The sequence below is a fragment of the Trachypithecus francoisi genome, unplaced genomic scaffold (assembly GCF_009764315.1).
Source record: "Trachypithecus francoisi isolate TF-2019V2 unplaced genomic scaffold, Tfra_2.0 Lachesis_group4, whole genome shotgun sequence".
NCBI lineage: Eukaryota > Metazoa > Chordata > Mammalia > Primates > Cercopithecidae > Trachypithecus > Trachypithecus francoisi.
The window spans coordinates 15,828,434-15,900,522 of NW_022681469.1; the positions used below are offsets into that span (position 1 = coordinate 15,828,434).

Consider the following 72,089-nt stretch of genomic DNA (forward strand, 5'->3'; position numbering starts at 1 on the left):
GTATTTGGTTTCAGGATTAATAGGGAACACAAATCAGTTTTGAGCTATTGAAGATGTAATATTCTTGAGGTTACCTAGAGGACTGTGGAGTAACAGCACTTGATGTCTCAGCCTTGCGGCCAAACCAGCCATTGTGGGGAAAAGATCCAGGTCTCTAGGGAGAAGACGGAATCGTGCGTGTGTGTGTGTGTCCATGCACGTGTACAGATGGAGGGATTGTCATTGAGAGAGAATTATTATTTCAGTAGGAGGGAATATGCAAAAATATACTGCATCTCAGAGGAAATCATTGCCTTCCACTTACTTGTTTAGGCTCCAGATCCATAAGGGGGGAGAATAATTAGCTTTATGAAGGCCAGAGCAGAGAAACTGTACCTATTCATGGGCCCATCACCACAGTTCCCCAACTGTCCAAAATCCCTGAGATAACCCTTAATGATGACATTCATCTACCTGCCAAGTTTTCTCCTCCAAGCAAGCCAGTGATTGACAAAACCATTCTCAAGCAGACCCCAATCCGAGATCTTCTTCCGGTCGAATTTTCACCCTATTGACTTTGGGATACCTTTTATTGCGTATACATTAGAAAGGGGGAAGATGCGAGCAAAGGGGATTTTCTGCGAGCAAAGGAGATTTTCTTTTCTTATAACAATGTCTTGCAATTCTCACCTTCCTGCATTTCTCTACCAACCTCCAGGACATGGTACAAGCTCAGAATCAGCCCACAGGTAGAATGGCATAAGGAAATGTGGGCAGATTCTCTATATAGTTGAAATAAATTCCAAGAGCCTCACTTCTGCTAAGTATGTGCTTGAAGAGGTAGGCAGTCATTGTCAGACTCCTTAATTTCATCTACCGTTTAACATGGTGTGAGGCCATTGCTTTCTCCAGTTAGGACATCTCTCACCGTTACACCCAGGAAGAGCTCATTTACTTGCTTGAGTTATTCTCTCTCTATTGCTACCACTCTCTTTTCCTAGCCTTTTTGTCGCCTAGATCTACAGTAAAAATATGTTTTCCCTGCCACAGCCACAGATCCATTCAGGAGCTCTGCCTGCTTCTGAGCAGCCTCTCTTCAGATTCTGGGCACTCGAAACAGTTACTTAGGTTAATTTTGCCAAGTGCCCTGCCTTAGGTGGCACACACCAGAATCTCTCTTGTGGTTTTTCTCCATTTCTTCTTCTCTTCTGTCTCTGGTGTCTTTCTTTCAGATTGATTATCACAGAACTTGTATTCCATTCAGCTCATGTAGTGTTCTTTTTGATTGCTTTCTAAACCTACTTTTTTTTCTTTTCCTTTTTAAGACGGAGTCTCACTCTGTCACCCAGGCTGGAGTGCAGTGGTGTGATCTTGGTTCACTGCAACCTCCACCCCCCGGGTTCAAACAATTCTCTTGCCTCAGTCTCCTGAGTAGCTGGAACTACAGGTTCCCGCCACCACGCTGGCCTAATTTTTTTTTTTTTTTTTTTTTGCTGTTTTTAGTAGGGACAGAGTTTCACCATATTTGCCAGGCTGGTCTCGAACTCCTGACCTTGTGCTCCACCCACCTCAGCCTCCCAAAGTGTTGCGATTACACGTGTGAGCCACTGTGCCCTGCCTAAATCCACTTTCTTTTTTTTTTTTTTTTTTTTTGAGACAGAGTCTCGCTCTGTCGCCCAGGCTGGCGTGCAGTGGCCGGATCTTGGCTCACTGCAAGCTCCGTCTCCCGGGTTAACGCCATTCTCCTGCCTCAGCCCCCCGAGTAGCTGGGACTACAGGTGCCTGCCACCTTGCCCGGCTAGTTTTTTGTATTTTTTTTTAGTAGAGACGGGGTTTCACTGGGTTAGCCAGGATGGTCTCGATCTCCTGACCTCGTGATCCGCCCGTCTCGGCCTCCCAAAGTGCTGGGATTACAGGCTTGAGCCACTGCACCCGGCTAAATCCACTTTCTTTAAACAATCCCCACGACCCCGATTTCTTCCTCTCACCTCAGTCTCTACCTCCTTTTTTTTTTTTTTTTCGGTCTCAGATGGGTCACTCACAGCTTCTAGATACATATAAAATATACTACAAAACTACTTAAAATGATTTGGGGGTTCAAAGCCCCTCTCCGTTTTGGCTATATTTGGCCATTTAAACATTAAGGTGGTGATGGTTGTACCCACCACCAAATTTCATATGAACCCGGGCAGAGATTTGAAGCTCCAGCGGGGCAAACATATTTCCCATATATTTATAGAAAGGATGAGAAGTCTAGAAAAAAGACATATCTCACAGAAGCATGACTGTTGTATTTCCTTTCAATTCTGCCTCAGATCCCTTCTTCTGAAGCTTAGACGCAGGATCATGAAACTCTAGCCTGGGCTCCATCTTTGAGAGAGATGTACTATGTTTGTTTGCTTGTTTGTTTGTTATTGTTTTGACAACAGCCTCATGAAAATGCATCATGCAAATAGATGTTCATCCAGACAAGTTTCCATTTTCACTTGCTAGTGTTTTCAGTTAAAATTGTTAGATAATTATACAGACAACTTGAATCATTAGGGCAGGAGATGCTACATGTGACACTTGAAATACTCCTTGATCAGCAAATGTATGAAAATGTGAAAGCAAATGAGAAAATGTCAGTGTAGAGGGTATGCAAGGTCATGTGTAAAAGTCTAAAGTACCCAAGCTGAAGATCACCTGTACTCTGCTCCTTGGAGTTCAAACCCAGACACCACTCACTAGGTGCATGCCCTGGAGCAAGGCTTCCTCTGTACCGTCAGTGGTGGAATGAAGACACCCATAGCGGCTGCTTCACAGGGTTGATGAGAAGATCAAATGAGACAATGTCTGCAGGAACACGTGATAAAGCTGTTATTGTCATGAAGTACAGCAAGGAACAAAGGAAAAGGACTATATCATTTCTTGAGTCCTTGGCACTGGACATGATGCACATCCTTGGGTGGGTGGAGAAGTCAGGGAAGCTGGTCTTGCTGATAAAGAGATACAAAATTCTGGGCTGGGTGCGGTGGCTCATGCCTTTAATCCTAGCACTTTGGGAAGCCGAGGCAGGCAGATCACAAGTTCAGGAGATGGAGACCATCCTGGCTAACATGGTGAGATCCCGTCTCTACTAAAAAATACAAAAAATTAGCCAGGCATGGTGGCAGATGCCTGTAGTCCCAGCTACTCAGGAGGCTGAGGCAGGAGAATGGCATGAACTGGGGAGGCGGAGCTTGCAGTGAGCCTTGATCGTGCCGTTGCACTCCAGCCTGGGTGACAGAGCAAGACTCCGTCTCAAAAAAAAAAAAAAGAAAAAAAAAAGGAGAGATACAAAATTCCTTTGGTTTTGGCAGTCACAATAAAATTTTGTGTTTACTGAAGTGTCTCAATGTCATATTTAAAATTTTTCATAGCTGGTATAATATACAAAATTACAAATTGACAACAATACGTTTGTCATTCATACACACACATATTCCCTTTATGTATGTGCATATATATATATGTGTGTGTGTATATATATGTATATTTTCCATTTTATAGTTGTAAACAGATCCCTGATTTCTCATTTTGGTTCACTCAGTATCTTAATGCTCAGGCCCTGGCCATTTCATTTTTCTAAAAATAGATGTGTTTTTCTACTTTGGCATTTCTCTTATTTTTCATTTATGAGAAAACAACAAGACAGTGGACCTATTTTTTTCCCTCCTGGATGGCCAGAGGTAATGATTCTTTGCTCATTTTCTTTGTTCCTGAATTGTCTGTGTCTAAAACAACTGGCGCCCAACTTCCTGCTCCTTCTCCCTCTTCTCCTCACTCCACTTGCAGATCCCAGGGCTGCCAGGGCTGCACTGAGCTCCGTGCCCACAGGAGACAGGAGAGTGTGAGAGAGAGCAGTCACAGTTCCTAGGAGGCCCCTGTGGACTCCCAGTTGCTGCCTGCTCCCAGGAGCTCACATTCCCCAAACTGAGGATAGTCCTGGGATGTGGCCAAGTCCCTAGTAGAGGCAACTGCTCCCTGGGAACTACCATCATGCTCCTACTCCAGACCCTGCTGGGTCACACTGTCAGCACTGAAGAGGGTGGGAAACTTCCATCTTTCTGAATCCCTTTCAGTTCCAGGTCTCCTGCCTGAATAGCAGGAGGAAGGAGATAAAGAGAGCACACCAGGCAGAGTGGAGCATCTCCATCCTGGGGTCGCGTTGTTGCTCTTTCCTGTGGGCTGCCCCAGAGGACCCAGATTGGGACGGTGCCTGCAGGGAGTTTGAGAGGAACCTCTTTGCCCCATTCATCCCATTACACTGGCCCTGTTATCCACAGGGTCTGAGCTCCAGGTCCTCCTGGACCTGAATGGTAGGGTGTGGCCTGACACGGTTGAGTCCCCCTCCCCTTCCCTGCCTTTCTGTCATGCCCCTTTCATTGCACCTATCACAGTTTGTTGTTTTAAACTTACTTACTGTCTGTTTTTGCAATTGAATGGTAAAACCCAGGACTGTTTTTAGCACTACATTCCTAGAGCACCAGCAGTATTTGGTATTGTCCATGACTTTCTGAATGAATGAGTGAGTGAGTGAATGAATGATTGAGTTGCTTATTTCCTCCTGCTCACTGTGCTACTGCTGACATTAGGTGCAGCATTGCATTCCGTCATGACAGGACTCCACCCCCTGCATTGGTCCCATTTTGCCCTCCCCCTGGGGAAGAAGCTAAGGAGCTCTGTCCCACCCACTTCTTTGGTCCCTTCCTGAGGCTGGGGCTGGGAAAGCTCAGCCTAGGTCTAGTCCTGCAGTGTCTCTTTTCTATTTGAGCCTCCCTAGATCTTTGTCTGCTTAGTGCATGGTGCTCTTGCACCATTTATTGCTTTTAATTATTGCTGCTAGCTGGCCTGCTAGCCTCAGGGAGCTGTTTACCTCTATGTCCTCCCCTGGCCACCTGCCCCTTGCAAAGACCTGCCAACAGTGAGGGTTGTTCAGGTACTTTCCTTGCTCTCCTCTTTCTCATTCCTCACCCTGCTCTTTCCATCACTGAGGAGCTCGGCATGCCCCCAGGACACTGATGATGGACATCACTGCCACAAAGAACCAGGGTGACCGTACTGCTACCCCCTTTGCATTCCCAATGGGTCAAAAACGGTCATTTTCTGGAGCAGAAACATTGTTTCAGGAGTCAAAAGGCACAAGGATAGTTCAGCTAGGAGGACTGAGAGAGTTAATGTGGAGAGGGAGAAAGATACACCATCAGGAGAGAACGTTCAAATCTTCCAAGTCTCTGGAGGATTATTATATTATATGGGGATGTGGAAGCTCTCTGCTAGCTGGCATTTTAACAGAGCTGTGAACTGCAAAACCTGCATGAAGGACTTAGAAAGATAAACAGGATCTCTTATCAGCAAGGATCCTTAACAGGAATGAATGAGGGGAGCTGAGGGCCCTCTGGGGAGTCCAGGCTGCAAGTACAGTTAATGTGGGATGCTGTCCAAAGCATATGCTAAAGAACTAAACACAGCCTTGACTAGGCCACTCTGTAACAGCCAAGGCTGTGCTTGGCCTGTTTTGATTGAGCACTGTATGGTCTACTGGTTGGACAAGTTGAGTTTGCCTGAATCTTGGGAATGCAGGACTCCTGGGCCTGAGCGAGGGGAGGATCTGTTCTGTAGCAAGGAGAGCCTGCACTGAGGGAAACCTATTCTGTCAAAGACTCTGATGCAGAAAAAAGTCTATTTGACATTCAAGTTACACTTTACCTATGTTAACTTCACTTGTAACTAGCAACGAGTTTTCTAAAATAAAAACTTGGAATGTGAAACTTTTGAACAAGCACAAAAGGTCCTAAGACATACTCCAGGGACTTGTCCTGAGGCTTGCTGAATTGGAAGGGGTTGGGGGGCGTGTTGTGACTCAGAGTCTTGAGGCTTCATGAGGAAGTGACTGGCATGAATTTTGTATGAAGAGAGGGAGCATCAGTCATCAAACCTGAGAGGAGAGGTGAGATCTTGAACAGGGAAAAAACAAACTAAGGGTTAAAAGTGTAAGTGGCTGGACAGAGGTTGGGAAGAGCAATGCAAGAGGGTTTGGGATGAGGGGTGAAGGGCGAGGACACAAAAGTGGGGGCTATGGTGGAGGCCAGTTTGAAAAGGAGGCCAGCTGGCGTGGTATGCAGCTAAGCCTGCCACATGAACTGGGGTACTCCTGACTCAAAGGTTATCTTAGAATCCCCCTTTGACCTCTGATTGCAAGACTTGAGATGTTTTAGAGTGGAGAGCCTCAAGACGTGATGTCTCTGAAACCTGGTAGAAAGATGTTGCTTTCTGAGTGGCAGGTGGCAAATAAAACACAAAATAGGCCCATGCGTTGTTGAATTTCTCATTCTGGCTTGGGAATTTAACAGCTGAAGAATATGAAGGACATCAATATGGGAGCTGAAAAGGGTGAGGTCACAGTCTGGGAAGTGGTAACTGGAGGAACAGCAGCTTCCTGGATTTCTGGATTGTCATGGATTCCCAATAAGAGATGGAGGGCTGAGGGCTGACCCTGTTTGGAGCACCTCTAACCAGTCTTACAATAGCATTTGAGACTCAAGTTAGATCTTTCTGCTGGGAAAGGGACACCTCCCCATCTCCTACCTATCACTGATAGTCCACAGCTGATTGTGAGACTTTAATACATTCATTCATTTGCCATGTATTAAACAGCTTTTTTTTTGTAGCTATAAGCATTTTTATTCATGTATATAGGCAATAAGCTTTGAGTCCTGTGTTCAGAGATTGCTATGGCACTGTGTTTGATTCAACACTTTGCAGATTCCACATACTTGAAGTTTTGATTACTACAAACAAATTGATATTGGAGTTAGAAAACTCTAGATTCAAATCACAACTCAACATTTATTGACCATATGACTTGGGATTAAGATCCTTAAACATTCCAAGCCTCAGTTTTTATCATCTATGATATGAAGTTGGTAACGATTTCACAACATCGTTGTGGCATGGGAGCCAGTGCATGGTGGGCCCTCAGTGGATGGGGTCTACCCATTCCCAACCCTTTATCCACAATTCTGTAATCAAAATGCTTTGAATGCTGAAAGTTCTTTCTTAAATGTTGAGTCAAAGCACTTAGATGGCTTAACTTGTTCTGAACTAAACATGAGGCCATTTCTGCCTTTATGTCATTGAGTGTGAATATGTGTGTACTTTGCTGCAGAAATAATAGCATGCTTGATTCCAGGATGCTGCCTTGCTGGTACTGGTCTCATTTTAGCTTTCTGATAAGAAACTGTGGGGTCGTGATTGCCCCATTACATTTTGTTAAAGTCTGCATTACACATACGCATCATCATTAAAGAAAATACGAGTTTCCATTTGGCAAAACTTTCTTTCGCAGGACTAGAAATGAAAACCCAACATATGTGCTCATTCATTTGTTCAACCAAAAGTATTATCATTTTTGAGAGAGAATCTTCCTCTGTGGCCCAGGCTGTAGTGCAGTGTTGTAATCACAGTTTACTGCAGCCTCCACCTCCTGGACCCAAGTGATGCTCCCACTTCAGCCTCCCAAGTAGCTCAGACTACAGGCATTCAGCACCAAACCAGGCTAACTTTTTTATTTTTGTAGAGATAGGGTCTCTCTATGTTGCCCAGGCTGGGTCTTGAACTCCTGGCCTCAGGCAATCCTCCCACATCTGCCTCCCAAAGTGCTGGGATCACAGGTGTGAGCCATTGCACCGGGCCTGTTTAACCAAAATGTAATGAGTAGTTACACTGTGTAAGAAATGTTGCTTGGCATTCTGAGGGTTATAAAGATGAAAAAAGAGCCCTGACACTGAGAAGCTAGGAATCCAGGATTTGGAATCTGACTGATACACAATGATAATGCAAGGCAGATCATGTTAACTTTCCTGATTGGGAACTCCAGGCAGGGTGACTTCACATCTGGATAGGGGATGAAGCTTCATAAACAAGGGGACATTTGAGATAGTGCCTGGTGGGGGATTAAGAATTTTCCAGGCAAAGATGGCAGTACGAAGTATTCTAAGCACAGGAATAAAAAGGGAAGTGTGTGAAAGCAAAGTGGAATTAACTTATGGAGAATAGCAAGGGTTCAGTTTGGTGGTAGCAAAAAGTGTGTAACAAGGAGGTGGGGATGAAACTATGAAGGGTGGTGAATGGGCAGAGTCATGTAGGGCAGGAGTTGCCAGGGAGAATCTGTGCTTGATTTGACTGAAAAAGGAAGAGATTGTTGTTGTTAATTTTTTTTGATCACTAAAATAATATATGAAGAGAATTCAAATTTAAATGAAGAGAATTTGGAAATGAATGTGTACTATAGAAAAACAGAGGGTACAAGGTTTCAGTTGGGTAGGAAGAATAAGTTCTAGCGATCTAATGTTCAGCATGGGGATTACAGGTAATGATACTCTATTGTATACTTGACATTTGCTAAGAGGGTAGCTCTTAGGTCATCTCACTACACATGAAAAATGGTAACTATATAAAGAGATGGATAGATTAATTGGCTTGACTGTAGTAATAAGTTTACTATGTGTATTTATATCCAAACCGCATGATATACATTTCGTATGGTTTGGCTGTGTCCCCACGCAAATCGCATCTTGAATTATAGTTCCCATAATCCCCACATGTTGTGGGAGGGACCCAATGGGAGGTAATTGAATCATGGGGGCGGTTACCTCCATGCTGTTCTCGTGATAGAGAGTGAGTTCTCATGAGATCTGATAGTTTTATAGGGGGCTTTTTCACTCCTGTGCTCTGCACTTCTCCTTGCTGCTGCCATGTGAAGGAGGATGTGTTTGCTCCCCCTTCCCCCTTCTGCCATGATCATAGGTTTCCTGAAGCCTCCCCAGCCATGCCAAACTGTGAGTCAATTAAACCTGTTTTCTTTATAAATTACCCAGTCTTGGGTGTGTCCTTATAGCAGCATCAGAACAGACTAATACAACAGTTTAAATATATATAATTTCAATACAAGATTTTTAAAAAGTAAATTCCTATAACGCATATCCAGATATAGCCATTGTTAATATTTAAAATGCATCTTTTTACTCTATTTCTGGATGAAGATAGATGGCTAGCTAGTTTGATTGATTTTGAAAGTAATTATAAATGAAATCTCATTGTTAAGGATTATTTTTATTTATTTATTTTTGAGAGAGAGTGTCACTCTTGTTGCCCAGGCTGGAGTGCAATGGCATGATCTCAGCTCACTGCAACCTCCACCTCCTAGATTCAAGCGATTCTCCTGCCTCAGCCTACTGGGTAGCTGGGATTACAGGTGCATGCCACCACACTCGGCTGATTTTGTATTTTTAGTAGAGATGGGGTTTCTTCAAGTTGGCTACGATGGTCTCAAAGTCCCGACCTCATATGATCTGTCCGCCTCAGCCTCCCGATATGCTGGGATTACAGGTGTGAGCCATCACGCCCAGCCTTGTTACGGATTATTAAAAACAGTTGATTGACACAATAACTTAAGAAAATAAAATATAATAGCAGTACAGTGCATGGATAGGTTGGTGACTGAGCAATCTACCAATAAAAAAAAATTAAGAATGTTATTGCAATGGTTAAGAGGAAACAGATCCTTGAACTTGGGTGGTGGCTATGGATAAGTGAAGGAAGGCTACATTCTTCCAGTTTCCAGCCTAGATGACTGCGGAATTGGGAGCGATAAACATGGCCTTTGTGGGAGGGGAGGACTATCTGTGTATCTTTAGATGTGTTGAATGTGTGGTGGTGGTCAATCTAGTGGTTAGAGATGTGGGCTGGGACTCAGAGGAGGACAAAATCCAGATTTGAAATTCATTTACATTTTAAAGATTGCTTTGGTTAAAGTAGGTGAGATTTCTGAAGGAGAAAATAGAGATTTTTTTAAAACAAAGATAAGAAAAGAAATATGGGGACATCCATGTTTAGAAAATGGCAGAAAGACAGGGAGCTAGAGAAGGAGGCAGACGAGGGAACCCAGGATGGTAGGAGAAATTCAAGAGTGCAGAGTCCTTGCAGTCAAGGGTGGAGGTGACTTCAGAAATGGGTTATTCGTAGCCAATGAAAAACAGGCGATAGTGATCTCTAACATATATATATATATATTTTCAGCCACTACAGTACATTTTTGCATTTGTGGGCCTTGCCAAAGTGGACAGATACTTCTGATTCTGCTGTAAAGACCAGTAGGGAGAAGTTTTTCATCCTGAGAACTTGTCTCTTTCACCTCTCAAGAGACTAATTACTTGCCCTCCTTGCAAACTTCCTGAAAAACTGAAGAGCTAAGTGGAAAGTAATTACCTCCTTCTGAGATGCAGATACTTTTCCTCAGCTTCTCCTCCTAAAATAATCAGCACAGGAGTCACTCAGTGTCCTCCCCAGGGACTCCTTCCTGCTACTCTCTTTTCTCTGCACATTCCCCTCTTAAAAAACTAAAAATAATCAATAGCCTGTAGCAGGCTATGCCTGTTTTTCATAGGATTTCCTCGGAAGTGGTGTCTCTGGTCAGTTTTGGGGAAGGTATGACTAGCCTTGGGCCTTCACAGCAATCACCACAGGGAATCTAGCATCACGCAACCTGACTTGCCCCACAGCCTTGCCTGTGGTTCTTTGCTCTTCAAAGTGTGATGCTTGAAACAGCACTGGCATCTCCGGGGAGCTTATTGGAGATGCAGAATCTCAGGTCCCACCTGATACCTCCTAAATCAGAATCTGCATTTTTGCAGGATCCCCAGGTGATTCCTATGTACATTAATATCTGAGTAACGCTGATCTAAACAATTTGCTGGTAGAATTTTCAAACAGAAAATTGTATAAGAAAGCCCTTGTTCCAATCTCAACAATGTGAAAGGCATTGGAAGAGGGAATTTGGGGACACATTTGCTATTATTGGAGCCATCTTTCCTTGGTGAGCTTTATCCCAGGTCCCATTTCCAGAGACAGTAGTAACCAGGATAAAGACCCTGAAGACTCTCATCCTAGTCTGACTTTAAACTTCTTGAGTGACTTCAATCAATGGCCCAGCCTCTGACTCACTGTTAGAATTCTATGTGGACATGACCTAGAGATGTCTAGATATATTGGTTCCAGACATTTGTCTTAATGTGGCAGGGTCGTCAATGTGCATAATGTCAAATGAGACTCCTGGATAGATAGAAAAGAAAAAATAATTTAAAAAAAATCTTGCAACTTGCTGGGAGGAATCTTGGGATTCTGGTTCCAAATCAAAGCAGCTGTTATAAAAGGCTCCCCAGGTTTAAGACATGATGTAAGTAAAACACAGCCTCATGGAATTGCAAGGGAGTAGGTCATGTAGGCCTACCTCCCTCTGTCTCGGTGCAGGCATCCTCACTGCAACACACTGAACAGACTGGCTTAGGGACTCTGCTTGAACCAAGTCCAGGGATGGAGCATGCCCAGCTGTGGGAGGCAGCCCCTTTCTTCACTGCATGGTTCTAGATTTTAAGAAGAAATCCTTATGTCAAACCTCAATATGACTTCCCCTAACCTTCACCCATTGTCCCAGTTCTGCCTTTTTCAGTTATGCAGGCATACTAGCAGGTAAGCAAAGATATCTATGCATTCCCCTCCAAAATATTCAGGTTTACAAATAGGAGGTTGCATCAAACCGTTTCTAGAACTCTTGCCTTCCATATTGTTTTGTTTGGTTCCTGTTAGGCACATCTTGGAACTGATTGTGGTGCTAGTTTAGACAACTAACTGAGATGTAGAGCAGTGAGAAACCTTTTCTCTTGCTCTGTTGACTATATTTCTTACCATCAACTAAGATGGCATTCCGTGTTTAGGTTATCATGCTAACTCATATTCCAAATTCATATAAACCTCATGATTAATGACAGCTAGCATTTATTGAACACCTACTATATTCTACGTACAGGAAAAACAAAGATTTGTAAGGCACGACACCTAACATAAGGAGCTCAGAACCCACATATAGACAAAACTACATTGAACCAAGTCCAGAGATGGACCATTCCAAACTGTGGGAGGAAGCCCCTTTCTTCACTGCATGGTTCGAAATCTTAAGAAGCAATGCTTATGTCAAACCTCAGTGTTTGAAATCTCAGGAAATTTGACATAAGGATGAGTCCTGAGTTCCTGAAGGCAAAGCTCTCAGGGAATGCCCCATTTCTTTTGATTAAGTTAAAAGTTACGTTGAAATGACTTTTTGAGGTCCAAAGAACAGTTTTATAGGCTGAGAAGAGGAAAAGTGAATTCCTGAGAGCGGCAACTGAGTGTGTAAAATAACATAGACATAAAATGGTATATTGTGTAGACAACCAAAGCCTAAAAAGACGGGATTAATGAGTGGGTTTCTGGAGACTGGCCATGGGCATCATCAGTAATCAGACCCAAGTCCCCCAGTGGACCTGTAAGTGTCCTCTGCAAGATGCTCCACTCACTGAAATATCAGGGCATATTTGATTACAACAAACTTCAGTGTGTACATCAGTGTAGAAATCTCTGCTTGCCTAGGGCAATCATATTGTAGTCACCAAAGGTGCTATTTACCTTCAGTGCTGAAACTGTATTGCCTTTAATTTTGCAAATAACCTAAGTAAGTTCAGAGAGCTCAGCTTTTCTGAAATACTTGATTTCCCTCTCTGCCAGCAGCTGAATTAGTCACGTGTTATACCCCTTTAAGGTTGGTTTGCTCAGGTCCTCCAACAAAAGGGAGGCATGGAGATGAGACTGAGAATGGGGGGATCTGCCTTCTGTGTCTGTGAAGGAGAAGGAAGGAAATCTGTGGTGTCCCCTCTCCTTAGATCACAGCCAACTTCCTCCATGACAAGGACAAGGGCCTCATATACAGTCCTTTGGACTCACCCCCAGGGCTGGGTAACCCAAGAACTTCTGGGTGAGTTGTCCACTGAGTGAGAGAAGTGGCAGAAACACAAGTGTGAGTGATGAGCTTCCCAGCTGCTAGTGAAGAAGCCAGGTCCCCTCATATATGGAGGATCCTGTGTCTATCAGATAAAATAATTCATGAGTTCCCTTATAAGGGCAATGCCATGAGCTTTACCTCCATAGGACTTGGCAGGTGTCTAACTCAAGGGAAGGAGAATGACAGCAATGCAGCGTTGACTGGGGAGCAGGATCTAAGGGAAACCCAGAGGTAGGATGCTAGTGATGTTCTGGAGCCCCCTGGAGAACCCATAGTGGGGCATTGCTACCAGGTTCCTGAGACTGTGGAAAGGACTTTAGAATTGGCTAACTGGCAGAGGCTGGAATGGCTTGGAGGGCTCAGAAGAAGACTGGAAAGTATGGGAAAGTTTGGAACTTCCTAGAGACTTGTTGGATGGTTTTGACCAAAATGCTGATAGTGATATAGACTATGAAGTCCAGGCTGAGGTGGTCTCAGCTGGAGATGAGGACCCGAATGCTGGTAGCCAAGGCAATGGGGAAAATGTTTCCAGGGGATGTCAGAGACCTTCACAACAGCCCCTCTCATCACAGGCCCAGGGGCCTAGGAGGGAAAAATAGTTCGTGGGCCAGGCCCAGGGCCCCACTGCTCTGTGCGGCCTCAGGACTTGGTGCCCTATGTCCCAGCCACTCCAGCTCCAGTCGTGGCTAAAAGGAAAAAAGGTACAGCTCAGGTCTTTGCTTCAGAGGGTGCAAGCCCCAAGCATTGGCAGCTTCCACGTGGTGTGCAGAGGACAGGAGTTAAGCTTTGGGAACCTCTGCCTAGATTTCAGAGGATGTATGGAAATGCCTGGAAATCGACCGTTAAATTGGCAGGAATTAAACACAGCCATGATAAAAAAAAAAGTAGATAACAGAAACGCGTAATCAAATAAGTTATGCTAAAACAAAGGTGATTCATATTAAAAACTCCTCGTTGCTTTGCTACATTGTACTTTTGTCCATGAGACTGAGGTTATTTAGGCCACGTGTCTCGGTGTGGTAGAAATACTATATGGGGCGATGCAGCAGGGCATCTTTCCCTAACTCCAACTTCAGATGTCATCTTGGTAGCTTGAAATTGGACATGGTGAAAATATTGACAGCAGGAAGCTGGCAAATGCTAGAATTCAGCAAATGGAGAGCTGGGGCTAAACATTTACCAGCAGACCACTGAGCCACGACCACCATTCCTCAGTACCTGTCAGGCATTGTTGAAGAAACATATGTACATCAGAAAACCTAGTGCTGAAAGAATTAGTGAATCAGACCGATAGGAATCTAGTCCACTATAGGCAACACTGACCTTTTCTTAGTGTGACCCAGAGGGTTTTTCACCTCACCAAACTCCTAAAATCCCACCCGTGCAGGGTCTTGATGTTACTACCAACCACCGCAAGATCCAGGCCTGACTTTCCTTTGGAAAGAGATTATACACCTTTGTCTTTCTTCCTCGAAAACTTTCATACCCTCGGTTTCTTGCTCTCTAATCCTCCCAACTAGAAGAAATAAATCCACTTTTTGGCTTCCCACTGGGATTTACATGTGTGAGGATGGATTCTTGGGTTAGCCATTTAGAGCTAGGATGCCAGACAAGTGAAGGGTGGGTGGGAAGATATTTGGGGCCAAGGAAAACATTTTAGTTTCATGAAATCCTGCCATGATTTTGCCGACACTTAAATTAGTTCTAGGTGTTGAAAGCAACCTTGCCCTCCTACCACCCGGAAATTAGGTTACAGTGTAAGCCACTTCTATGAAGTGAAAAGGCTGTTGCCATCAGTACATCTACATCCAATGACCTTACATAGACAAAAAACCACATCAACTGTTCTCACCTCCCAGGGAAAATGGTATCATAGCAAAGGGACTGTGAATCCATTGTATAATTAACGTTGTATATGAACAGAATCAAAATATTTATTCAAAATAAAAATATCTTACCTGTATAGGTATTATGTGCTATATACTTCAAATGCTCATAGAACCAATTGTGATCAATAAAATAGTAATCTTTTTTTTCTTCTTTCCAACGTTTATTTTGGGTTCAAGGGGTACATGTGCAAGTTTATCACCCGGGTAAATTGCACATTGCTGGGGTTTGGTGTACAGATAACTTTGTCACCAAAGCAATTAGCATAATACCTGATAGATAGTTTTTCAGTCCTCACCCTCCTCCCTCCCTCCACCCTCGAATAGGTCCCAGTGTCTACTATACCCTCATTTGTGTCCATGTATACTCAGTGTTTAGCTCCCATTTATAAGAGAAGATGTGGTATTTGGTTTTCTGTTTCTCTCTTAATTTGCTTAGGATAATTACTTCCAGCTCTATCTGAGTTGCTGCAAAGGACCTGACCTCACTGTTTTTTATGGCTGCGTAGTCTTCCATGGTGTATATGTACCACATTTTCTTTATCCAGTCCACCATTGATGGGCAACTGGGTTGCTTCTATGCCTATGATATTGAAACACAAATCTTTAAAAGTAACATTGAATCTATACTTGCTTTCTGCCAATATGTGTTTCTTTCAAGTGATGGATACTAAATGTGCAATTACTGTGAGGAAAGGGTTACTAGAATTGTTGCCATTACAAGTCTACAAACTTGTAGAAACTTAATAGATACGTGCTCAATAAGGGTCTAGAGGAGGCAAAACAGCAGCTTCAGATCCTGGAGTTCCAACTTTGAATTAACCCAACTTTTAATTCAGATGGAAGAAGAAAATTCCAAAGATGGGGAGATGGAAAAAAAGGTCTGAAGAACCAGATCCTGCTGTCAGTTCTGCCATCTCTTTGACCAACTCATTCTTCCTCTCAACCATGTTTCCCTTTCCCACTAAAGCGGGCCAGGAACACTGCTTGCTGCAGTTTCAGAATCAGAAATTTTCCTTCTGAGCTCTCATACACTCCACAGGAAAACACCTTATTGAAATTAACCACATTTTTAAATTTCTCTCAGTACAGGGAACCCCTTGAGGTCAGACTCCACATTTCTTTCATCTTTAACAGCCACTGCTGAGTGGAGTGTTTGTTCATGATGGGTGATCAGTGAATCTTTATTTAATTGAATTACTATGAGGGTAAAAACCAAATGGAAAATATATGTAAAAGTGGTTCGTAAAGTGTGAAAAGTATGCAAAAGTAAGATATTGTTAGTAGAATTATTCTTAATTTACTCATCCTTCTTTCATTTACTTTACAAATACATACTTTTCTAGGTAGCAAGCAGAGAATAAACAGAGGAAAACAACATCAACTCATTCAACAGCAGTTGCAAACACCAGAGTCATTGCTCTGTTATGTAATTAAAGAACTAGCAAAATTTTGGTCCAGAAACTGAAACTAGGAATGTAAAACTTGGCTGAGGGGTATCTCAGCAAGAAAGAAAGACACTTTCTGAAAGCCAGAGAAAGCCAGAGAAAGGGGTGCCTCGTTTAGGAAGGAGTTAGCTTGGGGTAAGAGGAGGTCACAAGGAGACCCAACGGGCTGGCAAGCAAGCTGCATCTCCCAAGCTCCAAATGAGCCTACCTCATTCATTTCCACATAGTGGATTTTTTAAATGCTCGACATTTGTGATAAATTAGTAGTTTTATTGTTTTCAAGTAAGTGTAGCTATGAATAAACTCTTGATTGTAGTTTATATATCACAAATTGGGAAATAGAGTTTGGTAAATTAAAGTATATTTACAGAAACAATGTGTCAGAACAACTTAAACTGGGGATACTTTAGAAAATTCCGCGTAGGAAAAAGCTAAGGGAACACCATGATCCTGAGGTCAAAGTAACTGGAAGATTTTTTAAATTTCCAGCTATAGTTGGAGGAGGGAGGACAGTGGAGCTGATGTTTGACTCCAAAGGCTGCATGGGACATAATAGACTTTCACGAATTTTATACTCACACGTATGTGAATGTAATATAATGTCCATATTTTATGTAATGTACAATATAATATGTATGTGTGTAAAATAGGATATATAATGACTGAATAAATGAATTGACTAAGTTTATTACAATCCCTTGCCTTTAGGCAAATGAATGTTTCTAATCATACAGGAGCAAAGTTTATTTTATCTTTCTAAAACTCTGAGTATTTCCTCTCTGGAAACCACATAATTCCTCACTAGTGGAGATTTGTCTTGTTTTAATTTCCCTCCGTTTCATCTTTCTCTGATGCAAAGGTACCTGATGAATTGCACTCTCACAGTGTCCACCTTATAGTCAATGTGCTACTCAGGTGTCATCTCATCAGGAAGCTGTCATTCAGCCCCTGCCTGGTCTCAGTGTTGCTCTCCTGTATGCTCATAAAACCTTCTGTGAATCCACTGTTGCACTTTCCCCACTATGCTGGAAACAGCTATTTATCACTCTTTCCTTCCTTAGGCCAAGAGCTTTGTCAGGCGAAAAACCATTTATGCCTTTTTTACCTTCTTAGCCTCTACCTGTTACAGTGCCTGACATACACAGCCTACTCAATATTGATGAGATGAATGAATGGATGAATAATCATATAAGGACCCAGCCCTCCCCGCAACACTCACACACACATTGAAAAACAACCAATTTGTTTTTGGTAAGTTTTGCTTTTTCCCTTGATCCCATGTAGCCCAAGCACTTACGGTGCATACACTCAGTAATGGTGCATACTGTGATAGAGAAGCACGCCCCGAACATGCACACACATGCACACATATGTACACACATACACATCCATGCACACATACTGGGACTGGATACTACCTCTTGATCAGAGAGCACTTCTTGGCTACTCTTCCTCAAATGCAAAGCACATGCACTTCCCTTTATTGAAAGCTCTGGATACTCTCAGGGTTCTTACGGCTGCCAGGGGATGTAGGGAACACTTCCATGGTGGCCCATAAGAGCTTTGGGCCAGACAGTGCAGCACCGAGGGCTCACTGTAGTTATTGCTCAGAGGAAAAAAACTAAAGAAACTCAACAGTGGTCTTCCCACTCACTGGAGGTCTCCCTCCCCACAGAACTGCTCGATGGAGGCAGGCCAGGTCCCCCCGGGCCCCAGGCTCATCATTGTGCCTTGCAAAGGCCTTTCAGCCTCTGCATCTGCCCCTGTAGCACTGTTTTAACTGTCTCATTGCGGAAGGTAAGGATAAAGGGATTGAGGAAGGGGGTGAGAACTGAAGTCACCAAGGCCACGACCTTCCTGACTTGCACAGAGTGAGCTTTGCCAGGCCTGACATACAGAAAGATAGTACTACTGTAGCCAATGAAGACCAGTGTGAGGTGAGATCCGCAGGTGGAGAAAGTCTTCCGGCGGCTGCTGGCAGACGGGATCCGCAGCACGGTGGTCACTATGTAGCCATAGGAGATGAGGGTCACCAGCAAGGAGCTGAGGACAAAGGCCAAGGCCATCAGAAAGTCCCAGAATTCCAATAGGCGAGTGTCAGAGCAGGACAACTGCAGGAGAGGTGCGCTGTCACAGAAGAAGTGGTTAATGACGTTGCCATGGCAGTAATCAAGATGAACTCGGGAGAGGACAGTAGGTACCATGGCTAGGAAAGGAGCTGACCAGGCAGCCCCAGCCAGCTGGACACACACAGCCCTCCTCATCAGAGTGCCATAGCGCAGTGGGTGGCAGATGGCCACAAAGCGGTCAAGGGCCATGTCTGTCAGGATGAGGAAGGAGGCGGAACCCAGGGAAAAGTAGAAGTAGAACTGGACCATGCAGCCAGTGAAGGTAATGACTTTGTGGGGGACCAGCAGGTCTGAGAGCATCCTGGGCACTGCAGTCATGGTTACCAAGATCTCCAGCAGGGAAAAATTGCCCAGGAAGAAGTACATGGGTGTATGTAGGTGGGTGTCAGCTATGACCATAACTATAATGATGGTGTTTCCCATGAAGGCGAGAAGATAAAGCATGAGGAAGGGGCCAAACAGAAGAGCCTGCAGCTCACCGAAGGAGGAGAAGCCCGAGAGGACAAATTCGGAGGGCTGGCTCAAATTTGCCATGATCCACAGGCTAGGGCCCTGCATGCAAGGGAAACAAAAGACAGATGGAGAGGCAGAAACAGAGAGATAGAGACAGAGAACCACTGACCTTGAAACAGAAGAAACAGGGACAGAGACAGAGAATAGAAAGAGAAAGGCAAGTAGCTAGCGGGTGATAAACAGAAGAGCAGAAAGAAAAAGCAATAAAGATAACAAAATGGAATAGGAGAGTCATAGAGAAACAGAGTGAGGGTATCAGTGAAGGGAAAGACATAGAAAGCCATTATTAAGAAGAGAGAAGGCTGGGGATGGTGGCTCATGCCTGTAATCTCAGCACTTTGGGAGGCTGAGGTGGGAGGATCACCTGAGGTCAGGAGTTCAAGCCCAGCCTGGCCAACATGGTGAAACCCTGTCTCTACTAAAAATACAAAAATAAGCCAGGTGCAGGCACCTGTAATCTCAGCTACCTGCAAAACTGAGGCATGAGAATTGCTTGAACCTGGGAGGTGGAAGTTGCAGTGAGCCGAAATCGTGCCACTGCACTCCACCCTGCGTGACAGAGCAAGACTCCATCTCAAGAAAGAAAAAAAAAAAGAAGAAGAAGAAAGAAAAACAGAGAAGTGGATTAAGGAAGACCACATGGCAACAGACATTGACATTTAGGAAGAAAACAACAGAGGAACAGAGAAAGAACAGAAAAAAATTCAAATATGAGAGAGGGAGAAATAGAGAAATACAGAAAGGGGAGGAACACAGAAAAAAAGAGAGGAGGGAGAGAAAGCATTAGTGCACATGACCCAGAAGTCCCTGAACGTAGGCTGATCCATCTGTGTCACACCCAGAGATTGTGCCCCAAGACCCTGTTTAAAGGCTCCCTGCGAACCTTTCTGAGCTGCCTCTCTGAGGATCCACACTTGTGCACATTTCTCCGGCTGTGATCATGAAATTAGTGAAAGTCAGAGTTTTGAGTCCAGAAATTAGTGTCTTTTAGAGTGGGCCTCTGCTTCGTGTTTGCAAAGATGGAGAGCAGAAAAGGTGCAGGAGGTCAGGGAGTGAGGCCCGGAAATCCAAGTGACTGCTCTCCCGGGACACACACAGTCATCAGGTTTCCCAAGGGCGTCAGCGGTCTACCCAAGGGCGCTGCTTTGCTGTCTCCACTGCACTTCCCCTCCCCTCGTGGTGCAAAGCGTAAGCTATGGAGTTGGCCTCCTGTGTTTGGATTCTGGCTCTAGACTTGCTTGTCACGGGCCATAAATCTGCTCTTCTTTGTTACTTACTCTCTCTGAGCCCGTTTTCTCAGCTATAAAATAAAGGTATTACTGGTACTTAGCCTCTATGGTGATTATAAAATTAAATAAGTAAACTACTTAGTGCAGTGACTGGCACATACTAGCCAACAAATCATTGTTGTTATTGTTATCACTGTTCTTATTGTTACGACTATCAATAGAACTCACATTTTTTTGGCCCATCGTCTCTCTACACTTCTTCTCGTTGCCAACATGTGCATGTGTGTGAAGATCTTTACAGCTTTACACTGTTTCTTGGAACTTCAATTCACCAAAAGGGTACTTTAAAGCATTTCAAACACAAACAAACATAAGTATTTATAACACAAACTGTCAGGAGTGGAAGGAGTGAAGCTGTATATAGATATACTCTGGCCCTTTCTCCAGCCCCATAAAAGCTTCATCTGGGGCTGTGTCCTGGCCACCCAGCAATGACATTCTAATTTTCAAAAGCCTTGCACCTGGCTGAGCGTGGTAGCTCGCACTTGTAATCCCAGCACTTTGGGAGGCTGAGGCGAGTGGATCACAAGGTCAGGAGTTCAAGACCAGCCTGGCCAACACAGTGAAACCCCATCTCTACTAAAAATACAAAAATTAGCTGGGCATGGTGGTGGGCACCTGTAATCCCAGCTACTTGGGAGGCTGAGGTAGGAGAAGCACTTGAACCTGGGATGTGGGGTTGCAGTGAGCTGAGATCGTTCCAATGCACTCCAGCCTGGATGACAAAGCTAGACTCCATCTCAAAAACAATAAATAAATAAATAAATATAAATAAATAAAAAGCCTTGCACTCATGCCACTGACAAACCTTAACGGTAGGTCTAAAATCTACCCCAGCACTGACTAAATTCAAACCCAGTCCTTATGTCTGTATTTTATGAGATCCTGACTGATATACAGACATCCCCCACTCACCTTAGCCTCCAAGCCTGGTGTCTTCTTTGTAAGCTGCTCTCATTTAGGCATTCATATCTGTTGACACCTGCCTAGTGGCTTCGCTCTGTAATGTGCGTGACATCAGAGATGCAGTCTCTTTCCCTCGGGTTGTGTCTTGCGGCTGGGAAGGGTGGACAGGGGCGTTGTGCACAGCTGGGAAGAGGTGGCACTGCTGGGTGAGCTAAAACACTGCCAGTCCTTATGCTGATTTTCTAATTCAGCACCTACCCTGTGTCACTACAAAGCCAGGGGCAGCAGCATTGATGTGGGGCTGGGACGTGGAAAATAAGTCCCTCAGGAGACCAGAGAGGAAAGGTGCTGATTCTGTCCCTTCTCTCTCAAGGATGAGTGTTTTCAGCTCTTTCTCTCATCCACATCTCCAAGTCCTTCGTGTCTTGGTGATGTTTACAGCTGAGCTTACACTGGATGGAAAACTTAGACTCCAGCAAAGTGTTTTCTATGGGAGTGACAGGAAGCCAAGGAGCTGTCTGGGGACTTCTGAGGCACTGACGTTGCTCCTTAGAATAATGAGATGTCCTCTGTTTTGAGGAAAAAGATCTGAATAAAGAAATGGATAAAGACTTAGGTACACCCAAGCAGCCGACAGCTTAGGATCAGCACCTCGGCAATGCCTGTCTCCTGGCCCTTCCCCTCCTCCTAGGACCGTGGAAAAAAGATGAGAGCATGGAACAAACACCAAGGAATTTTCCCAGCTGGACTAAAATTATGACAGCCTGGGCACCTAGCCAGGGCTGGATCCAGAGTTTCCATTTGCAGACAAAATCTCCAAGTGGATCCAGGATTCAGGGATCTAGGGAGGCAGGGAATGACGGGCCTGGACCATAGCAGCCTCTTGTTAAAATTCTCCAAAGAAAGTATCATCTGGAGAAGTCTGGGAATCAAACAGTGAGATTAAGAGGCAGATCTCTGCCTCCAGAGGCAGGGCCCTTGGTGGACACATCTTGGGATCTGGCTCCTGTGAGAAGATACACACCCTCGGGACAAAGGTAAAGGGAATATGGTGAGGCCACTCCAAGCTTCCAGCTCCCTGGTAAACTCCGAGTCACAGTCTTTCATCTCAGAGACATTTAAACCTTATACATGATACTCAGTGCAACCCCACCCACACTGAGACAGAAATAATGACTCAAAGATTTCAAGGAAAAGCTGTACAATGAAGATAGTGCAGTGGGGCCCTGAGTTTAAGAATAACTAGGGCTGGAGGGGTTGGCCAGGCAATGTTTTTGTAGGACTTGAGCCTGGAACTGAGATTTGTACCTGACCCATTGAAAGCAAAGAGGCTGGGCACGGTGGCTCATGCCTATAATCCTAGCACTTTGAAAGGCTAAGGTGGGTGGATCACTCGAGGTCAGGAGTTCGAGACCAGCCTGGCCAACATGGTGAAACCCTGTCTCCACTAAAAATACAAAAAATTAGCCGGGCGTAGTGGTGGACACCTGTAATCCCAGCTACCCGGGAGGCTGAGGCAGGAGAATTGCTTGAGCCCAGGAGGCGGAGGTTGCAGTGAGTTGATATCGTGCCACTGTGCTCCAGCCTGGGTGGCAAAGCAAGACTTTGTCTCAAAACAAAAACAAAAAGAAAGAAAGTAAAGAAGAATGCAGGTCAAAAGGCTAGAAATGGAGGAGGAGGAAGAAAGGAGCCAGTTGCTAGCAGAGAGCTCAGGTAGGCAGACAGGTGCTGGTCAGAGCAGGGCTGGAGGCAGGGGCTCGGGAATTAAAAGGCAGGAGGATAGGTCGGGGCTACATGAGCCTTTATGGCTATTCATTTTCTATTGCTTCTGTAGCCAATTACCACAAATTTTGTAGCTTAAACAACACAAATATATTACCTGACAAATTCTACAGGTCAGTAACTTGACACAGGCCTCAATGAGCTAAAATCAAGGTGTCATCAGGGCTGCCTTCCTTTCTGGAGTCTCCTTGCTTTTCCAGCTCCTAGAAGCTGCCCACATTCTTTGGCTAATGGTTCCCTCATCCATCTTCAAAGCCAGCCATATGTGTCTCTCAGAACCATCTTCTGTCATCACTTAGCCCTCTGACTGAACTCAGAGGAAAAGTTTCTCCACTTTTACAAATCCCTAAGATTAGATTCAGCCCACCTGGATCACCACTAAGATTAGATTCAGCCCACCTGGATTGCCCAGGCTAATCCCATCCCAAGGTCTTCAACCCAATCACACCTGCAAAGTCCCTTTTCCTATGTAAAGCAACATTTTCACAAATTCCAAGGATTAGGGCTTGGACATCTTTGAGGGGACATTCCTCTGCCTATCGCAATGACTACGTGCACCTTTGGTGCCTGGTGAACCACTTATCTGACTAGATCCATTCATCTTTACACAACTGTATTCATTCCTTAGTAAATACGTAGCATCAACTCTGTTAAATGATCATAACATAGAGCAGCCTCCATAATCTAGGAGCATAACCCTAAATCTGTCCTTATTTCCTTTGGGATTAAAGGCACATGGAGCAATGTTAATTTTTGTTTCCTTTCTAGCCTTCCCAAAGAGAAAGAGCTAGGATTGAAACAGTGAGCGGAACTACTCTAGTGCCACTAAATTCTGTCCCCTGGGCTTCCCAGGCTTTGAAGAACCGCCCCATTTCCTTTTGGTTAACAACTTCTTTCACTTGATGAGATTAATAGGAAATGCAGTCATTTACATGGTTGAGTTGATGAAGTTTTCAGTCTCCCAGGGCTTTCTTCCTTAGTCAACTCTTCATCTTTTCACAGTCTGTTAATGGGCATTTTCATTGTTATTGCTTCTTTGATCCAGATTGATTCCTACTCCAGTATCCCCTCAGCCTCTGGCTGAAAAATAATCCTTCTCCACTCGTGCCTCCCATTTCACCCGTGTGGTGATTGACTATGACAGCTGCTTGTTTCTCTATGTGAAACCCAAGCAAATGCGGGCAGCAGAATAAAACAAGATAGTTTTCCTGTTTATTTTCATGTTTATCCCCTTTCTGAACCTTCTTACAGGTCAGATTTACTGACCTTAATCAGTTTTAGGTGGGCCACTCCTTGTGGATTCTAAGGTAATCTGGAAAACACTAACAAATATCTAAGCTAAAGCATCTTTTTTTTCATCATCAAACCATATGTAATTATCACACTCAGGCCCTTGGAAGTGGGCAAAACACACAAACATAAAAACCAACCTGCCTATCAGTTACTGATAATCTGAGCTATTCTTGTTTCAGTTGTTTCATAATAAAATTATTGTTTTGTTTTTGAAAATCTAAAGAAGAAAATGCCTAAAGTCCGGGAAGAGCTTGAGAAAGGAGCTGTATATGTTCCTGGGGGAGTTAGACTGCACCATAATCATCTCTGAATGTGCATTTCCAGAAGAGGAAGAGAGTCCAGGGACTACAATAAAAATACCAACACCTCTGCTCAGATCTGTCCTATTACTTCCTGGGATATGTTGACATTTTGACTTGCATTATTAGACTCAATCTCATAAGGCTGTTCCTGGCCATTAGGTGAGACACAGATTACTCCTTGGTGTACTCTTTTTCTCGGATGTACCATATCTAATCTTGGCCCATTGCTACTACAAAGCGTCTCTCTTTTTCTCTACATTTTGGCATAAAGCCAACTTGGAGTGGTACAAGGACAATATGTTTAGAAAGGGGTGGATGGAAAGTTTAAACACGTTTGGTGGTAAGGACAGAAGAAAATTTGTGATCAAATTTTTGGCAACTATTTAACTCATCTCGTTTTGTTCGTGGTAAAGGAAGGAGGTAAGGAAGGATTGAATGGCTCACTCTAGGTGCCTGAGGTTTTTTTTTTTTTTTTTTTTTTTTTTTAATATGCTACAGGAATCCTTTGTTTTCATGATGTGGTCTGCCTCCCAAAGCCAGATCTCTGACTGGCAGCTTTTCTGCCCCAATCTCCAGCTGTCTTCTATGACATCTCTGCAGATTTTCACTGCTGGTAGAGTTGAAAGTGGGAGGTTCCTCCCCCAATTCTGACTCACTAACAAATCAGGGAATGGGGTAGCTCTCTATTAATGCACAGGAATATGTAACTGCTAGATTTTCAGACAGATTGGAGGAAGAAATTGTCTCACATGATAATACCTGTAGGCTGGAATCAGGCAGAAAATAGTTTTCTTGAGAATTGATGTGGGTCACCTGGAGAACTGAAGAGTCCAGCAAGGGGGTGCTTGCCTGGTGGTGGTTGGAGATAGGGGCTGAATTAGGACCACTAAGTACAGCTGTGTGACTTGTAGACTGCACAAAGATGCTGATGGAGAGACTGAAGGGGCACATGGGGGCTGAAGGAGCTGCATCTACTTAATGGAAAGCGGCACCTATTTTATGCACAAAGGTACACTGTAGTTGTCAAGCCTTGTTCTTCCCAACTACATCTCAGTGGGGAAACATTCTTCTAATTTACTCAAGGCTCTGGTGTAGAAGGCACTGCCCTGGGCTAGTGAAGAAGATCTGAGTGTTCACAGGAAGATGCAGGGGAAAACCTTAGCCCTGGGCCCCTCCTACATACTTTCTTTAGGTTCCTCCAGCCTTTCCTTTGTGTCGCCTGCCATCTTCTCTCTCCCATGTTGACTCTTTATCTTATCATCTTGCTGCCCAGTTTTCTTCTACTTAAACTTTACATTTAAGGCCAGGCGTGGTGGCTCACACCTCTAATCCCAGCACTTTGGGAGGCTGAGGTGGGCAGATAATTTGAGGTCAGGAGTTTGTGACCAGCCTGGCCAACACGGTGAAATGCTGTCTCTACTAAAAATGCAAAAATTAGCCAGGCGTGGTGGTGTACTCCTGTACTCCCAGCTACTTGGGAGGTTGAGACAGGAGAATCGGTGAACCTGGGAGGCAGAGGCTGCAGTGAGCTGAGATCATGCCACTGCACTCCAGACTGGGCAACAGAGTGGGACACTGTCACATACAAAATAAATAAATAAATAAAAATAAACAAACAAACTTCATAACTCCCTTCCTACCCCACACCGAGCCCTCATTCCCACCATTTTTTTTTTTCTCATGGCTTCCCTGTCCTGACCTCTCACACCCTTGGCTGCCACTCAGCCTCTGGTACCTGTCCTCTCCCACAGGCCCTCAGCCCCACTGTCCTTCTGCCCACCCCACTCCTCCGCTATCCGCAGACAAGCCTAAATTTCCTTTCTGTATCTCAAGGGACATAATATTTTAAAATTTCCCTTTAAATGCTGCAGGAATCTTATTTTAAATGTAAATAAGATTGTCAAATATGAGGGTTCAGTCATCCCTGTAAGTCTGAGCCTTGAAAAAGGGAGGTAAACCGTTCTAGGTCAAAGGACTAGAGATAGTTTTCTAGTTATCTATTGCTTGTCTATTGCTACCCCCAAAACTTAGTGACTTAAAACAATGGTGATTTTATGATGTCTCAAAATTGTGTGGGTGTGGAATTTGGTCAGGGCTCATCTAGGTGACTCTTTGGTTCCACGTGGCATCATTGGAGGTTTTCAGAGATTTCAGATGTTCAATGGGCTGGTCTAGAGGACCCAGCATGGCTTCACTCATGTGTGTGATGCCTCAGAGGAGGTGAGCAGGCGCTGGGATGAGCTGGGACTGTTGACTTCATGACCTCACCAGCCTGGGGATCTCATGGAAGTTGGATTCATTACATGGTGGCTCAGGACTCCTAGACCGAGCATTCTAGCAGAAGAGGTTGACACTGCATGGCCTTTTATGTCCTAGCCTCAGATGGCACAGAGGTGAGGAAGAAATTCTCTCGCATGGTACTACCTGTAGGCTGGAATCAGGCAGAAAATAGAGTTTTCTTGATAATTGATGTGGGTCACCTGGAGAATTGAAGAGTCTAGTAAGAAGGTATTTGCCTGGTGGTGGATGGAGGTAGGGACTGAATTGGGGCACCTGAGTACAGTTGTGTGGCTTGTACGTGGTGGTGGTGGTGATGGAGAGACTGAAGAGGCACATGGAGGCTGAAGGAGCTGCATCTACCTGATGGAAAAGGGCGCCCATTTTATGCACAAAGATGATACACTGTACTTGTGCCAAAATGTCTTGCTTTATCCCCCCAACTGATCCCAGACAGTTTGCTTAGATGTCTAAAACAAATACAAATCATAGGCTTTATTTGATCTACTTGTCACATATGATTGTCACGGATGTCACATATGGTCACTTTTGCCATACTTTTATGAGTCCAAGCAATACAAGATTCAAGAGACAGGGGCATAGAGCCATATCTTTTTTTTTTGAGACAGAGTCTCACTCTGTCACCAGGTTGGAGTGCAGTGGCGCGATCTCGGCTCACTGCAACCTCCGCCTCCCCGGTTCAAGTGATTCTCCTGCCTCAGCCTCCTGAGTAGCTGGGATTACAGGCATGCGCCACCATACCCAGCTAATTTTTGTATTTTTAGTAGAGATGGAGTTTCACCATGTTGGCCAGGATGGTCTCGATCTTCTGACCTCGTGATCCGCCTGCCTCAGCCTCCCAAAGTGCTGGGATTACAGGTGTGAGCCACAGCACCCAGCCAGAGCCATATCTTGATGGGAGGAATGCAAAAAAATGTGTGACCCTTTAAAAAACCTGTCGTGGATAAGTCAACAAAATTTTCTTTTTCTAAGGCTTAGACTACTCTGTCTGATATCTGATCCTGAATGGAAAGAAAGCCACTAACCCACCCGACTCTCTTTCCATTCCCCTTCTCAGAGAACAGGAGGTTGCAGTATCTGAAGTCAAGCTTGTTCTGATATTACACTGTATATCTTCCTTTTTGTCCATTTATGAGGAAGGCAGACACATTGCCCCACTGGGAGTTTTGTATCACCCAAGCTGCAAGCATCTCTGAAACATAAAAACAACAAAATATTACTCTGTCTATCACACATGCACATCGCGAGGCCTCAAAAACGTCTTGCTTTAACTCCCACAACTGATCCCAGACAGTTTGCTTAGATATCAAAAACAAATACAAATCATAGACCTTATTTGATCTACTTGTCACTATGCTTAAAAACCACACAGCACAGTCTTGATTTTTGCATATATTGTAATGCGTCTCTTAAAATGTGTGATAAATTTCTGTGTAACACATTCTGTTAGTGAATGCTTACTTTTCAATAACCTATTTATCTCTCAAAAATTAGAGAAAGAAATGTATTTCAACAAAAAAACACAAGACTTTTAAAAAAGTTTCTTTATCTGTGAGGTTTTTCTTGGTAAAAGAATCCAAGACTCCTGGAAACTTGGTAAGAGTTATTCAACTTATGTTTTTCTTTACATAAATATTCCTACATATCTGAGCTGAAAGCATTAGTAAATGTTTGTGTGACATAAAAACTGATTTTAAAATTTGCTTTCTATTAATATTCTAATTTTTCGGAGTAAGGAAGGGGTGGAGCAAGGCAATAAATCATGAAGGATATGGGCTCCAATGGTAGACAAATGACAAATAGGGATGTCTCCTGCACCTGGTTGGAATGGCTTTCAATTCTTAATCATATTGACAATAGTGGCTGCATGGTGGCTCATGACTGTAATCCTGGCACTTTGGGAGGCTGAAGCTGGAGGATTGCTTGAGTCCAGGAGTTCGAGACCAGCCTGGGCAACATAGTGAGACTCCATTTCTACAAAAAAATACAAAAATTAGCTGGGTGTGGTGGTGCATGCCTGTAGCCCCAGCTATTCAGGAGGCTAAAGTGGGAGGATCACTTGGGCCTGGGAGTTCTGCAGTGAGCTATGATTGCACCACTGCACTCCAGCCTGGGTGACAGAGCCAGACTCTGTCTCAAAAGAAAAGAAACAAAAACAAACAAAAACATTGATAGTAGCTACTAACATCAGCTACTGCATGGTAGAGTTTCAATTTGAATCAGGTCTGATCCCAAAGACTCTGCTCTTAATTTTTATGTCATTTCATCTCACCAACCTAAACATAATCTAAAACTTGTATATTATTACCTTGCTTGAAGATTTATAATGATTATATAAAAGATATATCTGATTGAATGAGAAGAATATGAGAGACATAGGAGAAAAAAATCACATGTAATGACTACGGATTTATTCTGGAGTTAACCTGTGAGAGAGAATTATTATATTTGGTTTTTAGATAAGAATGTAGAATCTCACAGGGCTTAAGTAAATCTCAGTGTTTCTGGGTCATTCCATGTTGAGGCCTGAGACTGAAGCTCTGATTTCACCTGCTTCACACACTGTGCTTTTCCTCTACTTCATGCCAAGAATACTAATGCTATGACTGTTTCAAATATTCTGTAGCTCAGCAATGACAGAAACTGTGAAACTGAAATTACTTACATTATTTGATAAGCTAAACACAAAATTCATGAGGAAGAGAATAAGTAAAACAAACAAACAGAAACCCAAATGTTTATAATGGACAAATTATTGTTCACTCATATTTTTTGTCCTTCCTGGAGGTGACTCCCCCGGCGGGAATATCACATACTTTTGCTTCATTAATTCAAGAGTGGTCGAGTGATTTGCTTCAGCCAGTGAGATGTGGGTAGAAGTAATGAGAGTCATTTCGTAGCAGGAGCTTTAAGAGTTCACATTTGAGTCACATTCTCTCTTTCCCCACATCTGAGATCATGGAAGAATGTGTTTAAAGGGAGCTTTCTACTGCTCCAGGTTCCTGCAGTATAATGATGAGCAGAGTCTACTTCCTGGCTAGTGATAGGCGCGTGGCATGAGTGAGAAACAAACCTCGTTGTTAAAAGCCATTGAAAGATTTGAGTTATTGGTGACTTCAGCGTGACCTTGCTGTAGCAGATGCTGTTAGTGTTACATTCTGATCCCTTAAGTTTCTTTTTATCGTTTCTGTGTTAACCCCTATGTACCTTTGTGGTCAGAGATAAAGAAAGGCCACAGTTCACAGGAGAGAGCCAGTGTGGATGCAAGAAGCACAAAACCAGAGAGGCGAGGTGTTAGAAAAGCAGTAATGGAGAAAAAATGAGAGACAGAGAGACACAGGAGGCCCAGGAATGCAGACAGAAAGCTAGAAGGAATAAAAGGCAACCCAAGAGAGGCAGCAGAGTGACAAAGAAAAGCAGAAATTATGAGCAGAAGGAGGGAGGAAATGCAGGCAGGACACGGGACTGGGCATGGCCAGTGGCTGAGCACAGAAGCCAGTCTAAAGCACCCCTGTGAGGCTTTCTGGATGTCCTTCTGCTGAGAACTCTCACTCAGCCACATATTTCCAACTTTCAGCAGCCGCAGCAAAGCCATTCAATTCAGGAAGCAAGGGGAGCCAGAACAGAGAGGCAATAAGATCCCTTTGTGTTGACCATCTGCTACATGTTTACAGTGGCTGAAGGCTGAAAAGGAATCAAGGTATTTAGATTCAAGCTCTGGAATCCAGGCAAGACCCATTGGATGCTGCTGCTCTGACAATCCCTGAAAGATGTGTGGTATGTGTATTGCACTGGACTTCTAGCTCTGATTCTTAAAGTGCTGTGACTATCCTAGTGGACCACCCTTCCCTGACGCAACTCATTCTTGTATGGGGGCTGACAGCACGGACCTTGGACTGTCTAGGTTTATATCCTTACCCTGTGAATTGCCAGTTATATGACCTTGGGCTGATACTAATCCTCTTGGAGTAGAATTTTCCCCAGCTCTAAGGTGAAAAATAGTAGAGCTAGCGTGAGCACCAGATTGGATTATGGCTTCCACATAGGAAGAGTTCAATAACAGCAGTTTCTGCTGTGGTTATTGGCATGGAAACTTCATTCTCATCATCTCTCCTTCTAACCCAACCACCCAACCGCACTTCTTTAACGTGAAGGTGATGGATGTGTTTGTGTGTCTGTGTGTGCGTGTGTGTGCGTGTGTGTGTGTTGATGCATCTATGTATGGATGCTGGCTGCACACTTTAATTATAGTTAACTGAATGAATACCTTTTGAGATCCATAAGTAATAAATAAAATCAGAAATGAGAGCACACAAATGAAGCCCTAAGAAGACACACCTCAGCTGTCTCTCTGGAACCACAGACATTTCCTAAAACTGTATCCTGGCCACCAGCAATGACATCTAATTGCAGAAGTGGCTCTATCTCCCTAAGCAGTGAGCATGCAACCCTCTCACAAATCTTAATGCCAAGTCTAAACTCATATTGACTAACTGAAACCCAATCCTTATAACTCATTCATTCTCCAGACCCAGCCAATGCATCGTAATTCATAAGTCCAGCATGGCGAGCTTTTCTTATTAGGTCATTCACTTTGGCAGCCTCCTGATTGTGGTACCCAGATTTTGACACAGAGACATAAGCCCCTTGGGAATAGGGCAAGCAACCCTGGCCCCGCTTTGCAAGTGACACCACAAGTTAGAATCTGTTGGCACCTTTCATTGAGTCTGTGATGAAGAGACTTACTGTTTCTCCCTATACAGCCCAGGGCAGCAGTATCCATGACTGATGTCAGGTGGAAGATAGCATGGAGATGGCAGGGAAATCCAATGAGAATGATTCTCTTGCTGTTCTTTGCTCCCAAGGATGATGGTGCTGTTCACCCACTCTGTTTTGAAACCTTCGGGGTCTTGCTGATTTTTAGAAATGAGCTGGGCCGAATGGGAAACTTTAGACTCCAGCAGGGTGCTCCTTGTGGGAACAAGGGAAAGCCAGAAGTCCTTTGGGTTGTACAACACTGATGCTTAAACTAACAATGGATACACTCGGACGGCAACAAGAGGCAGATGAGAACTGGGTCCAGCACCACAGTTGTGTGTGTGTGGTGGGGACTTCGGAGTTCAACCTGGGTTTGAAATGTAACATTTACATAGTAGTTGTTCACTAAGCATTCATTAAGTAAATATAGTGCAGATAAAAATCTGGAATTGTATTCAATAAAAATATCCTCAATGTTATGGGGGATAATAATGCCTCCCTCATAAGGTTATTTTCAGAATTAAATAAAACACTTTATGTAACACACTAGTACAGGTCTTCCCGGGGTATAGAAGAGCATGGTAGATGTTAGTAAGTTGACAAGAGCAAGCTAAGGTTTGTTTAGCAATGCTCTTCTCCAGCCCTTTCCTGCTGTCTGGCCTCATTATCACAGTGTTACAGGATGGAGGAGAGGCTGGAGCTTCAGGATCCCCAGCTGGGAGGTCCCCTTCCCCCTTTCTCCACTGCTCAGTCCCAAAGGGCTCTGTCTCCCTGGCACTCCAGCAACCATCCCAGACACTGACATTGTCATAAACTGCACACTTATCCTCCTGGATCCTGTTCATCATGTCCAGAGGCCCATTTACTTATAATTATTGATAAGGACATGCCACACTCATTGCTGAGGTATTTACTCAGCATTTACTGTGTTCCAGTATGTAACTTATTCAACTTAAAGCATCTGTCTTTAATCGTAAGACTGCTGGTCTTCAGAAGTACATTTGTGAGTCTCAGAATCTCAGGGTTGGCAGGATTCTTGAAGGTCACACCAGTCAACCTACCTGGTGCTTCATTCCCTGCTGACAACAGCTGCCTGTCTCCTGTAGAAGGGTGGTCTAGGAGTTCCTGGTCACTCATTTCAACTCAGCTAGTAAACTGCAGCATGACCTTAACAACTCATTCAATTTCTGAGTTTCAGGCTTACGATATGTAAAACGAAGTGTTGGAAAACATTATCTTTTCATTGCTGATATTCTTTGGCCCTTATTAATATCATAGTCATTCTCATATTTTGCTTCTCCATATCCAAATATGGACACACTCTGTGCCCCAATCGAGATACTGGAGGAGGTTTTTTTTTTTTTTTTTTTTTTTTTTTTTTTAGCGTGGCAGGCCTCTAAGTTTATTTTTGGAGGCGCGCTCTCTCTCTCCTCCCTTCCCAGTCCCCACCTTCCCTTTTGTCCTAGAAATATGTATTATATTCACAGAATATCTGGAAAAACCAACACCCTGGATCTATACCTTATGCTTCCAAAAAATAATAAATTCCAGATGGCTCAAACAGACTGAAATGTAAAAAGTAAAAAATGGGAATTTTTTTTCGTTTTTAATTTCCTTGGAGTATGAACATAGGCTTTTCTAAGGAAAACACAGATCCCAAGAGTCTAAAAGACTGTTAAGTGTAACTGCCTAAGGATGAAATATTTATGCAAGATAGAAACAAAACATCAAAACAAAAACATGAAATAAAGATTTGTTTGATTTATGCAAAATGTTCTCTTACAAACCTAAACATTCGTTAAAGAAAACTACAAATGATTTTTTAAACATGAAAAGAGCTCAACCTCACTCTAAAGTAAAAAGAAATGAATAAGAATTGTTTTTGAATAACGGTTATTTTTTAGACAATGTACTGAAGATACAGCAGTTAACAGAGTGGACATGGTCTCCCCTCTATGGAGCATATTTGATGAAGACTGATGTTACCAAATGTTATAAAACCAGGTAAACACACACACACACATACACATACACATACACACACACAATTACAAAATAGTGAATTGTTTTGAGCAAGAAACTACATGGTTGTCTTAGATCTGGGAGTGATCTCTGGAACAATCCTTGTAGAGGTGTGAGGGAGAAGATGTTTGGACAGACCTGTGATGAGGTCACAACAGAGGCTTAAATCCCACGGGGAGCTCTGAACTGGGATGGTTTTCCAGAGTTGTCCTGAATTGTGCCCAGAGTTGTCCTGAATAGAAACTTGGGGCCTGGGCAGTTATACTTCTGCATCCATAGGCCGTTGGATGCAGGCTACCTTGGAGGAAGGGCTATAATCTTGGGGAAGGTGTTTCTCTTTGATTGGGGGCAATTTCGGGGTAATTAGCGTCTTGGTTCTGAATGGGAGTCCCGGCAATGCACTGCAGCATTTACTGTGATATCTGGAAAGCCCCTGGCAGGGGACCTGAACGTGGATATGTCTGTGAGGTTAGGGGAAGCATCTATAAGAGTAATCATTAACTGGTATCTGGTGCTAACTAGGTGGGAATTACAATGAGTTCTCTGAGAGATGGAGCAGCTGCACAGGAGCACAGGAGCACAAAGGGATGTCAGCATCTCTGAGCAGAGGAGTGACACAAGACGACATTAGAGACGGTTATTTCTAGAAATCATGCAGAGCCTCACAGGTCTCAGGACTTTAACCAAATGGCAGAGAGAAGTTTTAATCAGGAGAGAGACCTGATCTGGTATGTGTTTTAAAGGATCACGCATGCTGCTATGGGGAGAACCGAGTAGACAGAGGGAAGCGAGGGTAGATGTGAAGGTCAGTTAGGAAGCTTTGTGGCAAGTAAGTAAGGTTTGTTCCTTCTCATTTCCTCTTTTGTGGGTAAGTTCTCTGCCACTGGGGTCATAATTCTATCTATAATAACATACATTATTAATGCAATCATATATAGTGGATAGGAATTAACCCTATCTGTTCTACTAGTTTGCCAAAATACCCTTTTCTTTCTCTGGGCCATGATGACTTCTCATACCTGTGTCCAAGTATGCTTATGTGGGAAAGTCAAACGTAGACATGGAATGGCCTTGAGCTTAAAGGATATTCAGCAAACACTTCTACTCACTTATAAAATCATTAATCTAGGATAAGTTTATGTACTGGATCTGATGTGAACTATAATGGCCCATGATGTTATCTAGAGAGAGCTGATTCAGACAAAATTGTTAGCTTTGTGGAGGGGTTCCATCCGAAGAGTCACGAGTCGAGAGTACTCCCGGTAGACTGAGAGGCTCAGGTCACCATTAAGAAGAAGGCTTGAAAACTAGTTCCATTTCTGCCCCTTGACTTTTGCAGGGTAAAAGAGGAAGAAAAATTATATATCATGCACATCAATGCCCTGATATTTCAGATGAGGCGGTCTGATATTTCAAACCCCCAGAGGGCTGAAAATTCACACCAAGTATCACACAGCTACTAAGTACGAGAAGGAATTAGCACTCAGGTTTCCTGATTCCAATTTCAATGTTTTATTCATGATCTTACGTTATTTTGAAATTTTTCCACTTTCACCAAGGATGTACACTTTTACATTGTGCTCTCAATGTTATGGGCTCTACTGACAGAAAATATCTGTCTTCGTTTTTACGAAGAAAATGTTCTATTCCCCTAAGAGGTATTTGCAGAAAGTTGCTCAGAAATGTTTTGATAGAACTTAGTCAAAGAGACATCTGTTTGGGGAAAGGTCTGAAAGCTCCTTGCCACACTCAGACATCCATCAGAGCTAGATAAGCCATTTTCTCTTCCTGGTTCTTCATCTGCTCTCCCATCCTCATCTCTACCCCCACCCAAAAACCAGAATCTATTTAACTCACTTTGCCTACTTATTCTAATTGCTTTCTGACTCACTCCAATGCTATCTTTATCCTTCACCTGCCTTTACCTCATTTGTGTCCTCATCAGGCCCCCAATAACAAGCCCCATCCTCTGTCATATATTTTGGATTTTTTTTTGTTTTATTTTATTTTTTAAATTTTACTTTAAGTTCTGGGATACATGTGCAGAATGTGCAGGTTTGTTACATGGGTATACATGTGCTACGGTGGTTTGCTGCACCTATCAATCTATCATCTAGGTTTTAGGCCCCACATGCATTAGGTATTTGTCCTAATGCTCTCCCTCCCCTTGTCTCCCAACCCCCAACAGGCCCTGGTGTGTGATGTTCCCCTCCCTGTGTCCATGTGTTCTCATTGTTCAACTCCCACTTATGAGTGAGAACAGGCAGTGTTTGGTTTTCTGTTCCTCTGTTAGTTTGCTGAGAATGAGAGTTTCCAGCTTCATCCATGTGCCTGCAAAGGATATGAACTCATTATTTTTTATGGCTGCATAGTATTCCATGGTGTGTATGTGCCACATTTTCTTTATCCAGTCTATCATTGATGGGCATTTGGGCTGGTTCTAAGTCTTTGCTATTGTAAATAGTGCTGCAATAAACATACATGTGCATGTGTCTTTATAGTAGAATGATTTATAATCCTTTGGGTATATACCCAGTAATGAAATTGCTGGGTCAAATCATAATTCTGGTTCTAGATCCTTGAGGAATCACCACACTGTCTTCCACAATAGTTGAACTAATTTACATTCCCACCAACAGTGTAAAAGTGTTCCTATTTCTCCACATCCTCTCCAGCATGTGTTGTTTCCTGAGTTTTTAATAATTGCCATCCTAACTGGTGTGAAATGGTATTTCATTGTGGTTTTGATTTGCATTTCTCAAATGACCAGTGATGATGAGCTTTTTTTCCACATGTTTGTTGGCCACACAAATGTCTTCTTTTGAGAAGTGTCTGTTCATATCCTTTGCCCATTTTTTGATGTGGTTGTTTTTTTCTTGTAAATTTGTTTAAGTTCCTAGTAGATTCTGAATATTAGACCTTTGTCAGATGGATAGATTGTAAAAATTTTCTCCCACTCTGTAGGTTGTTGTTTGTTGATAGCTTCTTTTGCTGTGCAGAAGCTCTTTAGTTTGATTAGATCCCATTCATCAATTTTGGCTTTTGTTGCCATTGCTTTTTGTATTTTAGTCATAAAGACTTTGCCCATGCCTATGTCCTGAATGGGATTGCCTTTGTTTTCTTCTAGGGTTTTTATGGCTTGGGGTTTTACATTTAAGTGTTTAATCCATCTTGAGTTAATTTTTGTATACGGTGTAAGGAGGGTGTCCAGTTTCTGTTTTCTGTATATGGCTAGCCAGTTTTCCCAAAACCATTTATTAAATGGGGAATCCTTTCCCCATTGCTTGTTTTTGTCAGGTTTGTCAAAGATCAGATGGCTGTGGATGTGTGGTGTTATTTCTGAGCTCTCTGTTCTGTTCCACTGGTCTATAAATATGTTTTGATATCAGTATCATGTTATTTTGGTTACTGTAGACTTGTAGTATAATTTGAAGTCAGGTAGCGTGATGCCTCCAGCTTTGTTCTTTTTGCTTGGGATTGTCTTGGCTATATGGGCTCTTTTTTGTTTCCATATGAAATTTAAAGTAGTTTTTTTCTCATTCTGCAAAAAATGTCAACGGTAGCTTGATGGGAACAGCATTGAATCTAGAAATTACTTTGGGCAGTATGGCCATTTTCACAATATTGATTCTTCCTGTCCGTGAGCATGGATTTTTTTCCCATTTGTTTGTGTCCTCTCTTACTTCCTTGAGCAGTGGTTTGTAGTTCTACTTGAAGAGGTCCTTCACATTCCTTGTAAATTGTATTCCTAGGCATTTATTCTCTTTGTAGCAATTGTGAATGGGAATTCACTCATGATTTGGCTCTCTGCTTGACTATTGTTGGTGTATAGGAATGCTTGTGATTTTTCCACATTGATTTTGTATCCTGAGACTTTGCCGAAGTTGCTTATCAGCTTAAGGAGTTTTTGGGTTGAGACGATGGGGTTTTCCAAATATACAATCATGTCATCTGCAAACAGAGACAATTTGACTTCCTCTCTTCCTATTTGAATGCCCTCTATTTCTTTCTCTTGCCTGATTGCCCTGACCAGAACATCCAATAGGAGTGGTGAGAGAGGGCATACTTGTCTTGTGCCAGATTTCAAAGGGAATGCTTCTAGCTTTTGCCCATTCAGTATGATATTGGCTATGGTTTTGTCATAAATAGCTCTTGTTATTTTGAGATATGTTGCATGAATACCTAGTTCATTGAGAGTTTTTAGCATGAAGGGGTGTTTAATTTTATTGAAGGGCTTTTCTGCATCTATTGAGATAATCATGTGGATTTTGTCATTGGTTCTGTTTATGTGATGGATTATGTTTATTGATTTGCATATGTTGAACCAGCCTTGCATCCCAGGGATGAAGCCATCTTGATGGTGTTGAATAAGCTTTTTCATATGCTGCTGGATTCAGTTTGCCAGTGTTTTATTGAGGATTTTCACATAGATGTTCATCAGGGATATTGGCCTGACATTTTCTTTTTTTGTTGTGTCTCTGCCAGGTTTGGGTATCAGGATGATGCTGGCCTCATAAACTGAGTTAGGGAGGAGTCCCTCTTTTTCTGTTGTTTGGAATAGTTTTGGAAGTAATGGTACCAGCTCCTCTTTGTACCTCTGGTAGAATTCAGCTGTGAATCCATCCAGTCCTGAGCATTTTTTGGTTGGTAGGCTATTAATTAGTGCCTCAATTTCAGAGCTTTTTATTGATCTATTCAAGGATTTGACTTCTTCCTGATTTAGGGAGGGTGCATGTGTCCAGGAACTTATCCATTTCTTCTATATTTTCTAGTTTATTTGTGTAGAGGTGTTTATAATATTCTCTGGTGATAGTTTGTATTTCTGTGGGATCAGTGATGATATCTCCCTTATCATATTTTTACTGTGTCTATTTGATTCTTCTCTCTTTTCTTCTTTATTGGACTAGCTAGCAATGTATCTATTTTGTTAATCTTTACAGAAAACCAGCTCCTGGATTCACTGATTTTTGAAGGGTTTTTCGTGTCTCTGTCTCCTTCAGTTCTACTCTGATCTTAGTTATTTTAGATCATTCCAGCTTTCTGATGTGGGCACTTCGTGCCATAAATTTCCCTCTTAACACTGCTTTGGCTGTGTCCCAGAGATTCTAGTATGTTGTATCTTCGCTTTCATTGGTTTCAAATAACTTCTTTATTTCTGCCTTAATTTCATTATTTACCCAGTAGTCGTTCAGGAGCAAGTTGTTCAGTTTCCATGTAGTTGTGCGGTTTTGAGTGAGATTCTTAATCCTGACTTATAATTTGATTGCACTGTGGTTTGAGAGACAGTTTGTTATGATTTCCATTTTTTCGCATTTGCTGAAGGAGTGTTTTACTTCCAATTATGTGGTCAATTTTATAATAGGTGCTATGTGGTGCTGAGAAGAATGTATATTCTGTTGATTTGGGGTGGAGAGCTCCATAGATGTCTATTAAGTCCAGTTGGTCCAGAGCTGAGTTCAATTATTGAATATCCTTGTTAATTTTCTGTCTCATTGATCTGTCTAATATTGACAGTGGGGCGCTAAGGTCTCCCACTATCATTCTGTGGGAGTCTAAGTCTCTTTGTAGGTCTCTTAAAAACTTGCTTTATGAATCTGGGTGCTCCTGTAATGGGTGCATATATATTTAGGATAGTTAGCTCTTCTTTTTGCATTGATCCCTTTACCATTATGTAATGCCCTTGTCTTTCTTGATCTTTGTTGGTTTAAAGTCTGTTTTATCAGAGACTAAGATTGCAACCCCTGCTTTTTTGGCTTTCCATTTGTTTGGTAAATATTCCTCCATCCCTTTATTTTGAGCCTATGTGTGTCTTTGCACATGAGATGGATCCCCTGAATACAGCATACCAATGGGCCTTGACTCTTTATCCGGTTTGCCGCCAGTGTCTTTTAATTGGGGCATTTAGCCAATTTACATTTAAGGTTAATATCGTTATGTGTGAATTTGATCCTGTTATCATGATGCCAGCTGGTTATTTTGCAGATTCGTTGATGCCGTTTCTTCATAGTGTCATTGGTCTTTATATTTTGGTGTGTTTTTGCAGTGGCTGTTATTGATTTTGCCTTTCCATATTTAGTGCTTCCTTCAGGGGCTCTTGTGAGGCAGGCCTGGTAGTGACAAAATCCCTGAGAATTTGCTTGTCTGTAAATTTTATTTCTCCTTCACTTACTTTGGCTGGATATAAAATTCTGGGTTGGGATTTCATTTCTTTAAGGATGTTGAATATTGGCCCCCAACTCTCTTCCAGCTTGTAGGGTTTCTACAGAGAGGTCTGCTGTTAGTCTGATGGGCTTTCCTTTGTAGGTAACCTGACCTTTCTCTCTGGCTGCCCTTAACATTTTTTCCTACATTTCAACCTTGGAGAATCTGACAATTATGTGTCTTGGGGTTGCTCTTCTTGGGGAGTATCTTAGTGGTGTTCTCTGTATTTCCTGAATGTGAATGTTGGCCTTTCTTGCTAGGTTGGGGAAGTTCTCCTCAATAATATCCTGAAGTGTGTTTTCCAGCTTGGTTCCATTCTCCCCATCACTTTCAGGTACACCAATCAATTATAGGTTTGGTCTTTTCATATAGTACCATATTTCTTGGAGGCTTTGCTCATTCATTTTCATTTTTTTTCTCTAATCTTGTCTTCACACCTTATTTCAGTAAGTTGATCTTCAGTCTCTGATATACTTTCTTCTGCTTGAGCGATTTGGCTATTGATACTTGTGTATGCTTCAGGAAGTTCTTGTGCTGTGTTTTTCAGCTCCATCAGGTTATCTATGTTCCTCTCTAAACTGGTTATTCTAGTTAGCAGTTCCTGTAACCTTTTATCCAGATTCTTAGCTTCCTTGCATTGGGTTAGGATATGCTGCTTTAGCTCACAAGAGTTTGTTATTGCCCCCCTTCTGAAGCCTATTTCTGACAGAGAATTTCTCATTCTCTGTCCAGTTTTGCGCCCTTGCTGGAGAGGAGCTGCCATCATTTGGAGGAGAAGAGGCATTCTGTGTTTTAGAATTTTCAGCATTTTTGCGCTGGTTTTTCCTCATCTTTGTGGATTTATCTGCCTTTGATCTTTGAGGCTGATGACCTTTGGATGGGGTTTCTGCATGGGGGTCCTTTATGTTGATGTTGATGTTGTTGCTGTTTGTTAGTTTTTCTTCTAATAGGCCTCTCTTCTGCAGGTCTGCTGCAGTTTGCTGGAGGTCCACTCCAGACCCCGTTCACCTGGGTATCACCAGTGGAGGCTGCAGAACAGCAAATATTGCTACCTGTTCTTTCCTCTAGAAGTTTCATCCCAGAGGGGCACTGGCCTGATGCCAGCCAGAGCTCTCCTGTATGAGGTGTCTGTCAACCCCTGTTGGGAGGTCTCTCCCAGTCAGGAGGCATGGGGTCAGGGACTCACTCGAGGAGGCAGTCTGTCCCTTAGCAGAACTAGTGTGCTGTGCTGGGAGAATTCCTCTTGTTAGGATCAGCTGTTGTCTTCAGAGCCAGCAGGCAGGAAAGATTAAATCCTCTGAAGCTGCGCCCACAGCTGCCCCTTCCCCCAGGTGCTCTGTCCCAGGGAGATGGGAGTTTTGTCTGCAAGCGCCTGACCGGGGCTGTTACCTTTCTTTCAAAGATGCGCTGTCTAGTGAGGAGGAATCTAGAGAAGCAGTCTGGCCACAGCTGCTTTGCCACACTGTGGTGAGTTCCATCCAGTCCAGACCTCCCTGCCACCTTAGCGCTGTCAGGGGAAAACTCCCTAGTAAAGCCTCAGTAATGGTGGACGCCCCTACCCCAACCAAGCTGGATCATCCCAGGTCAACTTCAGGCTGCTGTGCTGGCAGCGAGAATTTCAAGCCAGTGGTTCTTAGCTTGCTGGGCTCTGTGAGAGTGGGACACACTGAGTGAGACCACTTGGCTCCCTGGCCTCAGCCCCCTTTCCAGGGCAGTGAACGGTTCTGTCTTGCTGGGGTTCCAGGCACCACTGGGATACGAAATAGACTCCTACAGCTAGCTAGGTGTCTGCCCAAACAGCCGCCCAGTTTTGTGCTTGAAACCCAGGGCCCTGGTGGTGTAGCCCCCTTATCTGCAGATTGTAAAAACTGTGGGGAAAGTGTAGTAATCCAGCTGAGTAGCACAGTCCCTCATGTCTTCCCTTGGCTGTGGAGAGGGAGGTCCCCTAGCACCTTGCACTTCCCAGGTGAGGCAAAAGCCCCACCCTGCTTTGGTTCACCTTCCATGGGCTGCACCCACTGCCTAACCAGTCCCAATGAGATGAACTGGGTTCCTCAGTTGGAAATGCAGAAATCACCTGCCTTCTGTGTTGGTCTCACTGGGAGCTGCAGATGCGAGCTTTTCTTATTCAACCATCTTGGCCCCTTCTTTGGGTTTATTTTTTACAAAATGTTTTCAACTGTATTAAGATTACATTTTGTACAACATCTGTGGCCATTTATTTTATTTTTAAAGTTTTAATGGTACATAATAATTGTACATATGTCAGGGATACATGTGATATTTTGATATATGTATACTATGTGTAGTGACCAAATCAGGGTAAGTGGCATATTTAGCACCTCATACAGTCATCCTTTCTTTGTGTTGGGGACATTCAGATTCCTGTCTTCCAGCTATTTTGAAATACACAATAGATAGTCATTAAACTTATCACCCTACTATGCCATAGAACATTGGAATTTATTTCTCCAATTTAACTGAAATTTTGTAACCACGAACCAAACTCTGCCTGTCTTCCCCATACCCTTTCTAGCTTCTGTTACGCATTATTGTATTCTGTACTTCTATGAGATCAACTGTTTTCGTTTCCACATGTGAGTGAGAACATGTTGTATTTGTCTTTATGTGCCTGGCTTATTTCACTTAATGTAATGTCCTCCTGTTTTATCCATTTTGCCACAAATGACAAGATTTCATTCCTTTTAATGAATGAATTCGATTCCATTGTATATTTACACCACATTTTCTGTGTTCATTCATCCATTGATGGATCCTCAAGTTGATTCTATATCCATATTTGTTTTTGAGTCGGTTTTGGTCATTTTTATCTTTCAAAAATTTTCCATTGCATCAGGCTTGTTAATTGATTTCCCTTTTAAGGTGTCTTGTTTTTATTCTCTTCAACTTAAAATTAAAATTTTAATTATGCCTTGGCTTATAACAGGTCAGGAAAACAAGACCCCTTCTATTATACAGACTTAGTAATTGTGTGAATCAATACAAAATGTTTGGAGTGTAATTTGGTGAAAGTAATAACTTGTATAAAAAAGAAAAAAGTAATAACTTCAATACATCTGCATTTGACCCAGACATTCCAACTCTAAGGATCTTTTTTTTTTCAGAAATATAATTGTTTGTATACTTACAAATATCCAAGAATATTTATAGCATCATTTTTTCATAATTAAAAATGGAAACAACAATAAAATTCATAAAGAGCTATCTAATAAAGAATAGGACATCCACATAATGGAATCCTATGTAAAAAAAAAGAGGTAGAGTAATATGTGCTGATATGGAAAGATATATTTTATATGTTGTTAAATGAGAAAGAAAAGGTTGCAAACAGATTTTCACAGCCTCTACAAAAAAGAATATGGAGATACACGTTTGGAAACTTTCTCTAAAATTATATCGCAAGTAGTTGGGCTTGGGCAATTTAAGGAATTGGAAGAAAGATTAATCCCAATTTATACGCTTAGGCACCAATTGAAATTCTCAGATTTAACAGGTGTACTTTAAATACTTAAAATGAGAACCAAAATGCAGACAAATGTTTTATAATTCCTACTTTTCCTGTCTTACTCCAGCATTAGACAGATTTCCAATTTACATTTTGTCAGTTCCTCCAGGTTGCAAACATAACTGTGTACATACACTATCCTTATGCTCCCTCTACTTTACAGTGGTCCAACTGGTAATCAGTGACATGCCATGGGAAAGAAAAGTCTGGAAGAATCTTGCTGGAATGCATACAGATGCACATATATTCAGAGGAGTGAAAGCCTGAGACAATAGAACAGAATAGAATTCGATTTAGGGGTAGGACCTCTTACAGTATTCTGTAGGATCCACGGGACTAAATGCAGGAGCCTTTTTAAAATGAATGAAGGAGTCATCAGGCTTTTTAGAAGATTTTTGGTGAAGTTAAGTCTTTGACCAAGACCAATAAGCAGACTTTTTGAGGATATTGGTGCATGTTTCAGAGGCCAACTGTGGTGTCTCCTATTGGGGGAAGAGGGTTGATTTAGGCTCCGAATAACCAGAGAAACGTGAGAAAAGTCTAAGATAAAGGGCAGAGGGAGTTGACTATTTAGCATCTGAGACATCTGGAAACCTAAACCTGAGGCTTTGCAGGAAGGCAGCCCCAGTATTAAGAAGTCCCTGATTGGTAAGATTTCAGGTTTTCCAGCCAAACAAAAACTATCAAACGTTCTAAAACTTAATTGGTCAAAAATGGGAATGACTTAAAGTTTGTTCTGCTCCCACTAGACTCATTTCCTGGGGACTCCCTGAACATGGGCTAATTAAGAAGTGATAACTCGGTGACTAAGTACCCTTGGGAAGAAAGGAAGTGGAGGGGAGGGGAGAGAGAGAGGACCCTCAACTTTGCACAGCACTTATTTCTGGGCTTTTTTCTAAGCTCCCCTGCGAGGACAGTTTCCTTCTTCACCATGAGTGGGGATGGCAGCAACTTGCTCTGGCCCCTGTGCATGGCCTAGCACTAGTGGGACAGGAGGGAGACTCAGCAGAGCCCTAGAGAACACCAGAAGGGGTGGCCAAGCCCCTCCATAGAGGTGACTATCTTTCCAAGGGGTCTCCTCTATGAAGGAGAGGGTAAGAGCAGTTTAGGGTGGGATGTTCTGGGCCTGCCAACCTTCTAGAACAAAGTCACCCAGATCTTGAAGTGTGGGCAGTACAATGTATAGGCTCATCTCCAGATCTTTCCTGCATAGCAGAGAGCACTTCCGGCCCCTCTCGGACCCAATGCTAGACACAGTCACAGCTCCCTGACAGTCGGTGTCCTTTTCACTCATGTTTCTTTATCTCGTGCTGGTTATGCAGAGGTTGTGGAAAAGCAGAACACTGAGCTTTCCCATCAGTTCTGTCCCTGAAGCTTTTTTAACCATTAGTAAAACAGTGACATAGACAGGGAGGGGATTAGCTAAGCAAAGGAAGGGCAGGAGGGAAAATGGTAATGTGAGGCAGGAAGGAAAACCAACCAGAGTAGGATTGAAGGGATGTGGCCCAACCTGCCCTGGCCAGAACAAGTATTATTTAATCATATATTATCCATCCATCCATCCATACCTCATCTAGCGAAATTTGTCAGCACTACTTATTTTACATATATGATATATATATCTTATGTATTTAAATATCTTATAAATAAAATATATATGTTATGTATATTTATATAGATATATTTCATGTATCTTATTTCATATATCTTATATAAATAAGATAAAATAAAAAATATAAAGTGTGGTAGTTAGCTGTGTGAGTGATGAAATCTGACAGACCTAGGTTCAAATCTTGACTCATATAGCTATTAGTTGGGTTACCTTGTGATAAATTAATGCATAATTTAATATATAAGATATATCTGTGATATATTTATTTCAGATAATATATATCTCTATAACTATATAAATTTATATCTATATATTATCTATATAATTATATCTATAGCTATATCTGTTATATAATCTATATATCTATATATAATATATGTATCTATATCTGTATATCTCCAATATATATCTCTCTATACATATCTCTATATCTATATAAAAGATATAGAGATCTTTATATATAAAAGATACAGAGATGCATATAAAAGATATAGAGATATATATGTATCTCTATATCTATATAAAAGATATAGAGAGATACATATAATATATAACTATTTAATTTTTGTATGTAAATTTTATGTGCCAGCTTCAGAATACAACAGTGAAGATATGTCCTAGCCCTCATGGAGTTTATATTTTAGTGTCGTAGATAAATAATAAATAAACTTAAATTTCCTCTCCCTCTTTCTTGCTTAATTTTTTTCCCTGTGGCATGATAAATAAACTAAACTATTACATATTTTACTTATGTGTCTTGTGTGGGGTCTAGCCCCCACCTCTTCCTTGAATATAAGCTCCACAAGGCATGGAATTTTCTTTGTCCTGTTCATGACTACATTTGTTTATTGTTAAATGAAGGAGTGAATAATTAGATACAATACAACGTAATAACAACCGTTATGAAAAAAACAGAAGTCCAAAAATGAGTGTGTCTTTTCTGTTTTTGGCAGAGTGATTGGAAAAAGTCTTTGGAAGGGGTGACATTTGAATAATGGGATGAAGCAACAGGCAGAGAGCCAGGCATCCTTAACAGCTGGCGGTCCCAGATCTATTCCTTATCTGTGCCAGGTGCCATCTTTCCTTCCTCCCACAACTTTGGAAGGAAAATGGAATTAGAGAAGAATGGATCTGTTCTGGGAAATTATCCCAAGCTCCAGAGTTCTCATTTAGAGATCTTGCTGTTCTGTAAAATGGAGATTTTAAAATCTGGAACAGCAGAGATGTTGGTCTTACATCCTCTGCCTCCTTTCTGCTGGCCCCAAAAGTGGGTCTATGCATTACCATTACAGATGAGAGCTGGGGTTTAAAGCTCTCATCTTTTGAACATCATATAAAATGCCTTTATGTCGTCTGGCACAGTTAACCTAAGAGAAAGCAGGACAACTCTAGGACTGGAGGGACCTGATTGACTCACCTTCAAAATGGGCCTATTTAAAAGGTTTTAGCCTCTGCCCTCTGAGAGAAGGTACATCTTTCCATGGGGAAAAAGGCAAGGAAGGTATTTCACCACCAGTAGAAAAAGATGTCTTCCCCCATTCCAGGGGGCTGCTTATACAGGGAAATGAGAGCCTCACTTGTAGACTTGGGTGACAACATGTACCTCAAGCTATGTATGTGCCGAACACAGTAGCAGGGACATGTCACCTGATTCTCAGGTTGGAAGTAGTTTCTTATCCTAATCTGTCTTCCTTCTCTCTTGAGAGCAGGACCATGTGGAGCAATGCCACCTCTCTTTTAATCTCTGTGCTTCAAAAGAAGCAGAATGAAGGACTAAATGATGGACAGCCACTCTAGTGCCAGGAATTCCACCTTCTAGGCTTCCCTGGGTCCCAAGGACTACACCACATTCTTTTTGCTATGTTCTTTTTCTTCTATTTACTGACATCAATGGGAAACGTGGTCATCATCGTGATTATCTGTGTGGAGAAATGTCTGCAGTCCCCCATATATTTCTTCCTCGGCCACCTCTCTGCCCTGGAGATCCTGGTCACAACCATAATCATCCCCATGATGCTTTGGGGATTGCTGCTCCCTGAGATGCAGACAGTATCTTTGTCTACATGTATTGCTCAACTTTTCCTCTGCCTTGCTGTAGGGACCACAGAGTTTGCATTACTTGGAGTGATGGCTGTGGACCGTTATGTGGCTGTGTGTAATCCTTTAAGATACAACATCATTATGAACAGCAGTACCTGTATTTGGGTGGTAATAGTGTCATGGGTATTTGGATTTCTTTCTGAAATCTGGCTGGTCTATGCCACATTTCAGTTTACCTTCTGCAGATCAAATTCGTTAGACCATTTTTACTGTGACCGAGGGCAATTGCTCAAACTGTCCTGTGACAACACTCTTTTCACAGAGTTTATCCTTTTCTTGATGGCTATTTTTAATCTCATTGGTTCGTCAGTCCCTACAATTGTCTCCTATACCTACATCATCTCCACCATCCTCAAGATCCTGTCAACCTCTGGCTGGAGGAAAGCCTTCTCCACTTGTGCCTCCCTCTTCACGTGTGTTATAATCGGCTATAGCAGCTGCTTGTTTCTCTATGTGAAACCCAAACAAACACAGGGACTCGAGTACAATAAGGTATTTCCCCTGTTGGTTTCTGTGTTAACCCCCTTCCTGAACCCTTTCCTCTTTACTCTTTGGAATGACAAAGTCAAAGAGGCCCTCTGAGATGGAGTGAAATGCTGCTGTTAACTCCTCAAAGATTAGCTGTTCTCTAAGTCGGTTTTAGGTGGTACAAACCTCACGGTTAATTATTAAGTCACCTAGAAAATTCTAACTCCTCTTTTCTCTTATCATCATTACAAAAGTCAAAGAGTGTGTACAATTTGCCATCACACCATGGAAGTAGATTAGGCTGGTAATAATGAAATCCATTGTCTGCCCGGGAGAATCTCATAGCCTTAGTTCCTGCCTGTTTCCACTGTTGAACATATTCTTGTGATTTGGGAGGGACTAGAGAAAGGAAATGCAGACATTTTTGTAAGAGTTCTATTAGCCCAATTCATTTCCTTATAGTCCATCTCTGAAAATGTATTTTCTGGGGAAGGGAGGAAGTGTGGAGGGAGGTGGACTGAGAGAGGTGTCCTAATCAGAGTACAAAGGTATAGATGCTCACTTTGGTCCTTCATCAACTGTTGCTGAGTCCTTCCCTATATTTTTGTGCAATTTTTTGACAAAATGGCTACATGCATTTTAGGTATCCTAGGGCTTTTTCTTTCTGCCCCATTGATACTGGAAAGGAAGTGTAACGCTGTTTACGTTTTGTCACAGAACCAGTCTAGAGTGGTGATATGAGGATTGGAATGCTTCTCATTCAGCAGATATTTGTGGTGTAAAGAAGATAAAAATATTTGAGGATAAAAATGGGGGAAAAGTTATTTTTGCTAAGCTTCAGCATATTCCTTTCACTGACCTTCTTTGTGGTGAGTATAGGGACAGGGGCAAATAAGAACTAAATGACTAATTCTAGAGAGCATCCTGTATCTTATGGCTGTTTAAAACAACGATGTCTGTTCAGACTGTATCCAGATCTAGTCTTCAAACTTTATAATGTCTTTTGATTCTCCATCTCTCAAATCCAACCGTCTCAGCACCATCATGTATATCTTCTCTGTGGGCAGAATTTTTTAAAAATAAGAGACTACTCTTTTGACTCCCAGCTAGCTTTCTAGCAATTCCAGGGATTGGCTGTTTGGTAATATAACTGTTGGAATTTCACATAATATTGGAAGAAGTCCTTAAAAGGAAGAAGTTCACCTAAAAAACAACAATCAGCAGATTCTACCAGCCCTAAAGTAAGTGAGAAAATTGAGCTGTTCAGCAGTGGGATGATGAGGCTACTGAGAATTTTAAAGAGAAATGTGTGAAGATGCCATGTTGTCTTGTCCTGTGAGGAGTGAAAACCATCATGTATGTTTGGGTAGTTTGCATTGCATTAAAGTACCAGACAAGGTGGGGAATGAGCTTTACATTCAGCCAACCCATGCTCTGCAAGCCAACCAGTGGGCTCTGGTGGGACGGGATTGGCTGGAGAAAGGGGAGACTTTTGCTTAAACAAAGGTGCCCATGGTTTCCAAGCCCAGTAAATGAAGATCTGTTCTGGACCAGAAAGAATACCTTTTTTCTAATGCATTAATCCAGAGAAGTATCCTTTAAGGGATGAGACAATAGAAGCTCCGAGAATTTAAATAACTTGCCGAAGTTTACTTAGCCATTTTATGTTTTTATGGAACAACATAAAACTCTGAGAATACTAAGTGTTGATCTGAATGCTGGCAAATAGGGTTTTTTAAAAATCAACTTCTGGTAGAAATATAAGATATAAGATCCAAATAATTAGATAGTAGATGTCTATAATTAAGTTATAGTACAGTCATAATTAGATAGTGGTAGTCCATTTTGCATTGCTATAACAGAATGTGAATGATACCAGCCTGGATTACTTACAAAGAAAATAAACGTATTTGGCTTATGATTCTGGACACTGAGAATTTGTTTGGCTTATGATTCAAGAGCATAACACTGGCATCTGGCAAGGGCCTTTGTGCTGTGTCATCCTATGCCAGAGGTGGAAGGGCAAGAGAGGGCCAGAGTGAGAGAGCAAGAGAGGGCCAAACCCACTTTCATAACAAATCCACTCTCAGAATAACAAACTCACTCCTGTGAAAACAGCACTAATTCATTCATGAGGGGATATCCCTCATGACTAATCACCTCTTAAAGGTCTTACCTCTCAACAATGTCACAATGGTAATTAAATATCAACATGAGTTTTGGAGGGGACATTCATATCATAGCACTTCACCCCTCGTTCCCCAAAAGTAGCATCCTTCTCACATACAAAATACATTCGTCCCTTCCCCATAGCTGCTAAATGTCTTAACTGATTCCAGCATCAACTCAAAAGTCCAAAGTCAAATGTCTCATCTAAGTCAGATACGGGCGAGACTCAAGGCACAATTTATCCCAAGGAAAATTTCTCTTCATCCATGAGCTTGTGAATTAATGTTACATCTTTCCAAAATATGATGTTAGACAGGCGTAGAATAGACATTTCCATTCCAAAAGAAAGAAATAGGCAAGAAAAAAGAGATGACTGGTCCCAAGTAAGTCTAAAACCCAACAGGAAAAACAACATTAAGTCTTTAAGCTGGAAAATAATCTCCTTTGACTGCATGTCCCACATCCTGGGCATGCTGGGGTTGGGGTTGAGCCCTCAAGCCTTTGCTGTGGTCAGTCTTCTCAGCAGCTCTCACAGGTTAGAGTCTAGGGCCTGCAGTTCTCCCAAGCTGGCACTGCACACTAGTAGCTCTGCAGTTCTTGAGTGTCAGGCAGTTCTGCTCCCATGGCTTCACTAGGCATCCCCTGGTGAAGACTCTCTGTGGTGACTTTGCTCCTGCAGCAGGTTTCTGCCTGAGCCCACAGACTTCACGTGGCATCCTTTGAAATCTAGGCGGAGGAAGTCATACCTCCATAGCTCTTGCATTGTGCATGCCTGTAGAAATAACACCAAATGGATGCCACCAAAGTCTGCCATTTGTACCTGCCTTTCAGAGTGGTAGGTCAAACCATACCTGGCGTTACTTCAACCACACCAGGAGCAGCCAAAGAACACTGTCCTGGAATGCAGGGAGCAGCAACTCCACGTGGCCTGTGAAGCGTACTCTGTGCCCATTCCCCAAAGCCATTCTGCCCTCCTAGATCTCTAGGCCTGTAATGGGATGAGCAGCCTCAAAGATCCCTGAAATGCCCATTGTCTTGGTGAGCCCTTTTATTTATACTAATTTCATTAGCAAATGATCACTTGATCACACCCTTGGTCTGTTCTCTTAAACACATTTTTTCATTCTTTATGTGGGCAGGCTGAAAATTTTCAGAATCTTTTCATTCTGTTTTTATTTTTTAAGTTATAGATTTCATCTTTAAATTATTTCTTTTCTCTTACATTTTACTGTATATGGTTAAAAGTAGCCATGCAGATCCTTCAATATTTTGCTTAGAAATTTCTTCGACCAGATAGTCTCATTAATCACTCTTAATTTCTGCCTTCCAGAAAACCCACGGGCATGGACACCGATATAATTTTAATCTGTGTCCCTGCCCAAACCTTATGTCGAATTGTAATCCCCAATGTTGGAGATGGGACCTGGTGGGAAGTGATTGAATCATGGGGGCAAATTTCTCATGAATAGTTTAGGACCATTCCCCTTGACATTGTCCTTGTGATAGATCGTGAGTGAGTTCTCATGACACCTGGCCATTTAAAAGTGTGTAGCACCTCCCTTCTCTCTCTTGCTCTTGCCCCTGCCATGTAAGATGCCTGCTTCCCCTTTGCCTTCAGCCATGATTAGAAGCTTCTAGAGACCTTCTGAAAAGCAGAAGCCACTGTGCTTCTTGTACAGCCTATAGAATCATGAGCCAATTAAAATTCTTTTTTTTGATACATGTCTCAGGTATTTCTTTATAGCAATGTGAGAACAGACTAACACAGGCACAATTCAGTTAAGTTCCTTGCCACCTCATAAAAAGAATGGCCTTTAAAAAAAAAGGATGGACATTCCTCTTTTCTGACTCAGCTTTCATCAAAATGGCCATTACTTTTCATATTTCTACCAATATTCTGATCATGACCACGTAAGTAATTTTGTAAAAGTTTCAGATTTTTCTACGTTTATTCTTTTCTTCTGAGTTCTTACCAGAATTTCGCTTAATGTTCAATTTACGATAGTCGAGGATTTTTCTAGCCTACCCTTCCAGATTCTTCCAACCTTTGCTCATTTCCCAGCTAAAAGCCACTTCCACATTTTCAAGTATTTGTTATAGCAAAAGCCCCACTCTTGGTGCACATTTTCTATCTTAGTCTATTTTTTGTTGTTAGAATAGCACAGGCTAAGTAATTTATAAAGAAAAGAAGTTTATTTGGCTCATGATTTTGGAGGCTGAGAAGTTCAAAGGCATGGTGCTGGCATTGCCAAGGGCCTTCATGCTGTGTCATTCCATGATGGAAGGCAGAAATGCAAGAGGGAGAGAGCAAGAGAGGCTGAACTCTCTTGCCCTCTCATGAATTTATTCATGCTCAGGAAAATGAATCCACTCCCCCAATAATGACATTAATTTATCCCTGAGAGCATAACCCTCATAACCTAATCACCTCTTAAAAGTTCCACCTCTCAACACTATTACAATGGCAATCAAAGTTCAACATGAATTTTGAAAGGGACATTCAAACCACAGCAGTAGGAAACCTAGGAAACATGTACTATGGATATGCTATGGCCTATTTTTAAGTTTGTTAATTCTTTCTTCAGCTATGTCGAGTCTACCATTGAACCTATGAAAATAATTCCTCATCTCCCATATCGCGGTTTTATTTATAACATTTCCATTCTATTCTTTCTTATAGTTTTAAACCGTCTATCCGAAACCCTTTCTTGTCTATGCATGTTGTCCACCTTTTCAACATCATTTAACATTTTCATTACACATATTATGTTTGCATTAAGTGAATATTTTCTATGACAGTCAACCCTTCATATCCGTGGATTCTTCATCTTGGATTCCACCAACTGCAGATAAAAAATATTTGGGAAAAAAAGATTGGTTGTCTACGTACTAAACATGTACATGCTTTTTAAAAATCATGATTTCCTAAACAATATAGAATAACAACTATTTACCTTGTATTAGGTATTATAAGTAATTTAAAATGATTTAATGTATACAGGATGATGTATGTAGGTTATATGCAAATAGTATACAATTTTATATAAAGAACTTGAGCATCTGTGAATTTTTGTATCTATGGGGTTCCTCTTTTGGAACCTTGGCTTGAAACCAAGCCCCTACAGATACTGAGGGATCACTGCATGACATTTTAAATCCTTTGTTGATTTTTAAATTATATTGTAAATGAATGCTCTAGAGCTTAACATATATATCTTATCAGATTGACTTCAGATTTATACTAACAATGCCAGTGAGATATAGGAGCATTACTCCTATATAGCTCTATTCTCTTTTTCCTCCTTTTGTTCTATTACTATTGTAATACATAGTTCACCTATTTAGTGACAAACTTAACAATATATTGTTATAATTATTACTTATAATTGTAAAGGAGATGGGAGAAGAAAGGAGAACATTTGTGTATTTCTAGCATTTGTAATGTTAACTTTATTTTTTCTGGTTATCTTCATTTGTTTCTCAGATTCGAATTTACATCTGATATCATTTCATTACTCCAAAACCGTTCTGCTCCTAGCTAACTCTTTTGTGCTATTTTTGGTAAATATATTACATTTCTTTATGTTTTCCATTCACAAATACAGTATATACTTATTGTTTTATATAACTTTTTTTAAACAGTTAAAAAAAGAAGAGAGAATAAACATGCATTTAGACTTTCTTTTATAATTACTATATATTCCTTATAATTATTTACCATAAAAAACTTACTTTTATCAATGCTTTTCATTTTATGTGGATTATAAACACTGTCTGGTGTCACTTGCTTTCAGTCTGCAGAACTTCCTTTAGTATTTCTTGTGAGTTTGGTTTGCTAGCAACAAATTCTCTCATTTAGTTTATCTCAGAATTTCTTTCTTCTATCTTAATTTTTGAAAGATAATTTTGCCAGCTATAGGATTTGTGGTTGACCTTGTTTTTTCCTTTCACCACTTGGAATATGTCATCTTGTTCCCCTCTGGTCTCAACTGTTTCTGATGAGAAGTCAGCTGTTAATCTTATTGATTCCATTAGATGTGAGATGTTCCATTAGATGTGAGAAGTCACTTTTCTATTGTTGCTTTGAAGATTTTTTTCCTTGTTTCTCAGTGATTTTACTGTTATGTGTCTATTGTAGATCTCTTTGTGTTTATTCTACTAGAAGTTTATTGACCTTTGTGGGTGAGTAGATTAATATTTTTCATCAAATTTGAGAAGTTTTCAACCACGATTTCTTCAAATATCTTTTATGTTCTTCTGTATCTCTCCTATTCTTTTGGTACTTCCATTACATGTATATTGGTACACTTAGTGGTATCCCATATTTCTCTGACACTTTTTCATTTTTCTTATTTCTTTTTTGTCTCTGATCTTTGGATTGCATAATTTTTATTGACCTATCTTGAAGTTTACTAATTATTTCTTCCATCAGTTACAAAATACAGTTGTGCTCCTCTGGTCAGTTTTTCACTTTACTTATTGTACTTTTAGACTCTAGAATTTCCATTTGGCCATTTTTATAATTTTGATACTTTTGTTGATATTCTCTACTCAGAGAAACATTGTCATCATACTTTACTTTTTAAATACAATCGTTTCCTTTAATTCTCTGAACATATTTATAATGTCTACTTTGAATTTAAATGTTAAATATGCCATCTGGTCCCTCTCACATACAGTTTCTATTGTTGGCTTTTCCTCCTGTGTATGAGTCACACTTTCCTGTTTCTTTGCATATCTTGTAATTTTTTGTTGAAAACTACACATTTTAGATATTATATTATATCACTATGGATACTGTTATCTCACTTCCAGGGGATTATTATTGTAATTTGATTGTCAATTTGTTTATAGTCATGCACCACATAACAATACATCAGTCAATCATGGACTGAATATAAGATGGTGGTTCTATAAGATTATAATGGAGCTGAACAACTCCTATCACCTAATGACACTGTAGCTGTTGTAACATCATAGCACATCACATTTCTCATGTGTTTGTGGTGATGCTGGTATAAACAAACTAACCTACCATGCTGTGGTTGCATAAAAGCATAAAAGTATAGTACATAGAATTAGAAGTATAGCACAGTACATAATACTTGGCAATAATAATTTACTAATTTATGTATTTACTATATTATGCTTTTTATCATTATTTTAGAGTGTACTCATTCTACTTACAAAAAAGGTGTTAACTGTAAAACAGACCCAGACAGATCCTTCAAGAGGTTATGCCAGAAGAAGGCATTGTTATCATAGGCAATGACAGTTCTATGCTTTTTATTGCCACTGAATACTTTCCACTGGGACAAAATGTGGAGGTAGAAGACAGTGACACTGATGATCTTGACCGTTTGTAGGCCTAGGCTAATGTGTGTGTTTGTGTCTTAGTTTTCTTTTTTAAGTTTAAAAAGTAAAAAATAAACTAAGAATAGGAAACAGCTTATAAAATAAGGATCTAAAGAAAGAAAATATTTTTGTACAACTGTAAAATATGCTTGTGTTTTAAGCTAAGTGTTATTATAAAAGAGTCCAAGGGTTAAAAAAAAGAGTTTATAGAGTAAAAAAGTTACAGTATGCTAAGGTTTATTTATCATTTCAGAAAGAAAATGTAGTGTTGTTTAAGTGTACAGTGTTTATGAAGTCTACAGTAGGCAGTGTACAGCAATGCCCTAGGTCAACACATTTACCTGTCATTTCCCACTGACTCACCCAGAACAACTTCTAGTCCTGCATGCTCTGTTTATGGTAAGTGTACTTTTTTTATCTTTTATACTGTATTTTCACCATACATTTTCCATGTTGAGATACAGAAATGCTTGCCACTGTCACAATTGACTATTCAGTATAGTAATATGCTGTACAGGTTTGTAGCCTAAGAGTACTAGGCTATACCATCTAGCCTATACCATCTAGGTTTGTTGAAGTACACCTTATGATTTTCATACAATCACAAAATCACTAAACAATGCATTTCTCAAAATGTATTCCCACCATTAAGTGATGCATGACTATTTCCCTGGCTGTGTGTACTCTCTAGTGTTGCTCTCAGAGGGTGCAGTCTTAGGCATGTATGCAGACCCTGAAGTAATAGTGATTTTAATAGGGGTTCTTTGACTGTCAAATTGATCACACACAACTGTTAGGCTCCACTAATTGCCAGCCAATGGTCCTATTATTTTTGATAATGCCCTGGGTTGTAAATTGTTCCATAGTCTGATATAATTAAGTTTGGATTCCTTTATAGTAGTTGCTTTGAGGTCAGATTTCTTAGCTCTCTCTTTCTCAGGCTCTCCCAGTTAATCTATCTGGTCTATAATTTATTTCTTACCTCTCATGAATGTGTCAGCCTTCTTCTTTGCCTTCCACTAAAACCTCCATTGTTTTTTGGGAGTTTCACTAGACTTGAACTTTCCTACCCTCTGTTTCAAACAAAGTAAGTTCTTTCAGAGTTTTCTGTTTTATGGCCTGGTCTTCCCCTGAGCAAAATACCTGCACCATAGCTCTGGAGTTGGGGGTGAGGACAGTGGTGCAGTTCTCACCAAGTGACAACTCTGCTTTAGTTTCAGGGTAGTAGACAGGGGTAGCAGCTTTGCACTACCTGACTTGCCTTTCCTGGTGTAGAGCTTCTACCCTGTGAGGATGAGTGGGATCCCAGCATCCTCAATGTGCTGCTCTCAAGCCAGATCCCCTGCTCTGTGAGTGAGGACTGGGTACAAGCAGGAAGTCTCTGACCTCTTGCCTTTCCTCTCCTGGAAATTAGCTTCTGTAATGTGTAGATGGAAAAAAGAAGGATGAGCAATGCTTGGCTACCTACCCCTTCTGGGAAGATACCAGAGCCCTTGGCTGGGAGCTGGTAGTAAAGAAGCCCAGTGCTCTTGGCTGCACATACCTGGAGTGGATATTCTATCATAATGAGCTGGGAGGTGGGAGGAAGGTAGTAGGTTGTGGTTCAAATATCATAGACTCTCACTCTTCTGACCAAGCTTTGATAGATTTTCTTAAGTACATGTTTTCTTTACTGTATGATCTTAGTACAATTTCCAGAGACTTGAAGTGCTTTTCTTAAATGCTTTTCACCAAATATCCTTGTTTAACTGGCCTAGCAGTCTGCAGAGCTTCCTTGTCAATCATAGTTTTGTTAAAGCTACTCACCCATCGTTCCAATGTCTGGATCAGCTCTACATTGAGTTCCGTTGTTTTTTTCTCTTGAAAATGGATTGTTTTTCAGCTGTTCTACATACAATGTACAGCCTTTTAAAAAAATTTTTGAGACAAGGAAACAATTCATTCTCAAGAGAAAAAAACAACAGAGCTCAATGCAGAGCTGATCCAGACATTGTAACTATTGGTGAACAACTTTAAAGCAACTATGATTGACGGGGAAGCTCTGCAGACTGGCCACATAAACAAGGATAATTGGTGAAAACATTTAAGAAAAGCACTTAAAGTCTGGAAATGAACAAACCTCTTCTTTGGTCGAGTTTGAAGTTTGAGGGGTTTGGTTAATCTGGTTGGGAAGTCAAGATGTTTGGTGGTCTTTAGTGAACCATATGCTACACATTTCCTTTAGTCATGCATTGCTGTTGTCTTGGGCTCAGGGTATTTAGATTGGGTATACACATTGGGTTTAACACAGAAACAATAACCAGTGAAATACTTTAAATTTGTGAGGTATTTTGAAATCTTCACAGTGTATCACAGCTGTTTTTGATGTTGATCTCTCCTTGGCCTAACCAGATAAATATTTGTATGAAGGATAATCCCTCATCTCTTGGTCATTATTTCCAGTATGCTGGGACCATGTGGTCTTGGTAAAACAATTTGTTTATAACTTTTTCACCTGAATTTATTTTTTATTGTTCTGAAGGCCATGAACCTGCACCATTCAAAACTGTTTTGAACAGTTTTCCACAAAATCACCCATACATACATATACCCTTTTCCCCTAGATTTACTGGCAATTTTTCATATGGTTAGCACTAAATAACAGTCTTAGAGAAATGGCCAGATTTTAAATTTGTTTTCTTTTCTTCACCATTACATAAAGACTTGGACGCTCTTTTTCAGAATTAAGGTAAAGGGGATAAAACTTTTTTCTTTAACTTTTATTTTTGCCTCCTATTGACTTTTTGAGAATGGGATGTTAGCAGCAGTGCTGAGGACAACAAAAGCTTCTAATTTAATGAGAATTAACCAGGAATCTAACCCTATATATGCAAACACACAATTTATCTATAGCTTTGACATTTCCTTGATATTGGGATCTTCTGTCTAGTTACTTAAGCCAACTCCATTTGTATATTTGACTTTTCTCTCCCTAAATATCAAAAAGGTCTGTCTTCTCTTAGGTGACTTTTTGGAACTAGTCATGGAATTGGGAGCTGTTGATGCTCCTCCACCCCACACTCACACTCTAACACCTACCCCTCAGCTACTGTGAGAACTGTCTTCTAAAAATGCTTACAACCTCCCCTTCAGGGAATCACAGTAGGCTGAACAGAAACCACCTCATGCAAGTTTATACTCTACCCCTTCCCAAAAAAACCCCACAGCCTGAGGCAGACTGCCTGACAGAGAGATACAGAAAAACCATTCCATTGGTTTCATCACAAGATCGCCTCTGTGGATGTCCTGTGGGACATGGCTGAAACCATATCCCGGGTTAACTCTCTGCCCTTGGCTTATCCTGCTTGCCTTCCTCCCTTTTCCCAGAGAGCGTTTCTACCATATGTCACTTCTGCAGGAGTCCCTGTCTCAGGCTCCAGTCCTAGGGAGCCCAATCCAAGTCTATCGGAAGTGGTTCTAAAAGCAGACAGTCTGGAGGTGGGTCACTTGCTGGCAGATGTCAGAGAGAACTGCATCACTGGAGGTACTGATAGACCCCAGAACAATGAGATGATGGAGTGAACGCAGTTGTTAAGATTTTCCCTTCTTTTGCACCAGTGTTTGAAAGATTCAAGGAAAGTAGTAACTATAAGGACTGTGGAATTCAGTAGATGGTTGCTAAGTGCCCCAACATTGTTGAGGAGAGAAAATGACATGCTCAGCTCTACTTAAATGTATGAGAGTCAGAGAGCTTCTTTGGCAGCAATTAAAGAGATACTCCCTGCGGTCAAAGGGCTGACAAAGTGAAGAAAAGACTTAGAATTGAACTGTAAAAATAACAGAATTCCAAAGAAGATTCATTCAGTCTAACCAAGTCTCCTTTTAGCAAAGACTGGCCCATAATACGGAATGAGTGGGACTCTTAGTCTTGGTGTAAAGATTTCTGGATAAAAGCAGTTGAGAACTTTGAACACCCAGATTCCTCTGAACTCCCCTGGACTGCAGAAATATCTCATTCCCTTATTGGAAGATATGGCCCCCTCTCTTACTTTAGGAATACTCAAGGAATTCAAATAAAGTTGGAGCCTTACGAGACAATGCTTGTCTTCCTCAGAAATTGCTCCCTTCTCCTCTCCTTCTACCAGATTCATATAAACAGGGTTAAATATCAACATAAGCTGGGGAAGAGTGAGGCTACTCACAGAAAAGAGATTTTGTACCCCAGAGCTCCTGCAAGAGTGGGCCAACGTGCACTAGCAGGTACTAGGAGGGATACCTGCAGGTGGATCCAGAGGGCAGTGGATCCAGGGGGTGATTGGAGGATAAGGAAGAGTTTGTTAACATGAAGCCACTCTCCCATCACGCAGGATTTAATACGCTGGCAAGGAGCCTGGAAAATGAGTCTAATATATGCTATTTGCTAACTCATGGAAGCTTGGAAAAAGTAACATCCTTCATTAAATTAAGCGGAGATGCCAAAAATTGCCTTGGAAGACGATGAAGGAAGGGATCAAAAGGCTTAGAAGAGTGGAAATGCTATAATGGATCTACTATGTAGGACTGAAAAGCCTATCAGCTGATCATGTTCCCAAGGAGACCTGGAGGACACTCTGCCTAGCAAGATGATTAAAAAGAATGTGCTGTAAAAGAAAGTATTAGCTGGGATGGATTATGTTAGGAGCTGCTGTTACAGAACTGAGTTCTCTAGTAGCAAGGGTACATGGATAACTAGAATAGCAGAGGCCAGGTGGCAGCATGAACTGTCAAATGCAAAGCATGTGGACTTACCCTGTTGGGCAGGAAGGCTGAACTAGTAGACAGGAGCAGGCTGAGTTGCAGGGATCTTTGGAGATGGCTCACAGAACATAGTGTTCTTGAGGCAGGCTGTGTGGGGCAGCTAACAAGAATACTGCTGAATATACATAACTGAAAGAGATCAAGAATGCAGAAGAAAAAGGCTAAGGACAGTCACCCCACTGGAAAGTCAGGATCGTTTGCCAAATCTCCAGATTTGAGCCAGTCCACAGACCCAGGATCTATCAAAGGAAAAGGAATCTGAGGCACCAGAGGTAGGGCCCTGCGACACCATGACAAGTATGTCTAGTAGCAGTTCCCCGATTTTTCCCCTACAGCCATCTACATGAGTAACCATCACTGGAGACAGAGGGATAGTCACATGTGTTGAGGGCTGTGGGCTAGAGTAATATGTGAGTTAAAACTTATTCCCAGAGGTCCAAAGCACCATGAATGGGCCCCTTATTAGAGAAACCTACAGGAGTCAGGTAAGGAATGAAGTGTTGATCCAGACGTATCTCACAGTCATTCCCTCTTTTTTTTTTTTTTTTTTTTTGAGACCGAGTCTCACTCTGTCACCCAGGATGGAGTTCAGTGGCATGATCTCAGCTCACTGGCAACCTCTGCCTCCTGGATTCAAGCTATTCTCCTGCCTCAGTCTCCTGAGTAGCTGGGATTATAGGTACCGGCCACCATGACCGGCTAATTTTTGTATTTTTAGTAGAGATGAGGTTTTACCATGTTGGCCAGGCTGGTCTCGAACTCCTGACCTCAGGTGATCCACCCACCGTGGCCTCTCAAGTGCTGGGATTACAGGAATGAGCCACTGTGCCCGGCCTCATTCCTTCACTTTTTACTTCTCTTCTTTTCTTCTCCCTTTTCCCCTTTTTACTTTTCTCTTTTCCCCTTCACTTCCACACCCCCATTCTCCCTCTCCTTCTTCCTCTCTCTCTCTCTCTCTCTCTCACACACACACACACACGCACACACGCACATACACACACTCTGAATGAATACTCATTCTGCATTAGGCCTTATGCTAGGCACTGAGAACTCAGAGATGAAATCCAGCTCATCCATCCAAGAGCTCAGTACAGTGACGGAGAGGGATGAGTCAGTGAACAGCACAGGGTCACAAGCACCCCACAGAGGAGGGTACAGGGGAGCATGGCAGCACAGAGGAGGAACAGCCAACTGAGCCTGGAGGGGGAAATAAGCAACTTAGATAGATATCTACTCATAACTGTCTCCATCTTCCTCATCTCTCCAATTTCCCACTCGAATTTATATCAACACATCATACATTTATTTTAACTCAAGGGAAAAATTATAAATATAATCCATATAAATAAGATACTGGCCAATTTATATCATTAGACAAGTCAATCTTTCTAATTAGTTGGGGGAGCAAAAGAAGGGTGAATCCCCTGGAGGGAGGGTATGTTTTATTTCATGTTTGAAAGAAAAGTAAGTATCATCAGGCAGAAAATGGTGGGTCCCCTGAATCTTACACCCGCTTTCAGCTGGGACTTGGCCCCGCTCAAGGTTAATCTCTTGGCATGCATTTCTAGTCATGTTAAATAGACATTTCATGGAAGACCCAGCTAATGTTAAGCCAACCATGAGGACATTCAGAAAGCGATCTTACAAGCAGGAACTCCCCCCTCAGGAGTTGGGATTCCAGAATGTAACCAGCTTCTGCCAGGTTATTTTATTTCTTTCTCATGGATGAGCTACTTTTCTGAAGCCTCCCAGAACACTTTAAAATTTGATCAGAAAACTACTCTGGAGAGGCTATAAGTGCAGAAGAGTAGTTTTCTCAGAGGCCCAGATTCTTTCCCCTGAATTTCATCTCATCATTGGAAAACATTCGTGGAAAAATATGGAATTTACAGCCAGACTTACGCTCAAGTCTCAGCTCTACCCATTCTGAGTTGTATGAGCTTAGGTCAGGTATCCACTCCTGTGACTATGAGAGGGACCACTTCTTAGGAGATGAAGAATGTAAAAAATACAGGAGCAGGTTCACATCCGGCCATAAGGAGCAGGTTCATATTTAAGGAGCAGGTTCACATTCAAAGAAGCAGGTTCACATCTGGCCATAAGCTTCAGAGGTGGAAGAGCCATCTGAGATCATCTACACTTTTCTTTGATCTTTGGATTTCTTTTTTCTTTGAATTTGGACAATAAATCACTGGTTACATGGTTAGTCATGTCCATGCTAGGAACTGAGCTTGGGTCTGCTGAAAGATAAAACAGAAGGTAGACTAGGGAGGAAACGGTGCAAGGAAAATAACACACGTATGTATTCTTCTTTATTTTTTTAGATGGAGTCTTGCTCTGTTGCCCAGGCTGGAGTGCAGTGCTGCGATCTCGGCTCACTGCAACCTCTGCCTCCCGGGTTCAAGAGATTCTCCTGCTTCAACCTCCCAAGTAGCTGGGACTACAGGCATGTGCCACCTCACCCGGCTAATTTTTATATTTTTAGTAGAGACTGGGTTTTACCACGTTGGCCAGACTGGTCTCGAACTCCTGACCTCGTGATCCGCCTGCCTCAGCCTCCTAAAGTGCTAGGATTACAGGTGTGAGTCACTGCGCCTGGCCAAGAAAACACATATGTATTTTTTTCCCTTCCCTTGCACCTTTTCCTATGAGATATGTATATTATATATATATATGATCCATATATATTTTCACAAGATATTATACATAACATATATAATACATATATAATATATGTTTTACATATAATACACAAAAAATATATTATATATGTAATAGAAAAAGGTGCAAGGGAAAGAATATGTAAATACTAATATATATTTATATTTCATAGGCAAATTAACAGTAACAAAGACTGCAAGTTGGTTAGATTGCCCAGGGAACCAATGGAAATAGAGGAAGATTCATAGTCAAATCCTAAAAAGAATTTCCCAGGGTGCAGAAATGTAACTAAAATATGAAAGGAAGGAAACATAAATAAGTGAATGTTGATAGGTGAAGGAATCTGTTCATTAATCTATAAGCAAGATTACCAACTCAAAGTAAGATGACCCAGCCCTTCCAAGGGCAGGCCAGCCATGACAGAAGCAGAAACCTGTGGCAGGGGCCACAGTGCAGGGGACAGCTGCCTGACCAAGCCTTTCAACTGCCGCTGTGTCCCCCTCTGTATGCCAAGATCTGCTGCTTTGCAGAAAGCTCGAGACCCAGGCCATGTTAAGAGAGAAGGGGCCCAGGTCAAAAATGTTGCAGCAGTGATTTCTGGGCCTTTTGAGAAAGAAAGGTGGTATTACGGTGAGTAATGCTTCTAGAATGTTGTGTGTGATGGAGGGAGAGAGAGTATGAGCTATATGCATAGATCATGCAGTGTTGCGAGATGAAATATATAACTAAACACTTTGAAAGAAGTCAGTGTGCAGAATTAATGTGTTAGAAGAAGTTTCAGATGAAAAAAATAATTAGAAAGATTGACTTGTCTAATGATGTAAATTGGCCAGTATCTTATTCATATGGATTATGTTTATATTTTTTCCCTTGAGCTAAAATAAATGTACAATGTGTTGATATAAATTTGAGTGGGAAACTGGAGAGATGGGAAAGATGGAGAGACGTGTGAGTAGATATCAAGATAACTGAAGACCTTCAATGTGTGGAGGGACAGAGATGGGTGGAAGGAGACTTGGGGACTGAGTAAGGAAGAAAGGACTAGACATTAGAGAGGATGATTCAGCTTAGAGCAGAACCGGAGACGACTTGAGGCGGTGAAAGGAAGATTCATGAAGTCAGGGCTGGGGAACAAGGAACATAGGCGGGGGCTGGTGGAGCTAGGGAGAGTTCCAGCATGCAAATTCCAGGGGACACTAGCTCAACTGGCTGACACTGGGGCAGAAAAGCTGGTGTCCAGTAGGCAAAGATGGGAGAGTCTCTAAATACCACAGAAACAGCAAAGCTGCTTAGGAGTGAGACTTCGCTTTTAGCAATAACGACTACCATTACTGATAACATACTTCTAGCCCTCATGATGAAGACACTGCATACATTATTGCTTTTTTTTTTTTAAATCGTATTAAATTTAAGAGGTAATTTTGTTAAATGCATAGATTGCATAGTAGTTAGGGGTTTTAGGGTATCCATCTCTCAAGTAGTGTTTATTGTACCCTTTAAGTAATTTCCCATCATCCATCCTTCATCCATCCTTCTTTTCCTCCCCGCTCTTCTGAGTTTTCATTGTCTATCATTCCACACTCCTGTGAGCGCATCATTTAACTCCCAATTATAAATGAGAACGTGCAGTATTTGTCTTTCTGTGTCTCAGTTGTTTCACTTAAGATAATGACCTCCAGTCTCAGCCATCGCATACATTGTTTCTCATACTCACAATAACCTTGCTAAGAAAAGGTTATTATCTCCATTTTACAGGTGAAGAGTGTGAGGGCCACAGAGGTTAAGAAACATCTTGAAAGTGACAGAAGTTGTATTTCAACTTGGTTCTGGTTGATACCAAAGAGCTACCTTGAGGTTTCCCAGCCATTATTGTGAGGTACTCACAAACTTCTGCCAATGCACTGACTGAATAGTACTGGCTACATTCAAGCATATGCAGCTGATGCACCTACAAAGAAAATGCCCACCCACTGAAAAGTACTGCTGATTTTGCAATTTTGTATTGCATGAGTTTTCTCAACAAAGGGATAAAAAGGATCCGTTTAATAACTTTTAGCGTCAGGTAGGGGATTCTGACAATTTGTTAAGGGAGTTCTGCAGCTGAAGGAGTTTGGTAGCCAGTGTGTGCTGCCTTTCCCAAATCAGCCATGCTCTGCAGCCTGTGTAATCTTCAGGCCAATAGCATGCACAAAGTACTTAGTTCAAGGACCTTGACCGTGTGCAAAAGGCATTGTGCACTGCCTGCAGATGTGTGACTATGAGGCGCTCAGAGGAACACACTGCAGAACGAATGAGGTGAAGGAGAGACGAATGGGCTGAGTCTGGGGTATTAAACTGGATCTATATGAGAGGAAGTCGCCGTTTTCCGTGGATGCTGCTAATTACAGCAACCAGAGGTAACATTAAATGATTTTTGCTTGACACAGTTTCTGCTATCATTGTATTTTTCTCATTTTCCAAGTTAAGTGATGTTTATTAGCAATTTGTTGTTACCGCCTACCTTCCAAAGAAAGAATCAGGACCCAGGGAGGCCGCGATGCCGTGTCAGAGGCGTGTGCAGTCTCAGAGGTGTGGATTTAGCTCCACCTGGTGGCAGTTCTACGTAGTGCAGCGATGGTTCCGGGGCGCTCAGGCCTGGGACTGCAAAGCCTGTTCCCTGGAGGATGAAAGGAGAAAGGGGGCAGAGCCTGTGCTTATTGCCAGAGTGAGGGGGAGAGTAAAAAACACAAAAGATAGAAAATATTGGGGACAATTTTTTGAAAACTTGAAACAAAAATAAGAGACATTCTGAAGCAAATCGAATTTTAAAAAATGGTTTGAGGGAGACCCACGAACTGAGAGACTCACCGAGAATAATCCGAGACTCACTGAGAATAACCCAGGAGACTCGCTGAGAATAATCCGAGACTCACTGAGAATAATCCGAGACTCACTGAGAATAATCCGAGACTCACTGAGAATAATCCGAGACTCACTGAGAATAATCAGAGACTCGCTGAGAATAATCCGAGACTCACTGAGAATAATCCGAGACTCACTGAGAATAATCCGAGACTCACTGAGAATAATCCGAGAGACTCGCTGAGAATAATCCGAGACTCACTGAGAATAATCCGAGAGACTCGCTGAGAATAATCCGAGACTCACTGAGAATAATCCGAGACTCACTGAGAATAACCCGGGAGACTCGCTGAGAATAATCCGACTCACTGAGAATAATCCGAGACTCACTGAGAATAATCCGAGACTCGCTGAGAATGATCCAAGACTCACTGAGAATAATCCGAGACTCACTGAGAATAATCCGAGAGACTCGCTGAGAATAATCCGAGACTCACTGAGAATAATCCGAGACTCACTGAGAATAATCCGAGACTCGCTGAGAATGAGCCGAGACTCACTGAGAATAATCCGAGAGACTCGCTGAGAATGATCGGAGAGACTCGCTGAGAATGATCGGAGAGACTCGCTGAGAATAATCTGAGAGACTCGCTGAGAATAATCGGAGACTCACTGAGAATAATGACAGAATGATTTCCATGAATAGGGAAACACAATTTAACTTTTTTTTTTTTTTTTTTTTTTTGAGACGAAATTTCGCTCTCGTTGCCCAGGCTGGAGTGCAGTGGTACTATCTTGGCTCACTGCAACCTCTGCCTCCTGGGTTTAAGCTATTCTCCTGCCTCCGTCTTCTGAGTAGCTGGGATTACAGGCATCTGCCACCAGGCCCGGCTAATTTTTTGTATTTTTAGTAGAGATGTGGTTTTGCCATGCTGGCCGGGCTGGTCTCCAACTCCTGACCTCAGGTGATCCACCTGCTTCAGCCTCCCAAAATGCTGGGATTACTGGCATGAGCTACCACTCCTGGCCAATTTAACTAATTTTTAAAAGTTCGATTGAACTGTGATCTTAAGAAGAAAGGTTAATTGAAAGGGATTCAATGCTGCGTTGATTCCCTCCAGAAGAGCCTGGGGCAGAGGCTAGTAAAATGGTCAGAACTGTAAACCCAGATTGCTCTGTCTGGGAAAATCCTGTTCTCAGGTATGCATTTAACTGGGCTGTTATCAACACGTTTACTGTCTTCTTGGGGATTACAGGAGGCACAGATTATACTGTTTTTACTGAATATATTGAATGCTACCAATAATATAACCAGTCCAAGGAGCACTTGCCATGAAGTAGGTCTGTCAGAGGGATATTACCTGCCTTGTCCTCACCACAACCATGTAAATTAAATACTCTGTCCCACGTTAAGGATAAGGAAAACAGGGATTCAGAGATGTCAAGTAACTTGCCCGAGTTCTCCTAATTACACAAACGCCAAGAGGAGATTCAAATTCCGGTCCCTAATTCCAGATCCTGTTCTTTCCATTCTATCATGGTGCTTTTCTTTGAACCATGTGCATTTGAAATTTGATTTTGAAGTTTGTTTTAAATTGACTTGTCAAATTATTAATAAATTCAAACGACATAAAGTTCAAAAAGTAAACAAGTAGAGGACCGCGTGAAAACAAAGAACATATGAAAGCAATCTCTCTCCTAGCCATCCAATCTCACTTCCCTGAGGCAGCTGTTTTCAGAGCCTTGTATATCTTTCCAGGGTGTATGACCATGTGTAGGATTAACAAATGTCAGCATCAAAATGATTGAGTCTCCAGCATTATATGAAATTTTATTTGCATAACTAAGGCAAAAAGTCACAACAAGAAGTTAATTGACTTAAACATCAAAATTAAAACAACTTTGCTTGCTCCAACAGAAATTTAAATTCAGTCAAAAGCTAAGCACAGAGGAGGTTCAAAATAAAATGTGTTAATTCACCATTCAGTCTTTTGAATAGTTTTGAGTCACTACTAATGGAAGGCTTCAAAATGATTGGGTAAATTTTCTCCAAAGCTTTATGCACATTTCCAAAACCCTGTTAGAAAGCTCCGAATTATCCAGCCTGTCTTCCTTTCCTTTATTTTATCAAAAATGTTGTTCTGATATCCAGGTCTATTTCTTGGTTATTAGATTGGCCATTAGCCAACCAAGTGAATGTTGGCTAGAGATACTCATCAAGATTCTGGGCCAAAATGTCAGTTTGGATTTTATTTCTGGTTATATTATGGACATACTAGATGGTCATTTCTCTAACAAAACATCTTGAAGTCTTAAAAATGCTCCCAAACTCTTTCCCCCACACGTTGTTTTGTCAGTATGAGTCCAGTTTTCACATGCAAAGTGAATCAGATCTATCACACGCAGTTTTAAGTACATTTTTGCAAGAGGTCCCATTTTTAGCCAAGTCACAGCTGAGCTTTACTTTCAGCTAATTAGTACTTGTTCTTAAATTGGGCAGTTCCAACCCAAGCTAGGAGATGAGATGCAATTTACTTCCTCTCTACTGTCCTAAAATTAACTGAGCTGTAAAATGTGAGTGTTCCCTTGTTTTTCCCTGGGTTTGGTTCCATCATAAGGAATTCAACAGAACTCAGAATATTTCAACAAGTCTTGCTGTTCTAATTTGAACAGTAATCGAGTACTTCCTTTCAAAACCTCAGCTCTTTGGTTGCCAAGCAACCATTAATTTATTGTAACTAACTAATTTTAAAATTATATTTGATGATGAAATGCAACAATATGCTTTTCTTGCTCCTGAACGTACACAGCATTGGCCAGATCCGAAAGAATATGGCGGTCTTGAAGTATCAAAAACAATCACGAGGAATGCTTTCTGAGATCAAGCGAAGAAATCTGTTCCCTGTATGAGCTCCTTAAGAGTGGCCTTAGGGAATACAGGAATCTGTAAGGGTTATAAGGGTTACACAATTCGATGTCCACAAAATTAGAGAAGCCCCAGGCACTGGAAGATCCCTAAAGAAGGGTGACATGAACTAGGAATAAGATATAGGGTTCCCTTGAAGGGCCCTGACAATACTTCCATTCAGTTCATTGGCAGAACCTTTTAATTCATCCTGTATTATGTAAGGATGTTTTAAGGTGTGTGTAGTCAATTTATTAAATGTGCTAAATTCAATGGGATAGAAATAGGAAGACCATATTTTTCCCTCTCCCTTTGCCTCCAACAGGCTCCATCATGTCTCCCTGTCCTTCCCCTGTCACATTTAGGGCAGATCCTGTAATTTTCCTCGCTTTGCTTAAAAATGCCTTCATAGTGTTCACGAAGACCCATTATCAGGTGTTAAATTGTGCTTTTCAATCTATATTAGAACTTCAATATTGAGTCCAATTTAAAGAACTTCTTTTCCACTGGTCATAGCTGACTGGCTATTTAGAGACCTGCAGGTGGAGAGAAGAAATGATTTGCTGTTTTCACTCCTCCTTACTCGTCTACTCCAATCGCCCATCTCTGCCTGGATCCTATGGTATTAAGACAGGGAAGAGGAGGTCAGGCGGAAGGGGATGATGTCTTTTCACTTGTCTGGAGCTGTTTGTCCCATCCCTAGCTGCTGATGCCCTTTCGTGGGGCAAGCATCCAAATGGTATCTTTCTTACTGGGTGCGTTGGTGGATTCCTTAGATACCTTGTAGGAACACCTGCATTTCACATTGCCTTGTGATCCCCTTCAATTCCTGTGCTTGTTAAACTTACAGCCTCTCAGTGCTGGGGTCTCCTCATTTGAGGAGGTAGCGCTTTTGGGCCAGGAACCTTCACCAAGGTTCATCATTCCCATGGCATCCACGTGGCCCCTTTTGCCCTATCAATGATAGGAATACCAGCTTGCTATCATAACTTCCCATTGATAAGGCAAGAGGACTCTTTGCTCTCTCAGACTCTGAAGATAGGTGTTCATTGCTGTAACAGTGAAATAGAAAGAGCGCTAACATAACTAACTCCATTTTTGTTTCAGGGGCCTTTCCCCATTCCTGCATGTAGGCTACGATAATTTTAGAGCACTGAGATATTACGTAAAAACGGCAATCATGTAGTTTTAAAAACTGACTCTGAGATTAAAGGAGACTTATGTAAACAATTAACTATGTTTTGTTAAAGGTTTATAGGAGCATCATGACCTGACCAAAGACAAAGAAGTTCCCCGCCTCCTTAGACCCTTGCTGGTGCCTGGATGTCTGAGGTCATTGGTCACCTCTGCATCCCAACCCCCTCCTCCTTCTCCAGCATTAACATAAAAAGAGTACAATTCGTACTGGCTTAATAAGATGGTACTTTAGGATGCAATTCCATCATCGTCTTGGTTTGCTGGCTCTCCGAATGAGCATGCTTTTCCTCCCACCAATTCGTGTCTCATTTTGGGCTTTTCAGCAATTAGCAGCTGAATCAGGGTTCGGCTACATTGTTCCCTGAGATTCTCTCACCATGTCACTCCCCTGGGGGCACCAGGGTGGGTCTCTTGGGGCTTTGTATTCAACCAGGAAGTGGTGTAAGAAACAGACCTAATTTCTATATGATAAGTAAAGGACCTAAGCCTCTTGGAGATTGCCTTTACTTGCCTAGGGCATGTGGGAGAAGGAGCTATAAAACTGTGCTGCTGTGAATTTCCTCCCTCTAGTAAACACCCTTTTTCTTTATAGCATGGGTGGGTGGTGAAACAAAGGCCAATGGGTTGTCATGGCATTTTTAATAAGTCTTACAGATCTGTGACTGGCACTTCTTTAAATTATTTTGGTACTAAATGCTTATTTCTTGTGGCCTTGAAATTCTACGATATATGAAAATGTTAATTTTCGTATGTCATTATAGAGGCAACCACAAGAGGGCAATGTTTCAGCAGCAGAAACAAAACCCTAGGAGAAGATGGCTGCCCTCCTTGGAGCCCACTGATGTTGCTACGATGCCTTTGGTTTACTTAGGTTGAAAGCTAGATAGAAAGTTCAGAATTGGGACAAGGTCAAGGGTCACATCAAGAGAATGCAAAGAGGGAAAGGTGTAGCAACACAGCAGGACACCAGACTGGCAGACAGACAAAGACTAGAAAGTTTGGGAAGAAATCTGCAGTTGAGAAATGGGAAGCAAAGCATTCTTTTCTCACCTCTACTCTTACCCTACAAACCTGCTCCAGGCTACTCCACTCTGTGGTAGGTGGAGTCTTCCAAGAAGTAGACACCCAGAAGGATCAGAAGTCTGAGCAATTTCTTCGGGAAAATACGGAGGGAGAAAGAAGAAGCCTGGCATTGGGAAGGCAGGGAGAGCCATCAGATAGTGATGGGGGCGTGAACATTATGAAGGAGAGAGTCAAGGTGGGAAGATTCAGTGGAAGGTCTGCAACAGCAGTGCAGCTCCAACAAAGTCCAACAAGGGCACCGAGTTGTTCTTAAGTTTACATTGCTGACCTGAGTGGCTCCCTGCCAGCCACAGTCATTAGCTGGGAGCAGTCTGTGGGAAGCAAGACCTAACTGAGACATGAGAAGGATTTTGGAGCATAGCAGCTAGGGCTGCCAGTCAGCTATGCTCCCTATCGTTAGAGATATGAGAGGGGCGTTTGCAGGGCCACTGCACTCCCTAAACAATGAATGAATGAATGAACGAATGCGCTTTTCTTATAGTTGTTTAACCATTACGTTACCATCCAATCTTATATCTATTTTCCTGCAAAACTTGAAATACAAGTACATACCCACTGTCATTATTTCCATACTTCACATGCATTTTTTTTTAATCTACAGCAAGCTGGATTCTCCTTCCCACTGTCCACTGAAACTGTTCCAGTCAAGTGACCAGTGACTTCCCATTTATTTGCCCTATTTCTAAGGACTGCAGGAATTTGGAGCTCAGAAATAAAGTAAAGTGGGGAAGATAATGGTGGATACAGAGATATTTGAACAGCCAAAAATGTGAGAGAGGGAAGGGAGATAAAGCTTTGAACATTTTATAAAAGAGAAGGAAGAAAAGAAGAAGACTGAGAGGTTAAAGAAAGTGTGGACTTTAAAAACAACTTCTGGGATATTGAGAAATCTTTTCAAACAGGCGAATCAGGCAAACCCAGGGACTTTGTGATCACATGAAATTGAAGTGGAAAAAATAACCAATCAAATCTTCCATCTTCTGGCTAACTTCAGATTTGCCAGAAGAGGTCAGCAAAGACATCGACATCAGTCTTTGCCCTCCCTTGAGGGAGGATGGTGGGTTAGAAAGTGCTTTCTGCCACCTTGCTTAGAATTTATGCAAGGCTTCCATTATCCATACCCCTATCTTTTTTAGGCCCTCTTTCCAGAGTTTAACAGCTGCCTGAGCTCCTGGTGAGAGGATGGATCAATCTAAAATAAATAATAACACACATAACCTGTGTGTCTTATGGAATGACAGATCTTTAACTTTAATTTATGTACTGCATCTCTGTGTAAACTAATTAAAATTTCTGGCATGTTAGCCTATGCAATTAAACAAGAGAAAAAAAATGCAGGGGCAAGATGTTAAAAAGGAGGAGTAAATAAGATTAACACGAATTTTACATAATTTGTTTATCTGGAAATCTCAACAAAATAAAGTAAAAAACCAGTGTGGCTGGGCACAAAATTTATATTGAGAGTCAAAAAACTTCACATATTAAAACACATTAAGTTAGACAATATAGTGGAAGAAAAGAACCTCATTTACAAAAGCGAAAACAAAGAAATATAACTTTATTAGGAATAAGCTTAACAAGTAACGATTTGCATTTAAATGAGATTGACACTTAGAAACAATGCTCCTGAAAGACACAAAAGTAGATTTGAACAAATGGAAAGGTGGAGTAAACAATACAAAGATATCAATTCTC

At 41.8% G+C, this 72,089-nt stretch overlaps 2 protein-coding genes across 2 annotated transcripts; one reads left to right on the forward strand and one right to left on the reverse strand.

Moving 5' to 3' along the window:
- Nucleotides 1–17,869: 17,869 nt before the first annotated feature.
- LOC117072797 (olfactory receptor 6V1) lies at nt 17,870–18,951 on the reverse strand. The gene has a single exon (XM_033193210.1). The coding sequence runs from the start codon at nt 18,893–18,895 to the stop codon at nt 17,930–17,932; it is 966 nt and encodes a 321-aa protein (XP_033049101.1). The 5' UTR covers nt 18,896–18,951; the 3' UTR covers nt 17,870–17,929.
- A 27,600-nt stretch (nt 18,952–46,551) lies between these two features.
- On the forward strand, nt 46,552–47,521 carry LOC117073592 (olfactory receptor 9A2). Its single transcript, XM_033194656.1, has one exon. The coding sequence runs from the start codon at nt 46,700–46,702 to the stop codon at nt 47,519–47,521; it is 822 nt and encodes a 273-aa protein (XP_033050547.1). The 5' UTR covers nt 46,552–46,699.
- The last annotated feature ends 24,568 nt before the right edge of the window (nt 47,522–72,089 follow it).

Excerpts from the sequence above, each read along its gene's own strand:
- LOC117073592 (XM_033194656.1), top strand. The coding sequence starts at position 46,700 with ATGTTCTTTTTCTTCTATTTACTGACATCAATGGGAAACGTGGTCATC.
- LOC117072797 (XM_033193210.1), bottom strand. The coding sequence starts at position 18,895 with ATGCAGGGCCCTAGCCTGTGGATCATGGCAAATTTGAGCCAGCCCTCC.